The sequence below is a fragment of the Takifugu rubripes genome, chromosome 21 (assembly GCF_901000725.2).
Source record: "Takifugu rubripes chromosome 21, fTakRub1.2, whole genome shotgun sequence".
NCBI classification, from domain to species: Eukaryota; Metazoa; Chordata; class Actinopteri; order Tetraodontiformes; family Tetraodontidae; genus Takifugu; species Takifugu rubripes.
In genome coordinates this window covers 15,595,174-15,665,328 of record NC_042305.1, presented here as the reverse complement: position 1 = coordinate 15,665,328, position 70,155 = coordinate 15,595,174, and the positions used below count along the sequence as shown (strand labels likewise).

The window sequence follows — 70,155 nt, the reverse complement described above, 5'->3', positions numbered from 1 at the left end:
ATAGAGGCCGGAAGAGTCTGGTGGAGGTGATTCAATAGTTGTGGGAAAGTTGCAACGCTCTTGCAAAGTTGGAGAACCCGACCCAAAACCGGGAATGTTTGCCAACGTCGCCTTCAGACTTTGTCTCAATGAACGTAATGTTTGTTTGACTTTTATTTATTTTCTTTGAAGGCTTCCTTCCCCCGCGGTTCCATTCTGTTGGCTTCAGCACTTTCCTGCCTTTCTGGGTCAGAAGAAGCAGACGGGGCGTTTGGTGCGTGAGGTGTGTAAACAACAGAGACGCTCGCTCCGGAGGTAAACATGACACGGCCTTCTCAGCCTACTTTCCAGGACTTTGATGTCTGAGAAATGCCTTCTACTGGGAGAACAGGGGTTGGCGCTTGTCTTTCTGATATCTTTTAAACTCGGGCTTTGGGCTCAAAAGTTGTTTTTCCGGCCACCTCCCGAGATTTTCCCACATTATTCAGCTCCGATCCTCTTGGCCGGTAGGGATGTGGTCAGCTTTACCTCGCAGTGGCTGATGGGGAAAGGTGTGACCCGTCAGAATCCCGTGGTTTTCCAACTCCTAATTTGAACCAAATCATGTCAAACCTGTTTAAAGAGATGTTGCTGCCACATTAGGGCCAATAAAAATCCAGGGGCGATAGCGCAGTCCATCGGAATGGTGCAGCGTTCCCAGTTGGATGAGCAGCAGCCAAGGAGAAATATGCAGTTATATTTGCATTTTCAAATGTGGCTCAGCTTGACTCGTTCTGTTCCAATAAAGCTGCAGCTCGGAGGTACTCGATTGTCCAATAACCAAAAATAGCCATAAATTTGATTGTGCACCATAAACTCCTGCTGTACTTATTTTCATAGCACAATGATGCTGCTGCCAGAGAAATGAGCTTGGCTCCTGCTCGGCCGATTTGCACATTTCTGCCAAAAACAATAACACCAGCATTGTAACTCTGATAATGCTTGTTTGTGTTGAATCATTTTCTTAGGTGCAAATGTTTTTAGTTTTAGTTTTTCAGGAATTCCAGTCTGGGTAACATTCTTTGACAGCCAAACTACGGTACTGTTTACTTTCCTCAGTTAGCTGATTGAGGGGGAAAACACGCCGCCTGGTGGTCAAAACTGTTTCCAGAAAATGCTGAAAGTCCGGCTCTGAACACCACACAGAAATTGCTGTGGCTTATAATATGAAGGCAAACTTGCTGGAAAGATTTGATATGTTTGTTTTTATTTAGGAATAGTAACATTTTAAGCCGAGTGGTGTTGTGATAAAGAAAAAGAAGAAACTTTTCAAACTCCTGCAAAGAGATGGAAGATGAAGAGCCTGTCACTGCGGGCATCAAGCTGTGCACATCTGTGTACCACCAGGGGTTGCTGTTTCTACTCCAAATAAGGAGCTGTTTTGGCATCCAAATCTACTTTTTCTTCTCCTCCCACACCTCCCGGTGGAAAACCCCCAAATAGCTACGCAGCACTTCAAAAACGCGCCGACTCCCTCTGAAAAACCATCAGCCGGTCCGGCTCGGGGCTTCCCGGCAAGGAAGAAAAGAGGAGGAGGACCTATCATGGTTATAAACACAAGCCGAAGTGCCGAGGGAGTGCGTGTTTGGGCCTGCAGTGCAGCTTATGTTGATCCTGCAGCTTCAGTCGGAGGCTGATTCAGCTCAAGCGCAGGCTGCAGATCCGTAATTCCCCTCACAGAGCAGCGCTGCTCTTCTGGCAGCAATAAACTTTTTAAGAATGGCAGCAGCATGTTTTGTAGAAAAAAATAAAGAGGTGTAATCTGAAAAGAGGGATGATGCCAGCCTCTTCTCCCAAAGAGGAGCCTGGGTGAGCCTGTAGAATGGTGAAATGATCCAAGGTGGAGCTTAGACTTTTCATTCCAGACCTTCTTGTCTGTCTGCGAACGCACGCGGCAGCTGCATTAACAGGCTGTTACACACGGCTTTAACGCAATAACCCTCTTCGCTGAGCTGTCGGCTCTTGCTTGCGATCAAAAGAGGAAAAGAGCTGCATTCGTCCCCACCATTCAGATCCCACTGGCTCCGCATTCTAATCCTGGACCCGTTCTGTGGGCCCGCAGCACGGGCCATTATTTGCTCCGGTACTTTGTACTCTGCTATTGACTGACACAGATAAAGAGTCAGAATTGAAAGAAAAGGTTTGTTGCTCGGGGATGGATGGTTCAGGGGCAGCGTCACAATGGGGCCAATGTCTCAGTCTGTAGATTTCCAAGAGAAATGAGGAAGAAAATGTTTGTGTTGTCCCACGTTTCCCTCCTTGTCCCTTCATTTTCTTTACTCTCTGCCAACCTGACTCATTAATTCATCGAAGGAGTCACAGCAAAGCCTCTGAATAAAAAATGTTTGGCAGGCGGCCTCATAAGAAAACGTCATCTTTTCTCCTCTTATCCCTTTAATCTGCAACAATTCAACCATACAGCGCGTGTGAATATTTCTTTGTGGCCTTTTTTTTAAGAATCTCATCATTTTTCTTTGTTTTTGCTTATCGTGGGATGGGATTTGGAAGGAAAAACTCGAGGAGAAGAGGTATAGATGTGGAGATTTCATTTTTTTCTTGTTTGTGGTGCAACAGAAGTCGAATTCTTATTAGAAATGAGGAGTAGAATGGTTCCTCCCCACCATATACATCTACAATATAAAGGTGAGAACATTTATATTATAGAGATCCAACCTGTTGGCTTACAGCTGACAGCACAAACAAGTGCATGTTTTTACCGTCAGCCTTGCAAAACTGTATTTTATTTTATTTTTTGCATAGCCTGCAAATTGCATTAGCTTAGAAATGATTTTTCCACTAACTGGGTTCACCATCATTTGACTTTAGCCGCATCAAGCTGGGAATGTCTGTTTATTAATGAGGCCATTACAATGGAGGGAGGTTATTACAATTCCCATCTGGGACTTTTCTCTGCAAATTACAAACACAACATATTCGACATGGGACAGGTCGGACAGCAGCACAGCAGGGGGTGCTTCAAGCTGCCCCCCTGGAAAGTATGACCTCCTGAGCCCTTTTTTGTGATTGTTTGGTGAAGATTGGACTCATTACTGGTCTTTTCTGCCATATTCCCATCAGAACCTTTTAGTTATCAAACCTTAGCAGAAAAGAGGGGTCTACGTAATGATAAATGATATCCAACAAAGCAGCAAAACCATGAAGAGGATTCAGTTTTTGGAGGAAAGTGCAGCTGACAAAAAAATTAATTAAATGGAATATTTAATCAAAAGGAAGTTGAGGATTTCAGATAAGCAGAAATTGATTTTAAAAAATGTTGAAATAGCACAGCCGCTATTTTACCTGCAGGTTTGGGGATGTAGAAATAGTTACACCACCTCTCTCCCTCCAGCCACCACTCTCTGTATATATCTATATATTTTCTTTTCATAGGCAGAATCTGAAAGAACCCAGGCCAGCGGGAACAAATCATTCCAGCTGTTGAGTACAAAGAAAAAACTCCAATGGATTCTGGCCTTCGAGGTTCCCCTGTTGGGAAGGGTTCGAATGCAGAGCTACAGAAAACGTTTGACTCTCCACCACTCTAGAAATCGAAGATGGCGCGGAGCCTTTTTGTCTGTCAGTAGCTGCCCAGGACATATGCTAGAATGTACCAGCTGCTTTTTAGGTGGTTTAATAGCACATTAGCAACCAAAATAAAGGTCAGGATACAGGGACATATTGCTCGTTATGCCTGACCCCTCCCCAGTCAGGAATCCTGGGGCCCCTTCTTTTCATCACCTCCCTTTTCCCCTTTGGTAAAACGTTCCATAAATTCACTATCCACTTCCCCTACTTTGTGGATGACACCCAGCTCTACAGCTATAGCAAAACTCCAGTCTCCCACCCTCCCCTCTCACCTGTTCATCTGAAATAAGATCCCAGTTAATCTCTCACTTCCTAAAACTAAATAGCAACAAGGCTGAAGTTCTCCTCACTGGCACCAAATCTACACTCTCCAAGGTCGACAGTTTCTCCGTCGCCACTGACAGTGCCAGAGTTTTCCCTGCCCCCCCCCAGGCGAAGAGCCTTGGTGTCATCATCAATAGTCATTCCAGTCCCACTGTAATATTACCTGGACCACCTACTTCAACCGATGGTTGCATCAACTGGCTCTGCCCTCCCTCACTCCCCACACCGTCTCCATCCTTATCCACAGCTTTGCCACCTCCCGTATGGACTATTGCAACCCTCTCCCCCTCTCCCAAAAGTCCGATCTCTGAGTGGTCCAAAACTCTGTCGCTTGTATAATCACCAAGGCCCCCTCCTATCATCACATCACCGATCTTCTCCCCGTTCTACAACTCTCTGCCAGCAGCCATCTGAAACAAAGACTCACTCTTCATCTTCAAATTCATCTTCAAATCCAGATGTTACCAAAACATCAGGTTTTGTCTGAATCTACAACCCATCAGCCCATTATCACGATCACCAGGTGCCAACCTCTGCCCCTCATCAATGCTCCCTATTTAACCCAAGTCAGATTGCTTTTATTTATCACATCAGCTCTGACTACTGAGCAGCGACCAAACAGACCCCTGACACCACTTAGAAGAAACAGAATCCATGTTGATGCCACCGAGAATTCAGGTGGCCGCACTTAAACTGCTCCGTGCGCACTGTGGTGCAGCAGAGCCCCTCGGAGACGATGCCAGCTCATCTTCTGCTGCCCTGCTTCCCTCCCAGTCCCCTTTCACACCATGATATACATGGGTAATATTTAACTGACCGTGGCAGAACTTAAACGCGCCTCCTGCTCGACGCGGGGTGCCCGTGAGAAGAGAAGAGGGAGGGGGCGCCCATGGATGTATGTGTGCGTATGTGCAGACGTATGTATGAGAGGTTGTGAGAAAGGAGGAGGGGGAGTACATATCAGATTCACACAGTGATTCGACGTTAAAAGACACCCACTCATTTACTCCAACACCGAAGCCCGAACAGCTGGACCGCGATGCGCCCCCGTTCCGCCGACCGCCGACCGGCGAGAATCCGGATTCGCGCTCATTAACCGCCTTTTTCTTTATACTTTTAGGGGAGAAACTCCTGTTTTTCTGAAGTGGTTTCGCCGTCGTGACTCCCGCACGCCGTTTCTGTGGATTACCGGGAAGGTGGCAGATGCTCGTAGACGGAGTGCGTCAGGCGAGCGCGCACATCCAACAAGTGGATGCGGAGAAAGACGAACGCGGGCAGACAAAAAACCCCACACAGCTGGAGGACTGACCGATCCTCGAAGACAGATGAGCTCCGCTGTTCTGCTCACATGGGCCCGGTTGCTGATGACACGCACATTGTGTCAGTCTTCTGGTGACTTTTTGCATTAGTCGGGATTCGCTGTTTGTAACACAAGGTAAGAAATTCTCTCATTTCCCCCCGCGCCACAACGTGTCTGCCGCTGGCCAGGAGCAACATTTTGGCGATAACGCTGCGGAATCCGCCGTCTTCACACTCCTTCAATGCATGGACTGGCTGCTCCGTTCCCTCGGTGATCTCGGGGGGGAAGTTACGGTGCTCCCAATAGACTATTCTGTATGACGAGGGCGCCGGGGGCTACCAAAGGTCGCAGTCATGCCGATGCACCCAGTAACCTCCACGCTGATGTACCGGGGCATGTGCACCATCCCGGACATCCTCTCCTACAGCGCCCCGGTCAACCTGCCCGAAGATGAGGTTGAAGGTGAGACGGCATCTGTATACGTGTGCGAGTGCGCGTGTGTGAATGAGTGAGACAGGAACGAGAGATCGGCTCGTTCAGAGACGCGCGGTCAGCACCATGGACAGCGTCCACGACACAAACCTGGTGCTCATGGGGAAAAAAAGAACCATTTCATCCATTCATTATTGGATTTTTAGAAGGCCTGATTGCAGTGGTTTTAGGCTGCAGCGGATTTTTGTTCAGTGCAATATGCCCCCCCCACCCCCGCCGAGATATATGTTGTTTGTTAAGACCAGCGCTGACGCATCAGAGGCAGATCTTCTCTGCTTCACTGACACATATTCACTGACACACTTCACTGATCACACACACACACAAACACACACGCACACACCACAAGACAAGTGTCCAGCCACAAAATTGGTGTAATTAAAGTTTTAAGAGGGAACCCCCCAATGGGACTAAAATCTCCATCATTATGGAGCCCTTTGAGACATAACAACTGTTTTGAGGTGCAATTCCCTCTTTAAGGTGATCAAGCCTGAGGCCGTTGTGATGTGCATCAGACAAATCTGCAGGTGATCATGCAGCGGCCCTTCGGGACGGTCGTCAGGTCCCAGAATGTGCGTGGCGGCGGGTTGTGTGCACGGACGCTGCGCAGGGGCTGATGCGCTCCCCGAGTGACTGGATGCTTCATGCTGCAGACGAACTGCTTCCTGCCAAAGGGGATTTTACAGCTACGCATGCAACCGCGGATAAGGATGAAGAAGCAATTCCATGAATGGTTTTGACATCCATTACACCTAAAGCAAGCTAACTATGAATCCCCTTTGACTCATGCGTGTATGTGTGTGTGTGTGCTCTCAGTAAGCTACAAACACAGTGAGCATAATGACAGCACAGATTATCCCTGATTTTGAGTTTTGTTTTACGTTTCCATTCTGATTTACATCGACGGCCTCCTGAATAGACACTGTGTGCACCCCCCCCCCCCCCACACACACACACACACTCATTTATGGCCCCTTTTGTTGGGATGAACAGGCAGCGCTCCATTTTGACTTTAATTAGTCAAATCCGCTGGCGCTTCAGTGCTGCAGTCGCCACCTCACAGTTCGAAGGGAACGGCTCTTTAGAGCTCAACTTGCAGCGACAGTTTGACTGGAGAGGGGATCAGAGGCTTTGTGAGGGAGCAACGGAGGTAATGCTCAGTTAACGGCAGAGACGGAGACGTTTTCGGCTGTAGTTTGGCATCGGAGCGCCCCACATATCATGAAGGGACACGTGTAAAATGTAGGATTTCGGCAGCATCTACCTGTTCTTTCATGAAGCTGCTGGTTCAAATCCTGGTTTAGATCAGGTGTCCTCAGAAATCATCGCCTGGCGTAACTTTTGCATGCATTTTTCATGCGCTGTGTCTTTGCGCAACCTTTTATGCACCATTAACTGAATAAAAACAGGAGAGTTCAGCCTGTGTGACCATATTTAACCCCTGAGGAGAAAAGCCAATATTTGGAAGGAAGAAGCAAAGTCAAATTTGCCGATAGTTTGAAGTCTAACATGAAGGGAAACTTCTGGAGTTGAGCGGAGAGATGCGTCTCGTCACTGTCCGCGTCTCTGGAGGGACAGACAAGAATTGGCTGGACGTCTGAGGTGTCACATACATCAGCGATGGCCATCGGGGACAGGCTGGTCTGTCGCTAAAAAGAAATTGCACATTAGTGAGTATGTGTATGTGGACACATGTCCGGGCAGCAGGAGCCTCAACCCCTCTTGACATGTGGAGCTGAACACCCCGTATTCAATTACTGGCTGGGACACCTTGGGGACCGCAGGGACGGCAACGCACTTTGTGGTCGAGAAGGCCATCAAAGCTATAATTGGAACAAAACCATTCCTGCGATGCGCAATAACGATTTTTTTAACTCCGTGTGTGAGGCAGAAGAAGAAAGTGGTGGCTGGTAAGTAGTTTGATATACAGTGATATGGGTCTAAACTGAACCGGACTCCATATTCTCCATTTTCCCTCCTACATAAGAGGGATGAGGAAAATGATCATCTGGGAACTCTGTAGTTTAGACTTCCTCCTCCTCCACCACACACACACACACACACACACACACACACACACACACACACACACACACACACACACACAGGCACGTGCAAACATACACCCTTGTGTCTCCATCTCAGCGAGGACTTTCATAGTCTTACTGCATTCCCCTGACCCTGACCCTAACCCTGACCCTGACCCTAACATCCCATCCTTGGCCCCGACCTTAACGTCATCACATGCACCCTCTGCCACAAGCACTTCAAAGGGGTAACCCGACACTCCATGCACACCCGCCTCAAGCAACATCTTTATAACATAGCAGGAGGTGGACTTGGCACCCCCCTGGTCAAACACTTTCAGATACACTCAGGCCCAGAAAATAATGACCATTGGACATGTGGGCTGAAGAAATAGCTAAAAAACTTTAGATAAAAAAAAGGGCACAGTCACGCCGAGATTGTATAACTAATGTTACCCCCCCCCCCCTTTTTAACTTCATTTTTATTAACATATGGATTGGGGGGGCAGGGGGTAGCTTGCATGGCTTGACTTGATTGATTTTAGAGCACTTCCTATTAGCACTTATTATAGTAAAGTCATCCCTAACCCTAACACCCTATCCCTGACCCTGACCCTGACCCTGACCTAAACCCCAGTCTAACCCAAACCCAAGTTAACCCCGTGTTAACAGTCCTTCAAACCTCTGAGGACCAACAAACATGACGAAAAATGCTAACTTCCCTAAAATCTCCTTACTTTGATAGTAAAATCCGTAGCGAGCACATGAGCACACACACACACACACGCACGCACGCACACACACACACACACACACACACACACACACACACACACACACACCGGAGCTTTAAACATTTGGAATGGATCCAAGAGTGATGCTAACAGGGTTTAGCATAAACAAAAGATGCAAAGGATGAAAGAAAAGCAGCATGTTTCCACCTTCCCGAGACGCCTGACCACGTGCCATTCGGTCCAAATGGTGTCCGCTTTCATTATTTCGCCACTTCTGTTACTTTCACGGTCCCAGTGATGGAAAGCCGTGCGAGCGCTCCATTGTCTGCTGCAGTCAGTGTCTGGGCCCACTGAGACTCTAAAGGTTGATTTATTCCACCTTCGACTTAATAGAGAAAACGGTTTTCATTAGGAGGAAAGTTGTCCCAAAAACCTTGAAATGGGTAAAAATTTATAATGGCAGAAAATCTTTCTATCCATCCTCCAAAGAGAAATAAAGCACCCCGAGGACACAAATGCCTTAATTATTGAGCCAATAATGATGACTATCATTTTGGAAGGTCCAAAGTAATAACAACAACTAAATGTCATGAGTCATCCTAATTTCTATTTTTGATTTCTGAGGAATAAAAGCAGATTGGGGAATTTTCTCGAGTTGAATTCCAGCCATATTTGGTACAAGAACCCAGAACATTAAAAATTCTTTGTGTTTGTGTTGGGGTTCACTTACAGAAACATGATCCTGGACCAAACACGCAACGGAGCCCCAGCTGGAACAGATCTAACTTGATCACAGTGGTTTTGGTTATAAAACATCCTCGCAGAATTGTCCCTTCGGTTGTTGCTCACATGGCAGAAGCTACGCGAGCGAGAGGGATCTACTGAGCCTCTGAAACACAGATTGGGCGAACACCAACTCTGACTTTTCAGGCAGGAAGTTGAGACGCAGGAAACAGGAAATGATCCGTTTAAGGGAACCAAATGTGCTGGTTTCAAAAGCGTTTATTCATATCCCTTCAGACATAAAAAAAAAGGATTTGTCTTATCAGTGACGCTGACAGCCCATGTTTATATGATCCAAAACTCTTGAATATTATATTAATTTGCCATGAACATTTAAAGACACATGCTCAGTTAGCATGTTGGTGGATATTGTAACTACCTTCTCGCTACTTTCTGAATAGTACTCCGTGCTTTGCATGTTGTATTTAATGCTTTAATGAATCAAAGCATAGAGTCCGGCTGCCCCTGGACACACTCCCCCTTCCACACGTCCACACATCCTCCCATTGGGTCCATCAAATTAAGAGTCCTCCCAAACCAATTATCTTGGAGCGGCAGTGGGATATAAAATCCCGCCACAATGGGGCCGAAACCAATGCTGACCAACGGTGTAGCGTCCGCAATAGATGGCAGTCCGCCGTTCCCTCGGTCAGGTTCTGCACAATTTCTCCGTCTAGTTCTGAAAATACAAGTAGGCGAAGCAAGTAGGTGAAGTCGGAGGAAATGAAACATGAGCGCTGATTTTAAACCGCAGCGCTTTCACAGTTTGACTTATACGAAGGATACGAAGGATGACAGGATGGATCCCATAAATACCTGCCTGAAAGTTCCACACGTCGACACGTCTTTGGTGCTTTTGGAGACATCTCCCGCGGTGCAGTCTCTGGAACTTTACCCATCACTGACTGACAGCTCCCCACAAACTAAATAAACCCCTGCTCCTAATGGCATAAACTGCCTGTGAGGAGATCTTGATGTTTTCATTTGACTTCTACTGTAGCTGCAGCAGGAAAAAAACACAACAAACATTGACTCACTCTCTCGCCCCGAGGTGGAGGGTTGCCTTCAATTCCTTTGGAAATACTTCACTTGAATACAAATGAACACGGATATTTAAGGATGCTGGCATCTGCTTTGAGAGGCAGAAATTATGCACATAGCATACCGCTGCTGCGGATCCGTGGGAGTTCGTGGAGGTGTACTTTCAGGGGCGGGGGGTTAGCAGCGTAGCAGCGCTGAAGAGCTCGTCCAACGGCGGCGATAAGACTGAGAGGATGGCTGGGTTGTGGGGAGGTCTGAAATGATCCGAGTGTGATTGCCAGATGCAAACTGAGCGATTTGACACTTCTAATGCTCCTATTAGCCTCCGTAACTCATCTTGGAACCGCGCACGCAGGGAAATCAGACAATCACCTTTAGCTACTTAGCTTAGCTCAGCTCTTTCCATCAACTCTGGTCATTTCACTTTCATGTGCGTCTGCTCCCAACAAGGATAATAATCAGGGAAAGAGTTGATTTCACAGTCATAGTCTCAAGTTATGGTCCTGTTCACAAGTTCACACGTTAGTAAAAGCAAGTAAGAACAAGGCAAAATAAAACTGAATTTTTAATGTGAAAAACGGTGGTGCAGGAAAATAGCCTGTTCAGAAAGTCTGAGCCGGCTCCGATAAGCACGAGCAGGATTGTGCTGTGCTAAATGGATCCAGCACAGGCGTAGTCAACTCGAGGACAATAAATCTAACTTTCCCATCACTCCCCAAGCCCTCCACCGTTACCGCTCCACCTGGGTGATGGAGGGCCGTTTCATCTCCTGCCCGTGTTTGACGAGCAGGTCGGAGAAAAGCTCTGCTTGACATGGATGGATGTAACAGATGTGCTCGCCTTGGAGGGCGAAGTGACCTGTAGTGCTTCAGCTGTGCAGATTTTCCTGCCAAGTTGCTTTTGGAAAAATAAGTTTGGGGTCTTTAGGTGTGATTTGACTAACATTTCATGTAAACCTCATGAATATCGCTCTGAAATTGTGCTATAAATCTGAAGCTAATTCTGGAAGCTTAGCATGAGCGGAATATGACCTACTTTTAAATTCGCTTATTCACCTCATTAAAGCCTTTGTTGTCACTCATTTAATCAATGTCATCTAATTTTCTGTTAAAACATTTAAAAATCTGATTTTTATAGGCTTCCCACTAGTTATCGGTTTTACAACAAGGCTTATCTTTATTTTTAAAAGCATGCCGCATTGTAGAAAAAACCCACTTTGATGAAATGGTGGATATATTTCAGTGGGAGGCAACTACTTTGGCTTCAGGCACCGCTGAGCAACACCGACAGAAACGAGCCTTGACTCGTGGGCTAAATCTAGTTCTAATTACACATCCAGGCGTTTCCAGCTGTTGGCAGTAGTTTCATATTTTACACAAGAGTGCATTTTACCCGAGTCTGAAACTAGAATCTGCTACATTTGCATGTTGATAAAGATATTTGTTATTTTAGTCTGAAGGAGGCTGCAGGGAGAACATCAGGATTTAGATCTGAGATTGAATGGTCTGTTTGATGCCAGTAGTGTCCAGTTGATGGGATTTGACCTTCCAGGTGTTTCCTGCAGCCCAAGTCACAGGACCAAAAAAATCCCAAAATCTGAGTCGGATCATCCGTGAAGCTTCGCGGCTGAATTTCACCTTCGCCCAAGCAGCTTCTCACGGGTTTGCAGCTAACGGCAGCAGCTCTGCTCGATATCTCCTTTAGAGATGAAAACCTCCACTTTTGAGAAGACTTAAAGCAGATTTTTTTCCCACCCTGAAAACCCCCACCAGGCACTCAAAATCCCGCTGCCTTTGTCTGGCTTCAGTCATGCAAGGTCAAGTGGGGTTTAAGACAGGTCTGGAATTTTCTCCTCATCTGCTCTAAAGTACTTTGACCTTTACAACTCTTCTACTTCTGCAACTGTTTTTCTCCCCGCGGTTGTGTCAGTGTTGCTTGCCAAGGATAAAACACCCTGACTGTCCAACTCGGACATCCAGAGACACCCCCCCCCCACCCTTCCCATTTTAAAGACAGATGACTTACATCCTGCTGTACGCCCCCTTTGGAATACTCCAGAGCCTTATTAGAAGCCTGTTATGGAAATATTCAAATCTTCCCGGTGCCCATGTCAGCCTGTATCCAGTTAAAGATGGATTAAGGTTGCTATGGGTGTTTAAAAATAGTATCTTGATGACCACACATCCAAAGTCAAGCTGTGTTTCTCTCACCGTGATAAGGTCTTACATAAAGAGTAGGCGTGCTGCAATTACCGGCCCTGCGCAGCCATCAGCGGGAGCGGGGCTGGAGCTAAGACGGTCCCCGGCTCTGAGGAGGGGCCCCCGGATTTAGATCCACCGATGCCTCATCGCTGCAGAGACACGGACGTTACATTTCCCCCTCTCAACACGCAGCGCAGGCAATTAAAAGTTTTCACTGGAAGCTAATTTTACCCTGAAATGGGGAGCGCAGCTCCGCTCCAGGCATGCCTTGAAATCCGAGAAGATATATCCCATGATGCATTTTTTTTTAATATACTGCAAAGAGGCGAAAAAGTATTGGAGATGGGTTTTTTATTCCTTCTAAATGGGGGTTGAACTGTGTGTAAAGATGATTGCGGAGCATTGTGTTGACTGTAGGCTGTAGAAAACAGGAGAGAGAGCATCACCGCCCGTGTTTCTCTTTCTTCCTTTTTCCATTTGGCTTCAAAATCCCGCTCCTTTGCCAAGTGATCCCTCACTTTGTGCCGTGTTGCACATCACGCATGCATTTCGGTGAAGTGGCCTGTTGACGAGGAGCTGAATGCGATGGGAGCCTCGCTGCGGATGCTCGACTCTGGCGGCTCACAATCTTAAACTCGGGCTTTTCATCCTCTACAGCGCCGCGCCTCCGGGGACCGCACGGCCAACGCCGCTTTGAACGCCAACAAGCACCTTTTCCACATCAAAGTAAATATCACACGCCTTCAACAAAGATATTCACGCCTCCCTTGTGGAGTTGTGGTCTCGCAGGCCCCGTGGAAGAAGCTGCACCAGCATTTTCTCTCTCTCTCTCTCTTTAATAAGAGGACATTTATCAAGTAATGAAGTAATGGAGGCTGAAAGAGCAGCAGCTGGGGTACAGAGGATCCAGAATCCGTAACAAACCTGCAGCAATAAGAGGAAATAATATTGAAAGGTGACAAAGATCGGTGTGAGGATATTTATAGATTATAGATATTTATACATTTACACATGATGGACAGAAGAGCTTTACCAGCATTTCACCAGCAGCTGTACTGGGAACCTGCTTTCAAAGAAGATGGGCAGAGAGGTTGCATGTTGGATTAAATGTCCTCAGGAAAGATGACATTTAATCAGCAGGACCGACAGCATCTCCACTGGAGTCAAAGATCTTTTAGAAGACAAGATTTTAGGTGGAGATCATATATAGCCCTGATCTGTTTTGGAATATGCTAAAAGCACAGTGATGTCCATATTTCCGTAAAGCCAGTAGGTGCATGCAGCCTTCATAAATCCATAAATACACCCCCCCATTACCTTGTGCACGAGGTATTTATTGAGATTTTCAAGACGTGTGATGATTTTCACCATATTGTCACTGTTGTCAGCATCAGCTCAATAAATAATGCTTGCAAAGACGACATTATCTGCGCTTTTACCCTGTTCTTCGGTGCCAAACACAAGGGGATGTTGGGATTACTTGACTGTGATATTGTTTTTTCCCCCCTTTCCTTCAAAAGTAAACAGATGCAGCCGGAGCTCAGGTGGAACCAGAGGTGCTGTTATCCCACAAACAATAGCATCAACGTCCAGGGACGGTGGGAAGGCACAGCTGCTGCCTCCCTCCAGAAGCTATTTTGTAAAGAAGAATGCGAAATGCATTGTCGTGAATGTGAATAGGGCTTAATAAATTGCACGCCTGCATGTAATCCGCTGTAATACACCTTACCAGGTAGCTCCAACCCTGCGCTGTAGCTCTCCTGCCACATTAGAGGGAAATGTTGACATTTCACAAGCTGTTTTGCTGCCACAACTGTCCTGATAATGGCCACCACCACAGACATTTGTCACCGTTTGACGACACTTTTGCTTTGTCTGCAAATTGTAGGTGGTGTGTTATTTGTTATTGGCCATTCTTTATTTAGTTTTGGCAGTTCAGCCAGACAACTCTGGAGTAAACCAAGAACTTTACTGCACAAAATTAGCAGGGCATCAATTTGTCTCTGTCTCATGGTGTTCGTTTCCTGTTAATAGTCTGCCGAGACATTACATCCCTCACATGTCAGACCTCCTCCACAAGGATTGAAGGAACAGACCCACAGAAGGAGGCCGAGGAGGTGGTGGGATTGAGCTCCGAATGGCAGCAGCAGAGCGGCACAGAGCAGCAGAATAGCCAGGACAGCAGAAGGTGGAGCAGCATGGGCAGCACAGAGTACACTGAGCAGCATGGAGTGGTCAGGAGTGACCATGTGGAAGGTTTGGGGGCGGATTAAATACCTGCCCTGATCAGAAGGGAGGGTCATGTGGCGGATCAGCCGTTTTGAGTTGTTTGAACCTGCTCTGCTTCACATTATTAAAGAAGTTCACAAGGCAACAGATTTAAATTCCCATTTGATATTTGCCCACTTGCCTGATCTGCCTTCCGAGTGGTTGGTCTTCTGCCGAAAAATCAAAAAATATACTTGGTATAATCTCCCATGTCTCCCAACCAACAGTGATACTCGAGTGTGGTTATAGATGCCACTACGAATAAATGGAAGGATGTAGTCTCAAACATGATCGGTCCGAGTAATGAAGCAACATGAACTGGGCTCTCTGCTTCTACCCATCCAAACTGGAACTGTGGTGGATTTAAGACAAAACCAGCTGTTCAAACACACCACATTGATCAAGTGAAGCCCTACAGAAGAGATCAAGTGAATGGACCCAGGTGCGCTCCACTGTCACCTTGTTGAAACCACCTGCAGATAAAGCCGGACCATCCGGCATTTTTATCCCCGCTTGTATTTTTGTCAGTGATGCAGCTTTTCTGTTTGTGGTTCCCAAAAACACATTCATCATTCCCCTTAAAAACACGTCAACTGTCAGATGGGACTCGTGTGATTTAGTCCAGAACAATAAAAAGCTTCTCCAAACCTCAAGACTGATACGGCCTATTCACAAGAGTTTAAAAAAGTAAAATATGAGCTTTAAAAACAATCAGATTTAAGCAAGAAACATGCTGATCTGGCACGATAAACTGATGTAGAACCAAACTTAAATCAGCAGCATTTTCAGGCTGTTCATTACCTGCAAATTTAGCAGCTTGAGAATGTAACTGCAACTATTGGAAAATTGACATTTTAAAGACTTTGGCAGTGCAAAAATGATTCGATTTAACATATGCTCACAAAAATGTTGCTAAAGAGGTGCAACATAGATGGAATACTGAATGGAGCCAATCTTCCTACTTGATTTCTTTTTTTTTTCCTCCTGAGCCTCCGACCCCAATACTCATGTGAGTCATGCACTGATACGGCATAACAAATGCTCTCTCAGCGCGTGGATGATTTCCCCATTTCATATCCTGCGCTATTGTACAACTATAATGTGTGTGTGTGTGTGTGCCCCCCCAGAGATCCGCGAGGCCTTCAAAGTGTTCGACCGCGATGGGAACGGGTTCATCTCGAAGCAGGAGCTGGGGATGGCCATGCGCTCCCTGGGCTACATGCCAAATGAGGTGGAGCTGGAGGTTATTATCCAGAGATTAGACATGGACGGTGAGGCCGACACAGCTTGGATTTTATGATGGGCTACAGCGCACAATGGCAGTAATGTTCCTCTCTCCCGCAGGAGACGGACAGGTGGACTTTGAGGAGTTTGTCACTCTTTTGGGGCCGAAGCTGACCGCAGCTGGGGTGCCTGACAAGTTCAACGGCACCGACTTCGACTCCGTTTTTTGGAAGGTGCAAAGTGGACAGTGCAGATTGTGTCATCATTCGATGTTTTAGTCAGTTTATATGTGTTCATGACGGTAAACATCTGAAGTATTACAATCAAGTCTGAACCGTTTACATGCACTTCAGAAATGCAGTCAACCAAAAACCCAGATTCACATGTTTTGGTCCATTTATCTGATTTCTTTTGGCGTACGTGACACTCACAAGGTTGCAAGCAGTCGTTGCTCAAGCTTACGACATTACAACCATGTTCTAAAGAACTAAATGAATCAGAGTAATAAGTATACATGCACAAAGACTTCGAAAAATCATTCTAAAACATCACATTATGCCGTTTACTTGATCACTTAAATAATCCGATAACTAGGAATAATGATCAGATTTTTACTGGCAATGTGAAACTTTATTAATACAGAGCTTAATAAGATGGACGCTAGGGGGGTTTTCAAGACAGCAGGTAATATGTAATAAAGTAGCGTTCAGAATAAGAAAGTGGAGTATAGCCGGATTATCGGTGTGCTCTGCGTGTGAAATGAAAGAATCCCATCACACCTGCCCCGGAGAGCCGAGAAACCGGAGGGGCGAAGGCTGTGGAGCCTTACGTAATATCACGTGTGAAAAGAACCGTCAAGCATATGCGTTTGGATTGATCACAGAGCCTTCAGGCGAGCCGACCAGCCTGACTCTGGCAGAGCGGAGAAGAAGCAGCTGAAAGTGAAGTTTTCAAACTCTATAACTTAATTACTTTCTTTACCTCCTGGGATTTTCTTTTCCGCTTTTGATTTATAGTCAATAAAAGGGAAAATCCTTATTTGTACAAAGACTCTTTTAATTAGTATTATTTATCTATTCACTGTATAACGTTCATGATGTGAAAAGGCAGAAGTTCAGACACGTAGAACAATGTGCTGATGTCCTTGTGCTGCACATGTACTGCGTGTCTTTGCATGTATGCTAATACGCAGCTGTGTGTGTCTCCAGTGTGATATGCAGAAGTTAACTGTGGAAGAGTTAAAGCGGCTCCTGTACGACACGTTCTGCGATCACCTCTCCATGAAAGACATCGAGAACATTATAATGACCGAGGAGAACCACATAGAAAACCCTGAGGACTGCCAGCTGGACATAGACAGTAAGGAAGCCTTTTCATACATGTGTTTAATAATGCAGCCTTCTACCAACGAGCCTGCTTATATGACTATACTGGGCATAGTCTGGTAATTGTGCTACTCAGATGGTTTCAGTCCATTTATCACATTTCGGGTTTGGTGTTTATACCTTTGGCGGTTCGAACATTTGGCCCTGAGGTGTCACTTTTTAAATCCCAACTCCAAACTTTTGCATTTGAAAGCCTTCTTTGTGTTGTTCTGCGACATCATTGCAGGGAACACGTGATTAGCAGCCGTGAAATCGCCACTCAGGCGTGCAGGAATTGGTTTGTTCAAAAACTCCAATCAGAATTTCAATCTCGGCGCCAGGTGTGAAAACAAACCCTCCTAATTATAACGCGCTCACGCCAATGTGAGATTCCCTGATGAGCTCCCTCATTTGGAAGCGGATGGGATCCATCTCCCGGCGGCCACGGCCTCATCGAACAAACCTGCGGGTAAAGTTCTTCTCCTCCCTCTCCCGCAGGTTCCAGCCCGACGCAGCAAGTCAAACAAACGTGCGTGCGCAAAAGCCTGATTTGCGCTTTTGCCATCGCCTTCATCATCAGCGTCATGCTGATCGCAGCCAATCAGGTGCTGCGGAGCGGCATGAAGTAGACGAGGCCCCCTCGACCGCGATCCCGAGGCTGGTTTAAGAGCAATGGCCCACGAGTGAAAATAATAATAAAAGATTTGAAAAGACAATCGCACTGCTGTCAAACAGACACACGGGACTGCGGGATAACAGGTCACCGAGGACACGACACGTGCAGGGAAGGCAGCATCCTGATGGCGCTGTGACTGAAATACATATCATTATTCGTCATCTGACATTTAGTTTCCATTAGACGAGTATTTGTTGCATTCAGTCTGGTGGCAGCTATAGAGAGAAAGTGTAGTGACAGTCCAGTCTTGTGTTGTTCAGTGTATCACGCAGTTTAGTGCAAACGAAAAGAGAGAAACCTGTGAAATACTGTGGGAGCGACGGCGAGGAATCGAGCCTGGAGGCTGGCGAAGTGTGCGGCGTCGAGGCGGGGGTGCGGAGACGCATCCGGAAACACGAAAAGCGTTCGCAGGGTGGCGCTCAGATTGTTGGAGAGTTCGTCAGCCAGGGCAGGATGATGCAGGGTGGAGTACGTCGGGGAAGCGGGGGTCACCGGCCGGAGGTGCTGCACACACTTGATTCTCTGCCTCCACCAGGGGTTTCACAGCCCTCAGACGATGACGACCGACACCATCTATGCATGATGTGCATGGATTTAAACAGCCGTCTTGACCCATTCGTGGACGTTTTTATCGGTGTTTTATTCATTACTGTGTAAAAACAAGAGCTGTTTTCAATGACTTACTGACAACTGTGATCAATAGTGTGTGGTGGGGGGGTGGGGGGTGGTGTGGGGGGGGAGTAGGGGGGTGTTATCGGCAATCACAACAGAAGTGAGGCATAAAAACTGCATGATAAGGGCTGCTTTAGTACACGCTCGTAATCATGTGTGGGGAGATTGCTGAAGTGTGGACCCTTCAGACCTCCAGTTGTGTCCTAGCCCGTCACAAATCAGCAGGAATTATCCTCCGAACAAAAACGATCTTTATCTCCATCTGGATGCGCTGCTGAGGAAGCTTAGTTAACTTTGAACCTACTAACTTGTGATTGAATATATGAAAAACCCAGAGCACTTTCAGGCGTAACAATAGGCAATACAAAGAAGACACCGAGTAATAAAAGTTGGAATTAAAGTCAACCCGTTCCGTTAGGGGGTTCATACAGATTAGGGTGGGCAAATCCAGTCCTCGAGCACTGGATTCAGGCCAGTTTTTGTGTCTTACCAGGCAGATGACACTTCCACCAAAGGAAATGGGACCTCGGGTGAAAGTGGTGCCTACCTGTAGGACACAAACCCTGGCTTTATTCCGGCCATCGAGGACTGGATCTGCCCACCCCTGGTTAGAGGAAATGAGGTTCTCGATGGGGGGGGCTGGAAAAGGGGTATCTGCTGCAATAAAACATTCCTAGCTGTGAGACACCGCGGGGAATGGACAGGGTGCAATTGATGGTGTCCTGCATGCAGCTGGGTGTCGTCTGACATTGTGTGTCGGACATACTGTATGAAGCAACCAAAGCTTTGGAGGGACGGCAGCACAGAGTCCCGCAATCATCCACAAATCCATGAAGTTTAAAAAAAAAAATAAAAATACAGTGCCAAGATTTGCTTTGAACAGCGGAGACCAGCCTGTGATGCAGTTCGAATTTGATCTTTCGGTTCGTTATGTGCTTTGTTATCGCACAGAGAACAGACGACACAGACGGTTCGATGCATCCAGACAAGGTTCCCAAAAGTGGCACTCGGCAGAGGAAACGCCCTCTGAGATAACAAATAAATAAATAAATAGGTTCTGCGTTTCCATTTTGCACTTTAAGATGTGCTGCATCGGACAGCAACTCACCGCCATGATTGTGCGTCCATCTCCAGAGAGTTTATCGCCTTTCACCATAGACGTGTCTGTTTTTGTGGCAGGAGCGTGACCGACCGGGCGATTTACCGCTATTACTTTTCTATCACTGCTGGGGGAACGTCCTCAAAGAAAGGAATTTGATTTGTTGCCTTATTCTTTCCTTAGTCCTATTATTTGAGACATACACACACACACACACACACACACACACACACACACAAAAAATACAGTCCTGGGTGTTTGTAGTTTCAAAACCTGCAATTTTCTTTTGTTGTTACAGATGGAATGAGGAAATCTACACACATGTTGATAGTCTACTGAATGTGCTATTTCCATTGTAATGTACACTTTGATACTTGTCTTTGTATCTGAAAAAAATGTTTACGTGATCTGCTCATTGCCTCCACCCAATGTTCAGTGTATGTGGAACAGTATTTCACACTAATAAAAGGATTTAACCTGTTCAGGAAACACAGCGATTGTCGTTGAGTCGTCACTCGGAGAGCCGGGGAGGCCTCAGAACGATCTCTTTCACTGCGATGATTGATGTCCTGACATTTGAGATTGGAAACGCGCTGGGAGGGATGTGCTTTCCTGAGCTCTCCATTTTGGCGCCGCCGTTTGGCTTCAGTGGACGAGGCGAGCCCCATCTGTTCCATCTATTCGCACAGAATCGCCACCGATGGTCAGACGATTCCATCAAGTCGGAGAGATGCGGTCAGAGATGGCAGCGGTCAGTCCTCCGATGCGCCCAGATAGTCTTTCACAAGGTTTATAATCAGTTAATGCCCGTTGCCGGCAGATGAGCCAGCGAACCGTCGCAGTGACCCCTGGAGACCGCCATGGAGGTTTGGAATTTTATGACTTGTTTATCTGGTGAAGCCCTGTTTTTATTTTTCGTTGTTGTCCACATAGACGTCAGATCTACCCCAAAGGGTGCAGGGTTCAGGAAGAGCTCGCGCATCAGTTTGTGGCTTGTCATTAAATAAAGGAAGGATTTGATGTTGCTTCAGGACTGTAAGATGACTGATCTGGCTCCCAACATGCTTTGCAAGAGTGGTAGAGAAAGGATGCGTTTAAATATGCCATCTGACACTTTACTGCTGTTAATCTCAACAGCTGCACAAACAGGAAGTGACTACTGTTCCTCCATAAACCGAAGGGCTAAGCTGCTCTGGCAACAATGGTCCCAGTTGTTAAGGTAGCAAATTGGAGCACTTATAGCAGCTCAGGGTGCATATGCAGCATATGAGGCAGCTAATGATGACATGGTTGCTTATTCATCAGGTCCTGGATGTGCATTAATCATCAGTGTGTCTTCGACTTTAAAAAAAAAAACAGCTCTCTTTCATTTTGCTCTTGTGCTCAGTTTTGTCATATGTCAGCCTGTTTTCAAGTGTCTGATCTCCATGGACGCTAGCAGGAGCATCAGGAAACGTTCCTCGCGGGGGGAAATGATTAAAAAAGCTGGAACTGGCAGCAGCTTGTGAATGAAGACTTTTCACATTCAGCGTCGATGAGCCTGTTTAACTTCAATAAATGATCCCAGCTCAGTAATGATTTACACAATCACGTTTAAGTGAGGGCGGGAGGCATTTCAGAAGGCTTTACCATTCCATTTTTAGGACATTGATGATCAGCAAAAGATGGAAAAACTGCTTGCTTCTCAGTATGATAATCATCGACCACAGCCTAAGGTGGTCGGTAGCTGGAACCCTCCTGCTGATGGTCAGCTGACTAAAATGGGAGGAGGAGGAGAAGGAGGGGAGGAAGAAAACATTCCTCACACATATAAATACATCGATTACACAAACAGAATCCCCCAACAGAAAATGACTCTGATTCTAATATAAAAAAGTGCAAATATTTCTCTTTGGACCATGTTCTGCTTCTTCGGGCGGCAGCAGGTAAATGACTGTCGCCAGCGGTGCCTGGCCTTCCAGCTCGTTTAGTTTCACCACATTCATCAGTTATTCTCAAAGACAGATGAGCCCAAAATCACTACTTCCAAAGGAGCGACGTGATAAATATATAAAGGCCTCAGTTTCAGATGAAACAGGCTTTTAGTGCAGGTGCTGATGATGAGTCTTGAGGACTCAGACCTATTAAATGCCATCATGGTCTGCAGTCCTGTTATCTACCTCATTTTTTATTGCCATCAGAGAAAAGCAAGTGAAATAAAACTCCAAAACCTGCCCTCCGTCCTGCTGACAGGCAGCACACTGCCCCTCCTGGAGGCTGCAGGCGAGGCCACGAGAGTGACAGCGTCACCAAATCCCTGCTCGCACGGGCAGCGGCACTAGTGCAAGGCCAACAACAACCCCTGAATAACTTTCTGCACCTTTTTTTTCACATCCGCCAACATCCCCTAAAACAGCATGAGGTAAATTGTTCCCTCTCATTAGCATTCTAGGATAACTCAGAAACCCAAAGACGGTTGCAGCCTCGCGCCATCTGGCCGCGCCGCGGCAGACACAACCGCGTCTCGCTGCTTTTAAATGGCTCCTCAGTGCCATGTGTTTCCATTAGGACCTGGTCTGTTTACATTCTCACGTTTCCACCCTTCCAATTTAGCAGCATTATTATTCATGTCATGGTGACGGACTGCAGCCAGGAGCTTGATTGGATCAGGAGTCACAGAACTTCCAGTTTTAATTGAATTGAAGCCCCTCTGTACCCTGGAGTCTCCCAGTGGCTCATGGGTAGAAATCAAGAGCATGCATGAGCTGTTAGAGTACATTAACTGATGCGTTTATGGGGCTTAATAGCTAGTGAATGTGAATATATTATTTTTGAAAATAGCAGTTTCAGCGGATTGAACAAACGGATGCTTGATTTCAGACTAGGAAAATCAGTTAAGCTATTGAAGATTTCATAAATGAGGCAGAGTTAATGTGGCCGTGTCCGATGGAAACCAACCTTCCTCCATACGGATTTGTCCAGCGGGCTTTGGGTCTTCATCCTCCAGCTTTGGGTTGTCGTTTTCTAAAGTTGTGCTCCAAACATCCCTGGTGTTTTTCCTCGGAGCGCCGCACATTTAGGCAACACCATCGGGCTGGCGATCATAGATGGAGAACTCTCAGAAGTCCAGCATCTTCTGGAGATGTTTCCCAGTCAAAAAACTTCTCAGTATTTTGATTCACTTTAATTTGAATCCATTTTAGCCCAGTAGATTTCTCACAAAATAACAACAGAAGCCTTAATGCAGAAAAAACCCAAAACACCAAAAACAGACACAAAGGTACTAAACCATAGAGTGAACTTCACTTTTGCCACCTGCACAGCAGGAGGTCTCGGGCGTCTGTCTTTCCTGAAGATTCCACATTCCGATCCTTATATTGTATCTGTGATCCTTGTGCCAGGTTATCAAATATAGTAACAACTGCACAAATTAAACCAAACTAAATTCTTTGACCACCTCTCAGTTCTGGTATCTGTCTTCAATCACACAGTCGGTGGACTCTCCGACGGCTCTGCAGCCTGGAAGTCTTCTCTGCTTTGGTGGTTGAGCCCGTTTACCTCTGAGGACACCGACTGGATGCATCAAAGTCCTCATGTGTCTTTTCAGTCCAAGACTTTGAATCTCATGTGCTTGAATAGTGAGGATGTGGAACTTCACACTTCCTTCTCTTTGTCAAGCTTAAGAATTTCAACAACATTTTTTTTCCTTGTGAGTCTGTGCTGTGGAAAATAACAACAATAACAAAAAAGCTTAGTGAGAATCTCTCTTCTGAAATTGGATTATATTTCAAGAGGCCAGTTTATGATCAAGGTCAATGGAAATCCATCAAGTGTCAAACCAAAAGGGTTCCTGGGGCAGACAGTTAACCTCCGGGCTTCCCAAGGAGAACGCATCCATCTTTTTCTTTCAATTCCCCTCCCATCTGTTCATGGATAGATGGACAATCGTAGTGCCCCCCCCCCCCCCATTCCCGATTTAAACGATTTATAGTCACCAAATTGACACGTTCCTTTAATATCGACACTTCTTTGGAGCAGCTGCAGAGGTGAAGTCGAAGGTGAGTCGTGGCTGTGCATCAGGAATCTGGAGAAACGTCTCCATAAGAGTCTGTTGGATCCTGTTGTCACAACTGCCACTAAACAGATACTTTAGTGTGTACGTGGAATATAAACATATACGTATATATACGTATATATATATATATATATATATATATATATATATATATATATATATATATATATATATATATATATATATATATATATATATAAACTCCAGGGATTTGCAAGGACCAGGACACAGCAAAAGCCACCATCATCGGCCCTCGGGCCAGTTTTCAACATTCATTGACACAAAAATGATGCAAAGCTCGTGTTTGTGGCCGTCAAGCTCATCGACCTTGGTCTGTATGAAGCAAGACAGAATTAAATAATGTGTTCTGCAAGCACACACACACACACACACACACACACACACACACACACACACCAGCTGAGATTTTAAAGACTTTACTGCTGATTTGAGGGCGATTGAGTCTGGCGCCACTCTAAATCAGAGATACTGGATCTAGAAAGGCAGCATTACTTAGTTTGGTGGGGTCTTTCTGGCCAGATGTCAAAGGTCAAATTTAAATTGGAGTTGGCTTCGACCATTAGATCCACTCAGCTTTGAAACTCCTTTTCAAAATCAAATGAACCGGCCTGCTTTTGCTGTTGGTACTGCTCCTGTTTTTGTCTGCCTTTTCTGCCCCCCCCCCCCTTCCCCAGATCAAGCCTCTCCTGAAGCCTGGATCGAGCTAATTTATTTCCTTTTTTCCCCAAGTGTTGTTGGGAAACAGCGAGAAGCGCTGCAGGGACACCTTAGATCCAACAAGCTTCAGTAAAATATGCTGCAGGTTTTATGTGGCCAGACGTCCCCCCCCCGGTCACGGTGATTTAATCCTGATAAGATAGTCGTCTGTGCTGTTTGCTGATTGGCTGTATAAACTGCTGGGAGAAGCCAATTGCCCCATCATCTCCCCCCACCCCCTTCACCGGGGTAATCAGGCACAAATTGAAAATATCCAGCAACCAATTTCAGCCTGAATTCCAATATTCCCAGTCTGCCAGTGTGATGTCACATTTGGAGGCTGCTGCATGTTAAATCGGAGACACTAAAAATGCTGCTTCGTGGAAGGCATTTGACTTTCATCACTTAGTATTTAGGTTAATTTCACTGTAGGGTTTCTGCTTAAAGGCCCAATTTTGAGCAGCTGAATGGCGCCCTGGTGAAGGCGCTCCTCGTCTTGTTGCCACGTCTCTGCAGATGCCGGATCTGGTTCCAGCAGCCATAGCTGGGGGAAATGAGTTACTGGTTAAAACATTGTCCCGGTGGACTTAACAGTAGGCTCACAGCTTGACATCACCTCCAGGACTGCCGAGACGAGCGTCACAGAGTGTATTTTCATGCGTTTCAGTTGCCACGGGAAACGGGTTACAGAGCAGCAGCAGCAGGCGCCGGCTGAGGTGGGTCATTTATGAAGATGGGAGAGTTTATTTGAGTCAGGTTTATTTAAAGGATTAGAACCTTTTATACTGACACACAAGTGCGGGCAGAGCCTTTCGGCTCAGGAAGGCTGGGTCCTCCTGTATTTTCTGGTTTCTCTGGCTCGGGTCAGCAGCGTATGACATCAGAGAGGTGCATTGTGGGAATGAGATCCCTGGTGAAAGGCAGCTGAGGGTGAGGGCACAGTGACAGCTCTCACAAGGCGCCTGGAGGTGGACGCTGCAGTAAATCTCACCCCCGACCAGTGTGGAAGATCCAGCGCCCTCTAGCTGTGAGAACACAGGCTGTGCTTGATATGAAAGAAATGCATTAAATATTTGTTGTTTGTTGCCAATAGCAACAAGCGTCTTTGAGGAGGAGTTTATATCTGTTTATCATCCCTCAGTGTTTATCCGTTACTCTATAATAAGCTTTGTTTTATTCTCTCCCTTTAAACAAATGCTGTTTTTTGAAACCAGGAACTCCAACATTAGAAACAGGACATGGACACGCTGGACATGAGCCAAGCCTGGAGAAGCACATGAAGAAGAACAAATTTCAGATCTTAAACCTGTTGTTAGATGACTAACAAATCTAATCACGACGTCGGTAAATTACACCAACGTTCCCTCGTTCGACCACGAAGGCTCTAGACCCATTAAGCTATTGATAAGGAAGATAAACAAGTGTGTGTTGCGTCTGTGGAGCAGCTGCAGTGAGTCAGTCGGTCCTTCAAGAGAGAAGATAGTGCAGATATGAAGCCTTCAGAGTAGCATGATGGGAACACTTTTAAACAATGTACAGATTACTGGTGAGCACCTGACCCTCCAACATCCCAGAATATCTGGGTTCCGCTTGACTCAACAACAGTCGCCAGAGAGAAAAGTCCTCTGGAGCAGGTAAAGGCTCTGAGGCTGCGCAGCACCTCTGGTTGGGGGTGAAGAACCTATTCCCTTCTCCCACCACCAGCTGGTTAATCTTATAGACTTCATACTCATTAAAAATGGAATTATAAGGAAGTGAAGGGGTCACAGCAGGTGAGAGGACGGATCACCGAGCAGCACAGGGTGTGTAGATCTGCTCCGATGGGATTATCAGGCACGAAAAAGAGAAACAGAAAACATGTGAAAGATAAATGTTGCTTGTATAAAAGGTGACATTTTCCACGAGCACCTCGACTGTTTCAGCTCCGCGTGTGCTGACGGCGACGGTCGGAGGATGAACTTTGACTAAATGAGAATTTATGCAGTGGAGAGTAAACAAATGCTTGGTTGGACAGAAGCAACCTTCTCCTGGGCAGCAGCGAAGAGCGGCTCATCCCAGCGGACGGTGAGGAGGGGGCGGAATGATGGGGGACGCCGGGAACTGAGGAATATGGTTCATCGGGTGGGATAAGGGTCAATAAACACTACTCTCTATTTGCCACCATACAGCTCAACATGGGGCCCGTTGAACCACTACTGTGGTGTTCCCAAGTCCCAAGACACTTGTCCTACCCATTTGTCTTTTGTTCATCCAGCTGTGGACGTACCCCCTCCCCCCAACCAGATCCAGCAGTTGTAGTTCCATCTGTGCCTTTTTGATGTGAACCAATCCCAGATTTGACCTTGCAAGAACCTTGCACAGCTGTTATACAGGGAGCTGTAGGAGCTCTGGCAGGTCCATGTCTACTGAGTGTAGTCAGCTCTGAACAACATCCTACGTTGCTGAGCTGTGCTGTGGAGGTTGATCGTCCTCTTCCTCACCCTCCTTCCCAGCATTGCTCTGTGAGAGAGGAAGAAGCTGCCGGTTGCATTGTGGAGCAACACTATCATTAACTGAAACCAAAGGAATTTCATAAAAGGTGTAAACCTCAGTTGGCCTCTGTTGCCCCTGAGAGGGGTCTTCAGCATCCTCTTGTCATGAAACAGAATTTAGGAGAAAGATTTCACCGTCAGGAACTGGTAGAAGACGATAAGCCAGTTGATTACCCTAAAGAGTGCCCCATCTAATGTACATCTCTTTTTTCTCAACAATAGTTTGCAGGTCCCATCACAGCTGTCCAGACTCTGAGTCCAGATCGATATGTCAGCCCATCAGCAGCCAATTACAGAGAACTGTGTCCAACTGCTAGAAGAAAGATCAGTGTGACAGGTCGTGTCTATGATGAGTGGATGGTAATCAGTGAGACAACACGAGGAGCAGTATGAATATAGAATCTTATGTAGACCCTGGGGGGGGGGGTTCTCAGCAACAGGTAGTCCTGACTGAGGGCCATTGCCCTCTCTGTGAGCATATCCTCACCATAAATAATGTTTCCAAGTCCACTGGGAAGAAGGATCGAGGATCGAAGCTTGTTTGCACCTGTTGCCATGGCGAATCGGCATTCCATGGATCAGGGATTTTTACATCCTTGTGCACGAGCTTCACTCAGAGTAACCATGACATAGAGTTGACTCAGTTGCTCAGAAAGACTGAGCATCATTCAGGTCTGCACTTCCTTTATAGCCAAAAAAAATGTACCAGCCTTGGCGTCTGTCTGTTTTAATCTAAAGCAACAACGAATGACGAGGGCAAATGCTATTACACAAAGAAATACCTCACGAATATACAGAAGAAATTCAAAAGCAACCTTTTACAGCCTAACTGTTGCTGTCATGGTGATCTTTGATATTCAAAGGTGGCAAAAGAACAATGTTTTATGGAGAGGCAGCATCACATTTACTATCGAAGCCTTACCCCTTATTTTGGTCCATGACTGCCACCGTGTGGTCATTTATATTTAACACTTATCGGCTCCATTTCAGTTGAATCTGTCGAGATGGTTTGGTTTGTTCCAGTCCTGCAGTACTATCTAGGGACAGAACTTGTTGCTTCTCTTTGATTAAGGATCAAACGTCTTTACTCAACACCTCAGGAGGAGCCAATGTCTTTAAGCCAAAATCAAATAAAAACTTCAAGGCACAAAAGTCTGTCTCCCATGATGGCCCTTCAGCTGGAGCGGTGTCCATCATTCTTGGGCGACAGAGGGAGGACGCTGTGGTAAGGCAGCTCGTAGACAGGGTTGACCCCCACGTGGCGTAAGCTGTCCACCCTGCCAAACTGGCGCAGGTGGAAGAGCAGGGTGAGCTTCCGGGTCATTTTCCTGAGCGCCCAGAGCGATGCCAGGATCTGGGTGAGCAGGAAGATGAGGTAAAGGGAGTGGACGGCCCTCTCCAGGGGGAGGATGATGGTTTCTTCGTCTGTCAGGAAGAACAGGACCACTGGCAGCTGAATCGTGAAAGACAGGAGCCAGAAGGCGGCCAGCGCTGGCACCTAAGGAAGGAGGCACAGGTCGCCATGTTGGGACGTGCTTTAGATGTCTACACAGCAACTGTTGCACCGATTTATTTGCTGTTTACACGGGGAGGCAGAGCCAAAGCAGCCCCCTCCCCCGTTGTATTCAGACGAGCATCAAACACGCAGCTGGGAAGCTGCTTCGAATGACCTTTTCTCTCAGATTGCCAACGTAGCCCAAGTAAAGCCGGACCACCTCGACCACCGTGAGGAGGACCACCCCAGTTATGAGCAGAGCCTGGTAGTATCCTGGAAGATAATGGAACTGGAAAGAAAGCACATTTTGAATTGCAGCTGACAGAGGTCAAGGAGGGTGACCTCCGCTCTGCACACGCCTCCTTTAGGTGGTGGGACGGAGGCTAATGAGCCCACGCTCCCTCAGTGGCTGCATGGAGGATTTGTTGAGATCTCTTTTATATGTCAGGACAGCAAATCTCAAAGAAATGTAATCTATTTTATAGTTGAGTCCATGAACTAACCTTGACGTCCAACATGAACACGGTGGAGAGCCACCAGCAGGGGAAATAAAAGCCGTTGAAGTAAAGCAGCATCTGCAGAGGGAGGTGGGAGGCCTGCTCGGAGGCCACTGCAATCACCACAACACCATTAACAACAGCCCCGGCGACGACAGACACGCAGCAGGTACGCTGGATGCAGAGACCCACCAGAAGTCTCCTCCCGCTCCCCGGGGAGGTCGCTGTCCGCCGTCCTGTTGTTGGCAAACACGGAGCCTCCGATCAAGGCCAGGCTCAGCTGAATCTCATGGACGGGTGAGTAGAAGACAGGCATCGCGAGGCCAAAACAGTTTTTTTGTTATCCAACACTAATGCTGAGTTACACTGAGGCATGGAGACACAAAGGAGCAGGCACAGATGCATGCTGGGAGACAACACTGCTAATCAGATTACACCGAAAGAGGCGGCCCGGGGATTAGGCTGCAACAGCAACATGGCTGATGATCCAGCAGCCTATTAAAGCCTTTATTATATTATTTTAGAAACTTGAAATCACAAAAATAAATCAAGGATAAAAAACATCAATGTTTATTCACTGCTCTGTTTTGTGAGAGTACGTTAGAAGACACTGATTTATTCAGGCGTTTGACGTCTTTTTCTTTATTAAGTTGAGTAAATAACAACTGACACATCAATCTCACTCTGATCTCACTCTGCTCACTGCCCCCTGTCCACCGAGTCCTCGGAGCGGGGCCTGACCTCGCAGTCTTGGGGCCTCGCTCGTCATTAAAGGGGGGCAGGGTGCAGTGGCAGGGTTCAACCACAAGGCGTCGTCACAGCTCGTCCCTGGGGGCGCGCAGGGGGAAATGCTGGAACTCTTCTGGCACCTCTTCCCCTTTCTGGGACCTCTTGTAGAACCCGAGTGAGTCTAGCAGGCTGCTGATGTCGTCTGCCTTCATTTTCTTCACAGGAACAGTCTGACGTGTCAGGAAGGACGCACACACACACACACACACACACGGTATAAGGCTCAAAATCAGCATGAAGCTAATAAGTAAACACTGGATCCCCCCCTCCAGGATAAATTAATGCAGAACACTTATTCCACAGACACTGGTTATGGAATCATGGCCAGTGTTTCAGAGGTTCCACCTGTTCAATAATTCAGTCGTTTTAAAGCCAATTTGCTGTCCCCGGCGGCACCATCATTAAGAAGCAATTCACTAACACGTCAATAGAATTTAGAAATGAATGATAATGTTTTATGGCTTCCACAGGAGAAAGCTCAAAGCAGCTGACTTCCTTTTTTATCACCGGTTCCTACGGTTTGAGGGCTTTTCCAGAACCATAAAAATAACAGAAACACTTCAGCTCCGGTGCTGAAACTCAGAAATTCTGCAGCTCCTTTTAATATGGAACAACAAAAATCATGCATTTGATTGGGCTGCCCCCCCCCCCCCAAAAAAAAAATCAGAGATCCTTTCACCTTAACGACTTCATCATTTTCGTTATAGAATATCAGGCGTGGATTCTTCTCTTCCGAGGAATCATATTCCAGGTTGTGGCGTCGCTGTGGTCAAGGAGAAACATCAGAGCAGGAGGTAGGTTAGTGCTAGTTTTAGGGTCATTAAAGAGCGAGGGGTGACCCGGAAACAGGGAAATGTTGTATTTCATGTGTCGTAACCACCACAACAAGGATACTATAAAGCCCAGCGCTCCATGAGGAAATGATGAAGCTCCGGCATCTTCTTTATTCCTCATCCCACCACGCTGGGAGCCTGCAGGGACGACAGTCACTGTGTCACCTCCATCAGAAGAGTTTGAACCCATGTTTTCCCCCCAGACTCACCAGCAGTTTCCCTCTGGCTATGAGCAGCTTCTCCTCAGCCGCCGTGTGGTTGTCGACCGTCTCAGACGCACCCGCGGCGACGGCGAAGGTTAGCACCAAGAAGGCCCACATTTCAGAACATGAGGGCTTGATTGACTTGTTCCAAAGCTAATATCAACTTCTGCAACACTTTAGCTCAGTTGGCGGCTTTCTCAGGTCGGACACCTCCATGTCACTCACAAAGGGAAGCGGCCTGCTGGAAAGAGGAAGTTCTGGTTTGGTTCTTACTATATGAGTTTGTTGGAAAGCGAAGCGATCGTCGCAACGATCATCTGGTGAGCAATACGGGCTACGAGCAAACTTTTGCTTTGCGGTGATTCAACTTTCTGGTTGTTTTAGGTTTTCCAAATCCCCCTGCGTTTGTGTTTGATAGTTTGCTCCACATCAGGTGTCCACAGATACCACAGAGCATCTGTTCTCTTATCACTTTTTCCCACACAGGCGAAAGAGCGCGGCTGTCTCCCTCTGGCTGCACAGATGTTCATAAAAATAATCAAATTAATTTGATTCCCATGTCTGTAATCCTTCAAAATCTGTGGACTTTTGGACTCAGAACTTTCTTTCCCTCCCTGCACGATAAGCAATGACTGATCCTGTGTGTCCTCATGGATGAAATCAGATCTCATGACAGCCGAGCACATTTGCGCCGTGTTAACACCCCGCCAGAGGAAAAACATCTCTCCCCTCCAAATATCCCCTTCTTGCGTCACGAGCAGGTCCGACGGGTCACCACAGGGGGCAGTCACGGCACCGTGCACACATGCGGCCTGCCTGGCAGTTTGGTGGGCAAAACCTGTCTCCAAACCACAGCCACAGACAATTATGGTCCCAAAAAAAATAAACCGTCCCAGCCTGGAATGCCGCAGCTAAAGTCTGTCCCTCCGAATCGATCTGTTTGATTCCCGCACTTTTAATCCTGCTTTAAAACATAAATAAACCCTCAGTCCTGCACTTCCTGTGTGTATCAGAAGAGCTGATTTAAAGGTGAAGGGGGCAGCGGGGGAGGGGTGAGCTCTTCAGCCTATGTGTGTGAATACACACACCATATGTTCGACTTACATCACATGGTGTGCTCCCAAAAAAAAAAGGGGGGGGGGGGTGCTGTTGTTACGGATCTGCTGACAAAAGAGGAAACGTGGCCGTTTATGAGCTGAGCACTGGAGGCCGAACACGCTGGGCAGAGCAGCTTTTGCAAGTCCCAAACTCAAGATCTGCAACTGCTCCAGCTGGCAGAGGATCAAAAGCCAAACACCTCGCCGTAACCCGGCCTCCCTCCCAGAGCTCGTTATAAAGACACGCGCTTCCTGCTTCTCCAAAGCACCGGATGCAGTGGCGCAGCCAGCGGGGCATTAGTTGGTGTGTGTCTGCCCTCTCGTGTGCTCGGTCATTTGGTGTGAAACCTGTCTGCCGTCTGTTTAGCCCTAAGATGGCCAGAGGAAACGCTTGAAAGAGTGCTAATCCGTCTCTCTCTCTCTCTCTTGCGCGCTGTTTTTCTTCATATGTGGAACCTTGAGGACACACAGCAAACGTTTGTGGGCTCCACAACGTTATCGTTACATATCAGGGTGAAGGTTTTACGAGCTAAACGGCAGGTTAGTGTTTGTTTGTGCACGCTCGTGTTCCTGGAGCCTTTGGGCAGTGGTCTCGTCCGCCTCTGTTGGGGGGGAGACTGGGGCTGTGCTGACAGATGTGAAGGCCATGTGAGGGGTGTCGTCCAGTAGCAACACAATATCCATGATGAGGCTCTGCCGTGTGACGCAGAGTGAAGCAACACCATTGCTCGTGAAAGTCCCAGTTCAGGAAAAAATAAATCTTTCCTCCCGATTGTGATTTTTCGGCACACAAAGAGCGTCGACACGTTAATCTCCAGCATTCAAACTGATGCAGGGCAACAACGGTTATCGCGGACATCTTTACAGCTCCCCAATTCAATCACGATCAACCGCGCTTGCAAGCTAGCAATGCTAAGCTTTATATCGAGTGTGAACCTTGAGCACCAAAGTGAGGAGAAAAGCACCACTAACCACGTTGAAAACTATCGTTAGAGCTGGGCAATTTTATCTTCTAAACAAAATTGTTTCCCTTCTCAAAATTCACACTTAAATTTAACAGATATCACTGGGGATTCACCAACATCACACAGATTTCCTGTCATTAAAATCAGCCACAGATGCATCAGGACTCTTGGTGCCGCACTGGGTAATTTGTGCCACAGAGGGCGTTCAGGCTGGTCGACAAGCACAGAGCACAATTAGCAAACTCCCAGAGTCAAGAGAAATGAGTCCTTCACGCTCTGGAGTCGATAAGCCTTTGAAAGAGCTGCAGCTGCAGAATTCTAGCGCGATCAGTGTCGAGGTGATCAGGATTTATGATAAGGGATGAAAAATAACCCTGGGCTGATTCCAGTCGCACCGAAATCTTTTCATGCCTCGAGGAGGAAGCAGGTCTTCCTCTTCGTTTGTCTTTCCGAGCTTCTTGTGTGATTTACGGCGCTGTCAGGCGTAAGTTTTCAAGCATTTGGTCACAAATCCAACCACATGCGGCGCACGTGGTGGAGACAGCGTTACGACATGGACATGTCGGGCAGCTAGTGGAAGTGGACCGCTGGAGTCTTACTGATGGTGTGACAGAACCAGAAGGATGAATGCTAAAATTTGGAGATTAATACTTAATACTTGAATTATCTTGGGGTGTCCAGAGGTGGACATGGAAATGTGATTTCCTAAATTTAAAGTGTCGTTTCGATACTCTAAAGTCTACTCGAGTACTGTAACTTCCTGACAAAGACTCAAATAAACGCCTTTTAACAGGGAGGGATGACAAGGAATTGGCCTGACGGTGACATTAAGGTGGATGTGAGGGGTTTGTCATTGAGGCGGGAAGGAGCTCACGCCAGTGGGGGGTTTGGCGCTGATGGATGTCGAGTTTCTGGCCACATCTGAGCCGTCGGTGGGCCAACAGACAGCAACTGCAGTTCAGCCTCCCTGTAATCTGCGCCTGCTAATCAGAAACACATGGTCCCCATAAAGACTCCAGTGTTGTCCTGAGAAGTGGAATGGGGCTGCGAGGGTCGTGCACACACCAACACGCAGCCACAGCGTCAGTAAAAGCATACACGGGCACACACACTCTCATATTTCTGCCTTTGTAGGGACCTTAATGGACACACTGCATTACCCAGCTCCTTACTCTAACCATCCCAAATAACTCCCCTTACCTAAACCCAATTCTAACCCAAACTGTTCTCAAAACAGTTCTTTGAATTTGTAGAGCTTAGAAAAATGGTCCCACTTCACAAACATGGCCCCAGTTTGACAGTAGAATGAGGATTAGGTTGGTGCTCAATATGTAGTAAATGTGAGTGTGCACGCACACACACACACACACACACATGTACTCTCCCCTTGCCTGTAGGCAAGTTCACTGCCCTGGGTCTAACCAAATAGACTGAAGGAAGGTTGGGATTATGCAGACTTTTACACTATATAAGGGAGAAACGGACGCATTTCTGGGAATGGTTTCAGCTAAGGATTTGTGAAAAAAGTGTCCAAAATTACAAGCTGGTCAGTGGCAGAGTGTCAGGCCAGTTTATTTTCCTCTGAGTTTGAGTTTCGCCCTGAAATGAAGCAGCTTTCCCCCCTCATTCAGTGTTAAAGCCGAAGCTGAAGAAAGGGGAGAAAATAGAGTTAGTCTGTGGAATTATGTGAAAGCTGAAACTTCCAGCCAAATTATGAAGTAGCCCCGCTCTGCCGAGCAGATAGCGGATGGACGGGTGCATGGGGGAATACAGGACAGGGAGGGGAAGGAAGGAATGAGAGAGAGGGAAAACAGGCTGCAAAGGAAAAGCCTGGGCCGAGAGAATGTTTAAAGAAAGATGAAGAGGATAGAAGAAAGCAAAAAGAAAGAGGGGAAAAAAAGGATCCCGCTGATCTGCTTTTTATTAGACGTCCAAATCTATCCCACTGATACTCTCTTTCCATGAAATTATGCTGACAAAAGTGGAAAAAGTCAGGGGAAATTTTCTGTCCCAGAAAACGACGTAACCCTTGGGCGAAAAAGAGAAGGAGAAAAATCTGAATGGAGGGTTTGTGGAGCATGTGTGCCATAATTTCAGACATCAAAACCGGCTCTAATCTGACCGTTTTGACTCGTATTCAACCGGTGCTCGTGCGTGCAGCCGTTGCTGAGTAAAGACCAGGATTTTCTGACCTACTTTCAGTAATGTAACCTAGTCTAGGCATCAATTTAGGGGGTAGAGTGTGGTCTGCTTGGTCTTGGTTTCTGAATAGGACTGGAATCCCCCCCCCGCCCTGCCTCTGCAGGGGAGTGTTATTGCTGTTATAATGACAGCCTTAAACAGCAGAGTGGGTCCATGTTGCTTGAAATCTATAAAATCCATTGGATGCTGGCGTTGTTGCTCTCCTTCTGGTGGGGAGATGACTTCAGTCCTCCGTGGTTTTGGCTCCAGAGAGGCAAACCAGCTCCATTTCCAGTAAATGTCATTTCATAGTTACTGCATTTCCAAGAGGCCTGAGAACCGACACCGAACTTGCAGGGAGGCCCGCAATTAAACAGTGTTCTGAGCAGATGGCGCGCTGACGGGGGAAACAGAAGACACTGGTGTACCGTCCTCCGAATGTGTCCCGGCGCCGTAACTCAGGACGACGATTTGATGCGTTTAGGGAACACCGCGCAGCAGATGCGGACTCCGCCGTGTCGGGCGGGGGCAAAATAAAAATGCCTCCTTTTTGACACGTTTCTCAAGCTGAAGCCATTTTCTCACTCAGCTTTTACACCAGAACTGAGGGGAGCTTATTTCCTGGGCCATGATCCAAACCTGGCCACCGGAACACGGCCCTATGTTCAAATTAATATTTTCGACCTCTTTCAAGTGTAACATGACTCCACTTTTCTTTCTGCTTTGCATTGCAGAAAATATTTGTCCCCCCCCCCCCCCCCCCCCTCCAACAATCCTCCACTCATAAATTTCTTTCTTCCTCTCTCCTTGCTGGGACTGAGCGAAATGGCTACCAGATGTGGCTGCGATCTATTCCCATTGCCGTGGCAACGCAGGCACTGGAATAGGTTTTTGGGAGTCCAGGGCTTTTGGCTGACTCACAGGGCTGGAGGATTAAAGCCGATCTACGAACTTGGCAGATGGAAAGTTCCACAGCTCCAGGTCACGGCCACGGTGCCACTGAACCCTCTTCCCAGAGTCCAAACCCTGACTTTTTGACCAGGGTTTGCATCATCCCCAATAGTCGCAGCATTGTGCCTGAATTTATGTTTCACACATTGTTCATTTTATTGACTCGGTATTGAAGTTGAGCCCATTAGTCCCGTCTCGCTGCAGAGGGAATATTAAAAATCCCTTAATCATACCCAGCCCTCGGCCGCTTCATCCCAGTCAGAGGCAACAGCCACGGAAGTCCAACGCCGGCTGCTCGGCCCTCCGTGCGCCAAGTTTACGTCTCAGTGGATGAGAAGCGCGGCGGCGTGTGTCATCTGAGAACCTCCATCTGTGAGTCTGATGTGACTCCAGGCCACCTGCAATAGTCTAGCTAGACCCCTTAATGGAGGAGTGGCTGCAAATACGACTCTTTTGGAGTCTTTAAGGTAGCCGGCCGGCAGCCCTGAGGAAAGTTGTACCCACCAGCATGCAGTGACGTAAGCCGTGGCGACAGGAGCAACGTTCTCAGCAACAATTAAAAGCCGACCTGTTGATCTTAATTTGACTGCATGCTGCCATCTATGTGGAACACACCTTGGATTATTATTTTTCAACATTAGCAACTCAAAAACACCAGAGGGACTATAATTACTGGTAGGGATTTGATCATTTGCAGCACTCACACTGTTTTAATCCCCTCTTATTACTCCGCGTTAAATGTTTTCATTATAATAAAATAAAATAAATGGTCTTAAATTGCTGTGTTTGGCTAAAGCATCAAAATGAAACTGAAAATACAGTGTTTTGCTTTGGCCTTTGTAACACTACATCGGGAACTCGCTAATTTCCTAATAACATTAAACGAGTAGAGCTAAATTTATTCAAAAGCTTTGCTTTAATCTAATTATAAAATCTAGTTTTCTGCACGTCGATTAAATGATGGCAACAAGGCTACTATAGCTGTAGCCTTTGGGGAATATCTGTGTATTCCATGCTGAACTTCCACACTAAAGGGCACTGCAGTCTGCAGCTCTCCATCACATGACCTATACATCTCCGTCTCTATCCATCCCACTTCCTGGTCCGCTCCCTTGTGACCTAGTCCTGCGATATCCTTCTTCACGCCAAAAGAGGACACATATGGAGCGCGTGATTAGCTCCTAAGCATAGAGTAGCCACTGTTTTTTTTCCCATGAAAGGAGCTCTTGTGCACCATCCCGAAGGAGCTGAATGTGCTGCTCTGCTTGACTCGGGCTCTTTGAAGACCTCCAGGACATTGGAGGACTCCTGTCTGGCAGGAAAGAGTCCAGTTCACTCGCTGACTTTCTGGCTGCATTCTTTACATTCATCTGATCATCTTTGTCCCAACGTTTGCCCTTGTGTTGCAGTATCCTGCTAAAATACGCTGTGTTGTACATGGGTTAGGGTAAATGAGGGCCAGGTTCTCAGTTCAGGAGCCATGTGTTGCTTTTCTTTATTCCAAAACAGTAAATAAGGAAACAACGCAATGACCGTACAAACTGGACTCAAATTTGCTAAAAAAAACCCAACAACAACAAACAAACCCAAAGAACTAAAAAACAAACAGAAAAAAAACAACCCACACAAGACAAAATATAGTTTAAAGTTGTAACATTTTGGCAGCTTTTGAGGCGCTTCTTCCAAATACAGCGTGCACTGTAGCATGGATGGAGGCCAGTCAAAAATGGACACTTGGTAATTACACAATGTTATGCTTTTATGTATATGTAATTGCTTCAACAGTGGTATCATAGTAGCAGAATCATACCTGTATGATATTATTATCCTTCAGGAAGGCAACTGGACGGAGCAAGGTTGTTACAGGAATCCTGTGCAGCTATTAACGCCATATAATTACACTCTGCGTCATGCAGTTAAGTGTTACACAAACAATAACATCAACAGAGGACAATTACAAAGCCAATGTAAACTTTACAGGAGATTACTTATACCATAATTCTGCTTCCGAACCGAAAATAAGCAACAAAATGGCCGAAAATGGCAAACACAAACATGAAAGCCAGTTCATTGAGATCAAAGAAATCAGAACGAAAACTTCATATAAGCACAGCTTACAAGGATAATGAAAAGTACACAGTGTATAAAGTAAAAACGTTGAATTAAATACCCAGCGATGTGTTCTGTACCTTTAGGACGACACTTCAAAGACAGATTTTCATGACAGCTGTAACATTTAAAATAATCAGCCAATGGCGTACTACCATCCCCCGCACTGCTATACTGTATCTATTACTCATTGGTCATCGTACGCCAGTACGGCATTCAGAATAGCTTTTTCATTGGTCACAGAAATGGTTTGTTTCTTCATACAACACAATGATTCCAGTTTAAGTATCCCACACCCACATCTTTAACCACTCCACCGTTCGCTGCTTTGAACTGAAATCTAGCTTCTGTTAGCTAAACCGCTCCACAGGTGTGGCTTTCAGGCCTAAAACACAGTACCAGCGAGCCTCGTAACTTAGCCTTGTAACCACTGTCAGCGTACTAGCTTCAGGTGCTGGGAACACTAAAGCTTACTGGTTTGAACAAATAAAGGGTACAAATATTTCCCTTATGCTTTAAAGCAGTTGATATTTGCAGAAGTAAACAATACGCAGGAGAAGACTGGTTTTTGAGCAGAATATATACAGTACAATTTTGGATGGTTTATCTTTCCCCCCATAGTATAAACAAATTTGCCAATGATAAAAATAGCTCGGAGGGCAATGTTGACCTAGATTGGACCAAAGGGAAAGAAAAAAGCTCGAGACAACTATTCCTGTATTCTGATATGTAGAGAATCATTCTTTTACAAAACATCTAATAAAGCTCTTGTTTATTGCCCTGCAATATTTTCCTCAGAAACAGTGAGAGTATCAATTGTTGTACAGGAAAAGAGTTAGCTTCATGAGATTTTAACATTAGATATGTGGAAATATGGTAGCCTGGGATTCCATTGTCTTTGATTAGTGGTTAATGTGAGAGAATAGAAGAATACAAGCAGGTAAACTAAGTCTGTTCCTGGTTTTAAACAGCTTTTTCCCCACAAAATGATCAAAGATAGAAATCAGACATCAGGAAGCAAAGTCTGACACAGCTCAATAATAGAGAATTATGGCTTTAAATCCAAAAATAAAGGGAAAAAGACAAACCGACACTGAGGCTCAGTGTAAGTCAGAAGTTACAAGCAACTTTTTCAGTCACTAAATATAGCATAACAAATGAAATTAGGGGTATCATAATCAAAGGAAGTCTCCTTAAAATGTAAGCTATCAGCCTAAAACTTAGATGAAAAGTGAATGGATGAAAACGATAAGGTGCTTTCCTTGATTTAAATAATGTTTTTCTATGTTGTGTACCATTGGGCGAAAGTAGCTAAAAGCTATTTAATAGCTGTGCGCTACTTGACAAAATGCTAGAATGCAATTATTCACCCTCAAAATCGGCCTTAAATGTGGATGAGACAGAAGAGCAGAAAATGGATTATGATTCATGACACTTGTGTCTGGATACGTTGCAGAACTGTGTACAAAAAAGGACTTATTGAAAAGAAAATACAAAGGTCTATAAAGGCCATTATATTACAACTTACCAACATGAATAAACTGCATCCTTGATTAAAAGAATTACTTCCTTGATTGGTCCAGGAGCCACTTAAACAGAAAAAAATCCTTCAACGATATGTTCATCTTCCATCCTGGTCAATCAAAATCGTCCAGATGTCCATAAAATGCTTATTTCACTACTTGTGGTGGCATTATGGCTGTCTTTGGCTGGGCTGTTTTACTCTCAGCTGTATCCAAAGTGCCCTCCTTGCCTTTCTTCCGAGGCGGCTTTTTTATGGGGGTCTTCTTCGGGGTGGAATCTAATGTTGGGTCCGCTGCCTTCGAGCCGTTCAAGTCCTGCTTCTCCGGGCTCTTGGCTTCTGGGACGTCGAGGTCGATGGCCACTGGTGCCACCATCTTCTGGAGGCTGCTTGAGGTAGGCAGCAGGGGCTTGGTTGAGCCTTGGTGGCTCAATCCAGTAGAGGGGGTTCTTTTGGCTTTCTGCGGAGGCGTTGGTTTCTCCCGGATTCCTTTGGGTGTGGAGATGCCGTTGGTTTTTGTCAGACCCGTTCCCTCGTTCCTGTTGATGCTCTGGGTTTTCTCTTTGAGCTGAGCAGCCAGGAGCGTGGCAGCCTCAGAATTCATGTGAGGGTGAATGACCTTGGGGCTCTTGGGCGGCTCCTTCGGCGTTTCTTTGGGCAAGTCCGCGCTCTTGTCGGATGAAGAGCTGTGAAAGCTGCTTATCTTCTTCAGGGCATTCTGAACTACGCCGCTGATTTGCTCCATGTGGCTGGGACTGCTGTGCTCGTCTGTAGACTTCTTCCCTCTCGCAGATTTATGTTTGCTGGGGGAGCCATTCACTCTCACCTCTTTCCACTCCTGTTTCTTTTGTTGCTCAGAAGCTTTCTCTTTTAGTTTTTGTTGCTCCTCGCTCTTGGTAGAGCCATCACTGGAGCTCCTCTTCTTGTCCTTTGCTATTGTGAGCACCTTTATTACCCCCTGCTGCTCAGGCTGGGGAGAGCCTGGAACATTTCCATGAATCCATGACACCTTGGGCTTGGTGGACGGGTCCGGTGGACGTGGTTTTGTCTTGCCAGGTGAAGGTGGCGGCTTTCCGTTGCGTTTCACCTCAGGTATAAAAGCACCCTCCCCTTCTTTGCTGATATTATCCTCTTCCTTGGACTGCTTAGAAAGGCGTGCGATGCGAGCATAGAGGGCTGGAGTAGCAGAGTCGGAGCCACTAGTGGAACCGTCACTGTCAGATGATTTAAGGAGGGGCTGCTCATTACCTTCTGATTTAGCAATGCTGGTGTCTTTCAGGGATGTGTACTCTCCTGCATCGTCTTCGTTAAAGGCCTTGTCGTGTCTTGTCTCTTTGTTTTCATTTATAGATTCTGTGGATCAACAAATTGGATATGTTAAAGACTATACAACATCGCTGACATTGGTGTGGCCACTAGCATTTGGAGGCTAATTCAAGTATTAGCCGTTTGTTGATACTCCTCTTTGCAGTTCCCAGGGGGCCATGGGGAACTGTGCACCAATAAAATCAAAGAGATTAAATGTATTGTGTGATAATACCCTGGCTGATCTGTTTGGGCCTGTTTTAAGCTACCCGTGGAGACTCTAACGAGCAACAACCAAAAACTCTGTAGGTTCGTCAGACTTCTAGAATAGAAACTGATGACCGACCTCCAAGAATTCAGTCAGTGTTTAGATATGTCCCATTGTGCTGACTTCACCATTCAATTTCCTGTTTAGAAACCCTCCTTATCGAAGCTAACTAGCGCCTAGATGGCATCTGGACGACAATGCGTAATGGCTTTTTCAGAAATGTGAATCACTGCATGGCCCACCTTGGGAGATTAATCTGTGTGTGTGTGTGTGTGTGTATAACTAAATGCTTGTTTACTGATATGGTGACTCACCTTCATGGGGCACACAGTACACCCGCTCTTCCTCTCTACTCTCAAAGGAAGAAAAAGACTCCTGGGAGGACCAGGACGAGGGGGGAGGCTGCTCGACCACTGACGGGGGTTCGATGAAGCTGCAGTTGAAGGTGTTCTCCGGGTCGTGGTGGGCTACTGAGAACAGAAAACAAACAAAGGAGCCGAGAGGTCAGCCAGAAGGCGTTGTACCATCTTACAAGAACAACAATTCTGCTGTCAGTCACTCTTAAACCTGCTACAGAGTTTGAGAAAACGATGGCTCTGTTGAAAACCTTGTACTGCTAATACATCCACCTTTGAGGGATGACGTGGTCCCCACAGTTCATGCTTTTTATGTTTCAGGGAGGCTTTCCCTGCTAAAGATAAGAGAAACTCTGTTTTCATTGGTCCTAAATTGGAGGCTGTCATTGTATTCTCATTTCTGAAGTCAGTTAGCAAAACAAGAACAACTTTGGATGTAACAGTAAGCTTTCAAGTGTTCAGAAATTCAAATGGAATGAATGGACAAAGAATTGTGTATTTGCGTCTCATCAAAGTTTATTTTCCTCATTTCTCTTTAGTCACGACAATATTCTGCTGATTCTGCAGTTTCAGGGCAGCTGCGGTTTTTGAGGGAGACTTAGAATGATCTTCACATCTGGCATGAAGTGCATAATTTCGTTCTAAACTCCACTGCCTTGTTAACATGACGCCACATCAGATGATCATGTTTGTAGGTCCGATAAATGTTTATTTAGACTAAAGATAGGTTCAAGAAATCCCCTAACTGTCCAAGAAAGAGTCTGTGCTTTGCAACCGCTCTTGTAGTGATGTTTGATGAAGTAAAATGTGTTATGACGTGTTTTAATTAAGCTTCAGAAAAGTGCAGATGAACAGCATTAGCAATGAGGAGGATATGCTTGATATTGTGAAGCAGCAGTATGAGCATCTGGAGAATGCGGAGCAGCTATGTTAGTCAACGAGCTAGCATATGGTCATTCCGCGCTCTCACTTATGTGCTGTAATGAACAACTGCTGCCCTTCAAAGCTGCTCGCTTCAGACTGCGGTGCCACTGCAGCAGACTGGACGCCACGGTGATCCCCCCATACATGGAAGCCAACATACAACAGGGCATTACTGACACACCCCAGCTGCACGGCTCCACCACCAGAGTCGCTCCGTGGGGGGATGTGTTAACAAACTTGCAGCAGAGGTTTAATGGCCTGAGCGCTGGGCTTCAAGTTCAGCTGCCTGGATATGAGAAACGTCTTTAACCCTGAACAAGCTTGCACAGCATGATGATAACATACAATATGCAGAAGAGGATCTAGTAATCTAATCGGTGAAAACTATTTCCAAAAAGTTATCCAATAAAGTCAGAGCAGCTTGCCTAAAAGAAGTCATTGTGTGGTTTTCTTTTATGAAGATAAAGTAATTGACGGGGGAAGTTTTCTTGAGTTAGCCTGTGAATGGATGTCAAGTTGTGTGTTACCTCTCTCCCCAGCCAACTTTCCACAGATAAATAAAACAGAGAGAATTGCAGGAGTCTCTCTGCATTCACCGCTGAGGAACCATTTGGAAACAGAGGAAGCAAATAATGTCTGACAGACAGACATCTGTAGTGTGCGCAGTAAAAATGCGAAGAATGGAATTCAAAACCTCACACAAATAAGCTGGTTGGGCCAAGTGAACAATAACTGTTCACAGACAGAGCTATCTGTATTATGCTAACAATGCTAACAGAGAGGTAAATGTCATCTTTCCTCTCTTTAACCCCCCATTCCTTTCGCACTCTGTCTTGCCACATCTGTTGCCCCTGACTGTGGTGTGGATAAATCACAGTTCTGACACGAGCAGGGGTAAATTTGACCACTTCCTGTTTCCAACCCCAACGGGCCCCCTCTGGAATGTGCGTGTCTGTGTGTGTGTGTGCGCGCAGGACTAAGTCACTCCAAAGTTTGGCGTTTCTAAATGTTAGCAGACCGCACTTCTGCGGCTCGCCCGAGATGAGGCCGAGTATAGCAACAGTTTGGATAAGGAAGAAGAAGGACAATAGAGACGCGGCGGCGGTTCAGCGTGAAAAGGCTGCAGGATCGTATAGAAGATGAAAAGTTTATGGAATAGCTTTTAAAAGTCATTACAATGGTATGATACTGGAACACCGCTGTGTACTCCACATCCCCGATGATGTTCTGCGGCGTTAAAAACGAGTCAGCTACGTGCTGCAGAGGCGCAGGGGGAAAAAAAATCAGGTCATCATGTGTTAGCTCCCTCCGCGGCACCCTGACTTCAGCAGAGCCTCATTGAAGACTCAAATTACAGTTTTTCCCTCAAGATGTTTAAAATGAAACAAAAAAAAAATAGCACAGCACAGAAATAACGCCATGAGCGAAGCACTGCCACGTCTATGAAAAACAGAAGTTTGGAAATGACGGAAAAAAAAACGATTCTGATGAAATAATAATGTTTTTTTGCCAGAAGTGGAAAGAAAACATCCACAAACGCATTTTAAAAAAGAGTAAAGTTAAATTTTGTTTGACCTTCCAACCCGTTTCTGAGTGCTCTGCGCAATAGTCACGTTTGAAAATTCGCATATATTTGCTGTCTACTGCCACAAAAAAGGGCCCGAGGGGGTCACAGACAGATCTCTCTCACAAGACCACCAGAATCCCTGTGCGGAGCACCACAGCTCACCACACAGTGCAGCCTTTGATAGCACATCACTCACCATAACCCCGGGCCCCTGACAACCACTGGACTTCTTTTAATAACACAACCCCCTTGGCCCCAAGGAGGGAAGCAAAAACTTGGGGATGATGATGATGATGATGGAAAGAAAATGGGGGGGGGGGGGGGGGCTCCAGTTTAGGGCTGTAATAATATGAACACATGGCATTTTAGGGTGCCAAGAATAATAAGGGGCTCTAAAAGCAGCGCATTCCTTTCAAATGAAAGCCCACGCTCTCCTGGCAGCCGCCATACACCTTTCAACCCTGTTCATCATCTGACACGCACAGGTTGTGCTTAAAACGTAACCCTGCCACCGTCCCCTGTGTTCCACTGCAGATACGCACCAGGATGGCCACCGTGCGGGTGGCTCCCGACACCTCTACTGTGTTGCCGGAAGGCAATCGGCCATTAGAGAAGCCACGAGTGATGCTTCTGCTGTGTTGTACAGGCACCAAAAGTGATTACGTAAAAACACAACAGACTTACCAACGACTTTGGGCAGTTTTTGCCGTCTCAGTGGAATACGGGGAAGTTTAGTGCTGATTCTGCTGAACCGTCCGCACAGGATCCGCTTTGCTTTTTTACTGTTGGAAGAGTCGCAACCGTTAGGGGCAAAGCCATAAAAATAGAGGGAGGTGCGTCAGACCGGACTTAACATGGAGCAGATTTAGCATGTGATGGCTGTTTTAAGTATTTTCTTGTTTTTGAAATAGCCAGGATGGGGACGCCTGAGGTCTGTCACTCACTTGTGGTCGTCTTTATGTCGACAGAGGCAGCAGCAGAAGAGCAGCGAGAGCAGGACGATCAACAGAAAGGAGACCAGGCTTCCCGCTGCGATCACCCCCATCCGCTGGTTCGGCTCTGAAAGATGACGTGCAGGTGATTCTGGGTGTGTCATGTCAGCATTAAACTACCTGGCAGAGCTAATTATCATGATGAGCTGGAGAAGCCCGCCTAAGTGACTTGATGAGTGGGTCAAGCTACAGTAATCCATCTTCTCTTAATGTCAGAGGTGGCTTTAATAACACAGATAGAACTTAGGGTGAATTTCAATCACTGGTTGGTATCTCTGAGAAAATTAGGATACAACAGGCCATAAATCAGAGCAAATTACTCCCTATTAATCTTATCTCCCTTGAGGTATTGGGCCAATTAGCCTTTTGTTGAAAATTTCCCGTCGTTGCCCCCCCCCCCATCGACTCTCTACCCGCCCACCATTGTCTACAACCTGAACGCGATTAATCAAAGAGTTATTAAGGCCCCTCCCTCCTCGAGAGGGGCTCATGCTGAGATAAAAACTGCTGCATTGCAGCAAGTGAAGCCAGTTTTTTTCCCCTTTCTTGCTTTTAGAACTGATCCGAGCTGCTGGATAATGGAAAAGCGTCACTGCGCTACGCTGACAGCCGAATCAGACATTCTTGTCCCATTGAGAAAGATTTTCCCTGCCTGCTACCAACGACGGTCCTATCAAGCTTTAGATTTTCCTTCCCTCTTCATTCCTGTCTATTTTCCAGCTTCTCTCTTTCCTAATTTTTCCTCCATCCCACTCTGAGTGCTCCCCTCCTCCCTCCCTTTCTCTCTCTTCCTGTCTCTCTGTCTGAACAGGAACTGAGCCAACAAACACAGCCATAAAAAGGACACCGGTCTCGGTCTGGAAACACTATCAAGGCCTCGCTAAGTTAACTCCGCCATTACACACACTGACCTGAATAGACGTGTTTGTTTGTACTTTGTGTGTACGGCCAACTATTAGACATTTAATACGTAGGGAGCGTTATGCCATCTGGCTCTTTGAGCAAACAGTTCAAAAGGTCGTAAGTCTTTCTGTAGATGCCGCTCAAGCACGCAATAGTTGTTTTCCTGTCTCACAAAATGTATAAGTCCGTCTAGACGACGGTTGTTTCTGGCTACTGTTTGGGGGGGGGGTATGAATCTTGTGGTTTCATGGGTAAAAATCAATATTTTCTTACGAAGATAGCAAGCGCCAGACACTGGATTGCAAATTTTATCGTGACACGAGCAGGTCTGGTTGCAGTTCACTCCATACTGGCCAGGCTGACAGGTCCTATTGCAGCTAAAGTGGAGAGGCAGAGGAAGAAAACACGTCTGTTTAACGTTCGTTCGTGCTGTTAATGGCACAAAATGCCCACAACAGCATCGCACAGCGTGACTTACTAGGTGCCGTAAAAGCCGGGGTCGCACAGGCACTCCCCCGTGACAACATGGCAGATGCCGTTAAAACAGTGGCCGCAGTTGTTCTCGCAGTTCTCTCCATATGTGCCATTGGGGCAGCGCACTTCACACCTATGGCACGCAAAAGGAATGCCGTTATTACAGCCATTTTCAGGCGTAACGGTGCATTATCACAGCGTGGGAAACGGCGTTACGGTAGCTGCTGGTTAAAGGAGCTGCCGCTGGGCCGACCACGACGTACCTGTCCCCAATCCAGCCGGGGTTACAGTGGGAGCACTTCCCGTGGATGGGGTCACAGTGGTGCCCGTCTTTACACGCGGGACACACTTCCTGGCAGTTGTCACCAAAGAAGCCTTTCGAGCAGAGCTGGTCACAGCGTGTCCCGTTCCAGCCGCGGTCACAGGTGATGCAGCGCCCCTCTGTCACCTTACAGGGCTGCTGACCCTTGCAGTGCCCACACCTGCGGTCACAATAAAGGACTTAATAAAGGATCCAAACCACGACAGAACCCCTCTGTTCTGATGTCCCAGGAAGTGATTTTGAATGATTAAAGGGGTACATAGGGTTAAAAAAAAACACAGCTGAGGCTAGAAAAAAGAAAATGAAACAACAAACAAAAGCATAAATTGCATTTGGAAAGATGTATCTATGTCATCTACTGCTTGTTATGGCTTCATGATGGTTTTCCATCTGCAGTCAGTGAAATATTCTTTGTAGGGGAATTTTTTCCCGTTAATTCTCACCTGTTCCTGCAGTTTTGTCCGTAATACCCAGCAGGACACGGCTCCCTGCAGAACTTCCCACGGTACCCTGGGGTGCACGTGCACGACCCGTCAGCTGGGTTGCACTTGCCGTTAACACACTGGCAGTACCGTTCGCATCGCGGGCCCCACAGTCTTTCGCGGCACTGGCAGCGTCCTGTGAACTGCTCGCACGGCGAGTTGTTGCAGTTGCACTGGATCCCGCAGTTCCTCCCGGTCCAACCGGGATTGCACAGACACCGGCCCGTCATCGCATCGCAGATGGAGTTGACGCTGCAATAGCAGTTGTTGTTGCACTGGGGACCCCAGACACCGGGGTGACACGTGCACTTTCCGGTCTCTTGGTCACACTTGCCCTTTTGGCACAGACAAGCGTTCTCACAGTTCGACCCCCAGCGGTTGTGGTTGCAAGTACACTTGCCGGTCAAGTCGTCGCACTGGCCGTTGGGGTAACAATTACATTTCCCTTTGCAGTCGGGTCCCCAAAACTGTGCAGGGCACTCTGTTGACAGACAGTAAAATGGTCAGGGGTGATAAACTTATGTAAACAAATGTAGAAGGCTGCAGTCATGGTCAATTTGAGCGACCTGCCAACAACATATATACCATTATGAGGCTGCAATGGCTAAGCTGTATGACAGTAGAAAATAAATAGCAACAGTGTTGACAATAAATCGAAAATTCAGCCCTTACTGGTGTCACAGCTAGCTCCGAAGTATCCGTGACGACAGCGGCATTCATTGGGCCTGACACACACCTCGTTTTCCTTGCAGGTGAAGTTGCCTTCGCAGAGAGCTTGAGTGGACACAAAAGGACATGATGAGCCAAGCGTCTGGGCCAATATGCCAGGGGACATGCAGGACTGACGGACGCCGGTGCTCTGGTACATACGTGTCAGGCATTCGTTCCCTAGCTGCGCCCATCCGACACAGCACACAAGTCCCGGCGACCTGGAAAAGCAGTTGTGAGATTGTAAATGAGAGGGCAACCCACGACCACCTCCCCAAACAGATGGCAGCTCCAACTGATGTGGCTGTTTCTGCAAATGCTTGCGGGATGATATGTTGCACATATGCTTAGCATGTGTTTGCATACGGCGCTAAAGCCAGCGCTACGTGTTTAGCGGCTTGTCAAGCTTTCAGCAGGGAAACATGAAGGTAAAGAGACAACTTTTAGCAGGCGATCATCTATTCCTCTCCCTCCTGCAAACACGATGGGCCTCTGCAAAATGTCAGCTTTGAATGTAAAACTGGAGGAAGCAGAACGCTTTAAATCAATAAACAGAGGTCAACATTTTTCTTGTCCTTCTAAAATAAGAACATGGTATCCATCAGGTCTCACCTCTGCATGGCTTCACTTCCCAATGAAGCATGATGCATTTATGTTGCTTCAGATAACAGTTTTACGCTATTATTTCCATGATGCAACACTTAGATCCACTTTTTCGGAACTTTTTTCCTTCCAGCTATTGAGAAACTCCATCGCATATGCATGGAGTTGGCTCTTTCTGGACTGATACTGATTGATGTCAGCATTCAGAAAAATGGATTGTGCTCATTGTTGTGAAGAATTAATTTGGTGTTTAGAAGCCAGGCGTTACATAAAGAGGACCACCAAAGGACCTCAGTGGCTTTCTTTTGTAGTTTAAAAGAAGCACTTTTCCTCCCCAAAAGACTTTATTGATGGACTTGGGAGCAGCTACAATGTTGACACAAGTGATGACATGAAACAGGTTAAAAAAATCCATTAAAACCGCTGATGATCTATAAAACAGTTCCAGGAAAGCTGTGTCAGTGGAGTGTTATCGAGAGCGCCCCCTGGAGAGCAATACAAGCATCTCCAGATGTGGAGCCTACACATCTGTCTGGCTGCTTGCTGGAAATGGCTCCGCCCCCTGATGGATAGCGGACTGGGGGCACATTAAGTGCTATGTCAAAAAGTAAACATACAAAGTAGCGCAACAACAGAGGTGAACATTTTGGGGAGTTTAGATCAACAAATGTCGTTTCTAAATTGTGGTTTTATTTATTAATGGGAAAAAAATATCCAAACGTATTCGGCCCAATGTGAGAACCTGGTCCCACCTGAACCTGGTGACTGGTTGTGCAAACCTTGGTGGCAACAACAGCGATTAAGTGTTAATGACACCTGGCGATGAGTGTTTCCCGACGCTGCGCAGCAACGAAGGCCCCTCTGCTTCACCGGTGTTTTAACTCAGCCACCTTGAGGGTTTTCAAGCATGAACTGCTTGTGTAAGGTCACGCTGCAGCTCCTCAGTTCCAAATCTTTTTTTTTCTCCAGACTGCTGCATAACCCAAGTGTTCTTGAACTTGAGGTCATGAACCTCGGGATTTTCTGGTAGACAGCAGAATTCTTGGTCCCATCAATCACACTCTACCACCAATTCTGACTGTCCCTTTTATCAAATGCTGTGTTATTTTTATACCAGATGTGAAGGCACATAATTCAGAAAGGCCAATTATTGCCTCTTTGGTCAGAACATTATTCCAAAAGTTGACATTGTCTGGATGTTTTTAGGCAACTGTGAGGGCTTCAGCTCTTTACGTGATGTTCTGGGTTCTTCTGTGACCTCCTGAATGAGCCTGGTGCTCTCGTGGTGAACCGTTGTTCCCAGTTTGCTCCATTTGTGGACAATGACCCCGCGCGTGGATTGCTGGAGTATAAAAATGCACTGGAACTGGCTTTGTAACATGTTCCAGAGATTTCAAACACTTTGCTTTCTGTTCTTGTATCTCTTTCCCTCAAGGCAGGTGTTCATTTTTCAGATCCCATTTCGATTGAAGTGATTTACTATTGGAACGGGTCTGGTAAGTCATCAGATCTGGGTGTGGCCAGGGGGCATTAACGCAGCTTTCCAAATAATGTGGCTAATCACAGTTCAATCATGGTTTAACAAGAGAGGGCAATTACTTCCCCACATAGAGTCACGTAGCGCTGGAGAGCGTTGGCCCCTAATGACATCATCATCTGAAAACTGCACTCTCTATTTACTCGGGATATCTTTGTCTACATTAAAATAGTGTCTGATCTGAAACACTTAAGTGTAATAATAATAATAATAATAATAATAATAATAATATCGTTCGTTTTTTCTTTTCACAGCCCAGAACTTTGCTCTAAATGGATACTCACCCCGGCACTTTGCACACATTCTTTCCTTTCGGGTTAAGTTCTTGGCTGAAACTGGAGCAAAAGAAGAGACAGACCACCGCAACAACAGCAAAAGAGTTCTTCAATTCCATCGTACACGCGGCAGCATCCTTCTAGACGCCGTTCTTTCTCCGCATATCTCGTCTCCAAAAGTGGCGACGGCGTCTTTTCACTGCACTTGAGCCCCCCGGATCGTTTTTCCCGATAAATCCAGATTAATCCGCATAATAAATGTCAAATCTGCGTCCAGTCGTGTGCGTATAAAACTCGCCAACACCTACGCCATTTACAGAGATCGGTGCAGGAGAGGAAAGTGACCGGCCGCAGGAATCCCAGACTTGTAGCTTGAAAAAGTGATCAAACCAAAGCGCGCAAATCACAGAAACGCTGCTGGAAGCTGCTCTCCGGGGGTGCGACGTTTATCCTCTGGAACTTTTCGATGTCCACTATCCAGCAAACGGGTCCAGACGCAACATCAAAAATAGCGCTGACAAAAGAAAAACAGCCTCAAAACCATGAAACAACTCCCTTCCCCATCAAAAATGTCCTCGACGCGTGGGGAAACGTGCGCGTCCTTCAGAAAAGTTTGCTGCAACGGAGCTCCCTTGCGCCTTTTCTTCTGCGAGGAGAAGAGCTTAATCCGCAACTTTTGCCTTCTCTTGCGCTCTCAGGAGTGGCATGAGGGAAATTCCTGATTTGTTACTGTATCTTTGGCTGTGTGCGCCATGCGTGCGCCACCAAATTTACATAGTCTGAGCCCGCGTGTGCGCATCGGGGTGTTATTTTAAAGGCCCGGATCAGGTATCAAGAAGCCTTTTGTTAATAATGAACAGTTAATTTATGATTCTTACGAACCATTTGTGACTATCACAACCCAGATCTGTCCTGATTAATTGCAAAAGAGGCGCGTTGGACGCATCGTGTCGTTTGTGGAGCTCAGGAGATGAAGATGCAGGGTTTGTTTCTATGACACAACGTTTGGATGAATTTGATTTAAAACGCCAGTTTGAACCTTTATGGAGAGGGCTAACGCGATGGTCGGAGGCGGCCGCTGGTACAGAGTACATGTTGAACAATGGCGCCCCCATCTGTTGACGAGCAGTAATTCAGGAATAGGGCAACTGATTGCTATAGATGTGGTTATAGATGTGGTGCTGGGAGTTAAAGTGGAACCAAGTGTCAAGTGTTTCTGTTTCTGGGTTTAGGAGCTCACGACAGATCTGGCTAGCGATCAGCATCGAAGGTGTCCCAAATGTACCCATTCAAAACTGTCTTTTTTAAATGGATGGACTAACAATTAAATTCTAGGACCTGTCAATCAATAATTTTAATGAATCATAGTGTTATTTTGTTGCCATGCAGGCGGGATTTTAGCTACAGTCTCCTACAGAGGAGCTGTATGAACCTTATTTTTAAGGCTCGTGAGGGTTGTTGGAGTCTGAGGTTGCTAGTCTGCTGCAGGGCTCACTCACACATTTAATGGCTGCAACCTAACGCTCATGTCTTTGGACTGTGGGAGAAAACGAGACCCCAGAAAAATACACACATGCAATCACACTCCACACAGAGGGTCAAACCGAGAACCTTCTGAAATCAACATTAAGGAGTAAATTATGATCAACTGACCCACTGGATGCAGCATTGTGATGAGGAGAGGGTGTTGGATGCTGGCCTGAGGTATTTCAAAAGTGCAACAAAGGGAAATAAAATAAAACATACTGGAATAAATAAATACAAGTATGAGAAACATACATCAAATTGTACCTGAAATACAACAGGTAAAAATCCAAAAATGAGCAACAAACTGTTCATACACAAGAAACAAAAGAAAAAGGCTCAGGTACAAAGACAATTTGGCAAGGAATGCACAGCGGGGGTGACTTTCAATACACGGGAAAACACCTTACAGGTGAAATAGACAAGCAGTTTACTAAGCTAGGGAAGTAAAAGTTACTGCCCAGTGGGGGAAGAAAACTCACGTTTCCAGCTCTGCAAGCGTGGGATCAGCGGTGTTGCGCATGCGCGGTGCGGAGCGCGTCTCTACTCCTTTTGGGACCGCTGGTGGGGGCTGCTTGGGGAGCCTGACCGCCTGTGAGCGCTTTGAAACGGGGTGATTTCTCGGCAGCACCCGCCGCTCGTTGAGGACAGACAGAAACATCTCCGACAGCAGAAAAAGTGTCTTTTTTCACAGTGAAAGTCGCCAGGACATTTTGAAAAGTCTCCATATTTTATTTTTTCCTAAAGTCTCGTCGCCTCTGATCATCTTGCCCCCCCCCCACCGATTTCTAAAATGATACGCGTCAAAACGGTGTCGCTGGCGGGGTCACACGGTCCGCTGTCCGGACGGGGTCTCCGGTTCACCTTCAGCTCGGCGCCCAGGAGCCCGATCAACAGGTGCAGCGGCGCCGGTGGGGAGCGAGGTTTGGGGAACGGCTCCAGCTCCGGCTCCAGCTCCGTCTCCGGCTCCGGGGCCACCAAGATCTGCGTAAACTTTGACCAGACACAGGAGGCTTATAAAAGCAAAGACTCATTAGAGCTGCTCAGAAGTCTGGTGGTGTTTAAACTCTGCTCGTATGACTTCCTGGTGGACAGAAACAGAGAGGTAATGCAGGATTTAATCTGTTAAAGTGAACTGATGATAGGTTTGGTAATTCCTTCAGCATGTTTTACCCTCAGCCTCACTGTAGGAAAGGGGACACACTAGTGTGGTCTCACAGGTAAATAAAGTCATTACACAACAGCAATGAGCAACACATACAACTTATTTTGGGTTCTGTCTAAACTGGGAAACGCTCCAGTCCTCTGTTAATGCGGCTTCTTCCCACAACCCCTTCAACGTCCACCAGTAGGAGATGCCCCCCAGTTCTGTGCTGTTTTTCCGAAATATTTCAAGCTTTATTAGAGTTCAAGTAACACAAAGGGTTAACAGCCGATCGTCTGTTCCAACAGAACAGGGCAGAGACACAGGCTTTGTTTACCTCGCTTGTGACAAGAACTGACACGAGGTTCCTCAGGCTGTGGGCAGGCTCGAATTTCAACGTGTTCAACTGCTCACTGCTGGAACCAACACTCGTAGTTGGGTTTATGAATCGACTGACATTAGGGATGCACTCCCTGGAAGAGTGTGACACACAATTGTTATAGAATATACTGCACACTTTATAACACACTCTATAAAAACACATGTTTAGCTTCAAATAATGCATGTGGATTTAATTGAAAACCACTCTCTGACCTCATCCCCAGATAATGACTCTGGGTAAGAAGATACTGGGGCAGACAGGCTTCAACCAGTTGATGAAGATGACATTTTATGGCCAGTTTGTGGCCGGCGAGGACCACGTTGCCATCCGGCCGCTGATCCGGAAGAATCAGGCCTTTGGCGTGGGCTCCGTCCTGGACTACAGCGTGGAGGAAGACATCAACACTGAAGCTGACGAGTAAGAAACTTTTTCAAGGATTTGCCTCTTTAAACTTTCAACACCTCATATCAGTTCCATTAAAACTGGACAGATTGCATGTGTATAACGACTCCGTATCCTTCCACAGTAAACAGCGCAGCTGTTTGTGGTCGGCTCCGCAGAAAGAATGTTTCCATGATCACGAGGGCAGAACCGGACGGTCGCTTTTAGAACTATGAGCTGATGTAACTTGCATGACAGCACAAATGTCATGCAAGCGGTCTCTTGAGGCAGAGCTCCTCAAGGAGTAGATCTGTGCGTTGGAGAGTAATTAGGTCATCTGGTAGTCTGAAACAAGAGATGGCCTCGCACTCTGACGGCCACTTCGTTGAAGATAACAAGACAAGTGCACTTTTCAGAGTTACTGTGCCCCAAAACTCTGACCTTTAATTCATCTCACATAACATCCTGAGACTCATAAAGGTCACACAGGGACTAAATAAGGCCGGTCGGTATGAGTGTGAAGACTGTGGAGGAACAATGACGGTTAAAAGAAACATCTGCCTGTAGCTCGTGACAGGCACCACGTCCTCTGTTCATATTTGAATGTGTTGTAGTCAGATGCAGGCCCCTGACTGTGACCTTTTGACCCAGCTTTTATGATTTCTGTCCCAGCCCTGGTAACAATGTGGGATTTCTGAATATAGCCTAGAAAAGCCTAAAACTGTGGATGTTGCGATGTTTTTCGATGTAATTCTCCATCAGTATCAGGTGACGTTTCTAAAATATCTGTAGTTTGTTCAATATTATCTCAGTATATGTTCGTAAAATGTATGTGTAAGGACGCCAAGAAGCTCTTCTGATCCCCCTTAAAAGAAAGATCAACCAAACGGCGTCTCCCCGGCACATCCAGAGGAGCTGGATGAGGAGCTGGATGGGATGGCTTCTGGACGCCCCCCTGCTGAGGTTTTCCGGGCCTGTTTCCACTGGGAGGAGGCCCTGGGGAAGACCTAGGATACGCTGCAGGGTCTCTGTCTCTCCGCTGTCTGAATGGACAAAATGGACACTTTAATGTTTTATGGTCCTTATATTTAGCTTCCTGTGTATCTTTAATATGAGCCAAACCCACGAGGAATTAGCTCATTTATTATGCATTTGTCTTCCTGTTTTAGTGCATCGGCTGCACAGGAAGAGAGCGCAGGTAAACCACGTCGTGTCCTCGTTTGTGGGTCCAGCGCATGATGTAATTAACAGTAAAAACCTTGCAAATTTTCTTTCGATCCCAAGACAAGAACCTCGGACAGACAACGCACACGGCACACGGCGGGGGAGGGGCCGCGGCTCGCGGGCGCGTTGACAAGGAGGCCAAATGTGACCAACACATGGAGACCTTCATCAAATGCATCAAAGCATCTGGTGAGACTGTTAAACTGCCCCGGTGATGCTAACGTTGTCGCTCTGCATCAGCAGTAAAAGGTTTTATACTTCCGAGCAAACATTTCCTCCCCCTGTAGTCCCTTTTCAAACATCCTGTGATTTATTTTAAAATTCTGTTTGGTTTGTAGGCGGGAGCTCGTCGGAGGGGTTCTCTGCCATCAAAATGACCGCTCTAGCGGAACCGGAGTTTCTGGTAGGTGGGTGAGGAGGGGGGAAGATGAACACCCCTACAGGCAGCCGTTCACACCTTCATTCTCTCACACCGTTAGCTTCCTGGCTCCAGTTAGTGTTGAGTGGAATTTCGATTTAACACGTTCAAAAGCACCTGCTCGGTTATTTACTGCCGATCTCGTCTCCTTTTCTGACAAGCTGCAACCCCAGCAACCCCGTCAAGGCTCCACTTTTTATCTTTGAGTCAAAGGAAGACGGTTCAAAAGAAAATCGCAATGTTCTTTACAGCCACATTTCCGATGTAAAAGGCAGAAAATGCATCACCTCTTATTTTACAGCTGCGCTTCTCCGGCGTCCTTGTGAAGTGGCGACGCTTCTTCGCCTTCCTCGCCGCACAGCAGGGACAAGATGGCATGGAGGTCTCAGAGCAAAGCCTGGAGCTCAGGCAGACACAGGTGGACTTTAATTTCACTTATTTCTATAGTGGAGCAAAGATTTTACCTCTGACATACGCCGTAGCTTTTCAGGCTTTAACCACTGAGGCTGGTTGCTGCAATAACAGCGCAGCTGGATCTTTATGTGCTTCCCACACTAGGAAATCTTGGCCAAACTGGACGCAAAAGGGGATTTTTATGACTGGTTTAGTGGGAAGAAAGAAGACTTCTCAGGGTAAGTGAGAGCATTCTGGTAAAGAAAGACCCCGAAACAATCCTGTATTTAAACACACTAAAAACCATCACAAGCTACTCATTGATAATTATTGTGAAATTACACGCACCGCCAGCATCCAGAGGGTTTGCCGTAGCGGCTGTTTTGGTCAGAGCCTGATGATTTTCTTCCATCTCACAGAGCTCTCATAATACCACCAGCGTGCAAAAACAATTTGGAAGAGCATTTGTATTTTACACCCGCCAGCTGTGCGTTACACTTGACCCCCTATAGGAACCCCTATAAACACAGGATATTGTGATATCCTGACATGTAATTCACCCCTGAATGTGGAGTTTCAGTTGCATCACTGTATGTGGAGTCTTGTCCACCGCTATCAAAGCTCTGCTAATCATGTCTTCTATCTTCTGCGGCTACAGAACCATTGACATGCTTGACTGGAACAGCCTATTCGACGACAGAGCAAAGAATTACGACCTGTTGGTTGTGCCTAATGTGGAGGTTAGTGCTACTGAACCTATGACTACAAAGCAAAACACATGGTGATGGTGCATATGAAACAGAAAAAGATCCTTGTATTTGAATAAATACCCTTTATTGAAGACCAAAGACAGCAGGATAAGAGGCGCTGATAGTTAGCACGCTGTATGATAGCTAACATGATATTTGGCTCATTAGCATTGGAGCGCTCTCTTGGGTTATTTGTCCAGTTAGGTGAGATGGAACAAATGCTGAAAAACTTCACTGAGAAGGAGGAGATTCAGATGAAGAGGATCCTGCAGCGCCTGGACGTGCTGGCCAAGGTGAGGCCCATTAGTCTCACTAAACAGAGACTCTGAGCAGCGGTTTGCCTTGGCCGTGCATCATTCATGCTGAGCCGTTACGGCTTGTTTGATGTCATTACTATGTTACAGTGAGGCGTATGCACATGCTTTTATTTTGAAATTCCAGCATGCAGTTCAAAGCGGTGTTCGCTTGATGGTGGACGCAGAGCAGACCTACTTCCAACCAGCCATCAGCAGACTCACGCTGGAGATGCAGAGGATCTATAACAGGGAGAAGCCTGTTATCTTCAACACGTATCAGTGCTACCTCAAGGTACGAATCCACTCACAGCAAACACGATGTGACGTTGACGTCGCCCAACCTCAGCATAAAATATCATTATAACTCAGCTGATTTGAGGATGATAATACTGCAGCACAAAGAAGATTGAAACTAAATTAACTTTTGTTCTTTATGGTCCAATCCCAAGTTAAGTTTCACGATGCGCCCTGAAGCTTCGAACATGAAATCTGTTAGCCAAAAGTGTTGTAGATAAATGAGTATTTTGTGGGCCAAGACCTCAAGCTAATCATTCCAAACCTCTGTAGATCAGCTTCATCCAACAGAGCAATTCCCAAATAACTGATTGGATTCTATTCATCTCTCCAAAATCCAATCGGAGATAATGGAGGGAATTATATACACAGTAACACGAGAGCCTCTTCACATAGCCCCAAAAGCAGGAAGCACAGATGAAAAAGCCACTGCTCCCAAAAACACGGAAATAACCTTCTCAGGACATCAGTTGGGGCGTTGCATCATGCATGAAACATGCCGACAAGCCTGCCTCTGTTTGCATCAGTTCTGTCAAATGGAATGTGCCGAAATTCCGGAAAGGCCACTTGAAATATTTGGGCCATGTTAAGCATCACTGCCAAATCTGGAGCTTAATGGCTCCATTTCTTTCTGACATTTCACAGCCTTGGATTAAAGACCCACCTGAACTGACCTAAAACAGAAAACTGACAAGTTTTAAATGTCAGGATTTGGATTTAATAGGACAGACGTACGGATATTAAACTCAGATTTACTGGGCGTTGAGTTCTAATTTAAATGAGTTATAGAGGACGGTAAAATGAGAACGGCAATATCCTTCACTCAGCATTGTTTAAATATTTGTGTCAATCTGCAGGAGGCTTTCGACACCGTCAGCATGGACGTTGAACTGTCCCGACGCGAGGGATGGCACTTTGCTGCCAAACTGGTGCGGGGGGCTTACATGCATCAGGAGCGGGAGCGAGCCAAGGAGCTCGGCTACGAAGATCCCATTAACCCCGATTACGAGTCCACCAACAGAATGTACCACAGGTAAGAAAACATCGTGTTTTAGTTCATAAATAGCTCACACTCAGATTTCTAGTAAGACCCTTGCTGCTGCTGGAGCATTTCCCCTCCTACAGTAGAGCACCGTGCTTGATTGCAGGTTTGAGCTAATTTAAACGACAACTCGCGTTAGCAAGCCTCCGTCCTAACGGGTATCGGTTAGGCAGCTTCTCCGGGCTTTGTGTTGTTTTCTGAAATTCTCAGATTAAAACAAGCTCAAAGAAATTGGCCTGTGGAGATCAATATGTTCTGCACAAAATGAGCAGAGGCCACCCCAGGGCCATCAATTAGATTCCAAGGTAAACATAAACCCAGGGAGCTAACAAAGTGTGGCTGATGTGCTACAGCGCAGCGCGGGGTAAGATTTCAAAATACGCTGCTGGTGATAAAGTGCACGCACATTAACACAGCTGCACTCGCAGAATGCAAAAGTCTCACCTCAAAAGGTCGCCTTCACTGTCTTCCATGTTTACGGATGTGTTGCGATATATCTATATCTATATATACACGTGTGCTAATGAGTGCTACCTGTATTTAACAAGTCAAAAACATTTTAATTTGTTGCAGCATCACAGACATGTTTTTAAGTGTGTGACAGACAGTAGGAGGTGAAAGGGTGTTGTTGTTCTCGCACAGGTGCCTGGACCACATCCTGGAGGAGATAGCGACCAACAGGAAGGCTAATGTGATGGTGGCCTCCCATAATGAGGAGACCATTAAACACACTATAAATCGGTGAGGTCGATGCTGCTACTGAAGACAAGCTGAAAAAAAACACACAAACTGTGCAGCAGCCGTGTAAATCATGTGATTCCGTCTACGTCAGGATGAACGAGCTGGGCCTCTTACCTTCGGAGAGCAAGGTGTCCTTTGGTCAACTCTTGGGAATGTGTGATCAGATCAGCTTCCCGCTGGGTGAGAGAGGCACACACACACACACACACACACACACACACACAGCTCACTGACCGTACACCAATCTGTTCTCCCCTCTGGCCGGATGATTTGATATGTTAAAGCTGAGCAATAGCGTGGTTCTCAAGGGGTGGCCGTGTGCCCCTTGCATTTATTTTCACTTATGCATTTCTGCTCCTCTCTCTCTCTCTCTCTCTCTCTCTCTCTCTCTCTCTCACACACACACACACCCGTGCCATCTCCATCAAGTTCACCTGTCATTTGGCCTACCACGTTGTGACGGATGAACTGCGACACCTTGATATTGAAGTCGCCTTAACAAATCTGCAGGCCCTCCACACTTTGTCAGTCAGAGTGGTACCTTAGCAGCAGGCAGACCTGGCAATGGCAAATTTGACCTTAAGCAGTACTGATGCATGTGGCTGCGCCTCTTGTCTGCTCTGTGCATTTAAAAAAGCCAAAGCTTTTATTGTCTCGTAGAAAATCAATCACAGATTGAGGTCAGCCGCTGCGCTCCCAGATTAGACTTCATAAATGGTGGTGTTGGTCTTTGACATTGAAAGGTCGTTTTTATTTCCCTTTGAGCCAAGGTGGCAAACAACAGCACTTTTTAATGCAGATGTAGCAAACTGAGAGCATCTTTGCCAAGTCAGCTAACCAATAACATCAGTTTCCTTCATAAACACAATAATGCACATTCATGGCAAAAACACCATCTACGTTCACCCTTTTCTTCCGATTCATGCTACAAAGCCCTCTTTCTTCTTCAACCTAAGGTCAGGCAGGCCTCCCCGTCTACAAGTACGTCCCCTACGGGCCCATCAACGACGTTCTCCCCTACCTGTCTCGGAGAGCTCAGGAGAACCAAGGCTTCATGAAGGGGGCCCAGAAGGAGAGGGAGCTGCTGTGGGAGGAGCTAAAACGCCGGCTTTTATCGGGGGAGCTCTTCCACCGACCGGTGTGCTGAAATCAAAGAAGAAGTGACAAGAAACTCTGGCAGTGTGTCAAGTTCTTTTATTATCTCTGTCAGGACTGGATCTGCTGCTGCTACCTCTCTGATCTTTCAGAAGCAGATCGAAATGGTCAGATAGAGCATCAGTGCCGCTGTGCTCTAAATCCAGCCCTGCATCCAGGACTATCCCTCATCCTGACTTTGCATCATCTGCAGAGCTCCTGTATCTATCAAAGCAACATCTTTACTGCTCCAAAAGGACTTCCTAAAAGGCCAACGTGCCCTGGGTGGATGGATGTCTCTTTTTGAAATGCCCCTATTTATCTTGGAGAGGGATAACGATAATAAAAAAAAATAACAGGCTTTATTTAAATGGCAGCAAAGGGACTATCGATGCTCCACTCTTAAATATATGTTTGTATTTTTTTCTTGGACAGCCCCATTGTCCCCAGAGGAGGGGGTCTCTTTCTCCTATATTCTGATGGGCTTCATTGGAGGTTGTAACTCAGGGCCCCTTTTTATGAAACATGCAACTCTCAGTGCAGTCTTCCTGGTGCACGACAGGATATATCAAAATGTGCAATATATGGTGGTAATGTGCAATACTTCTACTGTCTGTTTCACTGCCCATATTTTGTGTTTATTTGCCATTGCATTAAAAGGAGAACTGGATATTCCTCAGTGTTGCTGTTCCAGTCCTGCTTTGATTCGTTTTTATTCTGCAAAACGCTCCTCTCTGCTATCGATAAGCCATTAGTATTTGAGTCAAAGAGGAGCCGAGCTCCGCGATAATTACGGCCCTGTCATCTTACGCGGGTATCCAGGGCTCCGCAGACCATCATTTAATTACCCATAATGGCACGCTCAGCACAGATCAGAGAAATTGGATGCATTAATCATTACTCCGCAGAAACTTTAGTGGCTGTTGAGTTTCACTGAGGCAGGGCCGTCACCGCTGCTGTGTTCTGTTGGTTTAATTAAGGATCAAGAGATGGGCTACGCACATTTGCCATCAGATCCCTGCCCATGGGAGTGCACGAGCAAAGTTAGTAGATGTGGGGAATCTTACCAAACACCCCCCCTTGATTTATACCCACATTGCACAGTTAAACACTCGTTAGAGCTCTTTTAGTTTATGTCATTTATGTCAGCTTTCTGTTTCGAGGTCCTTGTCCTCCGCATTGTATCATGTGATGAGTCTTTTGCTCGCTCCTCCTGGTTTGTTGGCCTTTTCTCTTTCTGTTTTGTAGCACAAAGCGCGCCTTTGCCTTCCAGTGTGTCCAGACAGTCGACAGTCCGTCCAGCGTGCGCGCCAGCCGATAAACTGGCAGGAGATCTCCCAGCCATCCGGGAGTATTGTTCATTTTTATTTGAATTTTCATTCATTTTTATCGTTCCGCAACAATCTGAGAGGATTTGCTTGGCCTGAGACAAGCAAACCGGAAGCGGGCCCAGCAGACCCTCAGTAACAGGATTCTAGTGGACGTCCAACAACAGAGGCAACACAGACCTTGTAAAAGTTGGATCTGTCATTCACACGTCACAGATATATTTTTATGAGTTGTTGAGTCACGGAGAGGCCGTAGCACCTATTAAACGTGTACCTGGCGATTTACTGCTGCTGTTGCATAAATACTCCCACAACTAAAAGCAATTTACCTTAAGAGAGAAAAAGGAGGCCTTCTCCAACTTGCAGTGTCACATTTTTCCTGACCCAGCAGCATAATTAGTGTTTACATGTAGCCAAAGATGAAGCAGAAGCATTTTCTTGCTCACTATGTTGCTCGAAATACTGCAGTCCTGAAGATGTTCAATATTTTATTCCCACATCCGAGGCGAAATCTGACCATTACTCAGATAAGTAGATGTGGAGCTTCTGAAACATTGACATTGTTAAAAGAAAACACTAATTCAACCGCGTACAAAAAGTCATAAAGTCTGAAACAAGCTCGTCTATAAACGTTGACTGAAAATTGTAAATCTTTATTTTTAATGCAAACTTCATTCTAGTTACCAGCAAAACACCACCAGTAAACAGGTGTTAGAAACCTGCAGGCAGGGCCCGATGAGACAACGGCTTATCTCTTTAACCCCGACCTGGACGGCAGGAAGTGGCGGAGTGCCGAATCAAGAGCAGGAGGGAACGCAGAGAGGGAAAGTTTGTGTTTTCCATCAGGCGCTCTTGAAAGTGTGGAGGATGGGAAATGCCTTTATTTCACACATCAAAGCATCACGTCGTGTCGCCTCCATCCGTGTCATTGCTGTGTTATCAAACACAAATCATCTGTGATTATCAGCCAAATCTCCCGAGTAGATGTGCATGGAGGACCGTTATCTCTGTTCACAGGTTAGTACGTGTGTGTGTGTGTGTGTGTGTGTGTATGTGTGTGGGGGGGGGGGGGGGGGGGGGCAAATAACATCACACATTTGTCATCTGGGGGTGATTGTGGTTGTTACTTTCCACATTTGGATGCAATTTCTGTAAACTCAACAGAAAAATATCACATTCTGCTTCTAAAGATTCTGGGAACCGGGGGTAAACCAGCGGTCTGAGAGCGGGGCGGTCTGTGGGGGTGTGTGGTGCTATCAGCTTCTCATGTTATGATGGAGCTTGGCCTCAGAGGGCCCCGTTGGTCAGGAGAAGTATTTTAAAAGTCTTTTCTGGACTTTATGAGCAGCTGATGAAGAGAAGCCAGTACAGGAGAAAAGCGATCCTTCTCTTTCTTATTCCCTCAGAACTCTAGTTGAAGTATTTTGGATCAGCTGGAGGCTTTTCAGAGAACTATTTGGACATTCTGACAAAAATGAATTACAGCAGTGTATCCAAGAAGTAAGTCCTGTGGATATTAGTCTCTGTGAATGGCCAGAGCAAGAAGCTTTTCTAAAATGTATAGACCTGCAGGAGTCACCTGGATCCCCAAAAAACAACAACAAAACAGACAATATGTTCATGTAGCAGTATGCATGTGCACAAAGTGACACTTAGTGTAGCCTACCTGCACACACTTCTCTTTCCACTGTGTTCTCTCATCAGTCTTGTGTGAGGGATAGATTGCAGAGACCCAGTCTTTTGATCATTAGTTCAGACTCATGGAGTGCAGGAGCAGTGAAGAATGGGAGCGCCGTCTCATGGCCACCTGTTCTTTTAATAAGAAATAGAACAATTTGCCATCACAGGATGAATTGGCTACCTAATGCCTGAGGTGGGAAACTGTGTGTGTGTGTGTGTGTGTGTGTGTGTGTGTGTGTGTGTGATGGGACAAACTCTAACACCTTTCTACAGAAAACCGAGATACTACAGCAGGCGAACCTGTCAGAGTCACAACCCACATGTGCAGAAAGTCGTCTTGTGTTTGATAAAGACAGATTTGAAAATTCGATCTGCATTATGAAGCTCAACGCTTGTCTTTCATTAAACCACGATGCACAGTCCTCAGCTTCACTTTGTTCAAATTGTCTTGGGTTAAATTAGCCCTCCTCATATGTTCCACTATGATGTATCATGTAAATAAACAGACCCAAATTACTGATGATGAACTCATGTTTGCATTATGTAATGGTGTCATTTTCACAGATGACATTATTTTTGATCCTGCTTACAGAGGTTAATGGATCAAATGACAGGAGAACTGTTTAAACTCTACCTGTGCTTTGATGTTAACAGGTTCTCCTTGAATATGCATAAAGCCATGTTTATGATATTGATTTTATGATATATTCATTCCCGTGGTTTTACGGTTCTGGACATGCCTCCTGCTCACTACTGAGTCTCTCTGTCCTCCTTTATGCTGACGATTCACAGGTTTACCTGTTTATTAGAGGTGTCTTCTGCTGGGATCTTGGAAGCAGCCAACAAAATAAACTAGGAGCAACATCAGGGTTGTCGCACATAACCGTCTTCATGCTGACACTTAATTAGAAACAGCAAAATACTCCAGTCAGATTTGTGGGTAAGACCCAGCAGGCGATCTGTGACGTTCAGCCTGACGACACTCTCCTGTTTCAGGGTTACAGATAGAAATCAGGCGACACATCCTTTTTGAATTGGCTGAATGATTTCTTTATTTCTCTCTGTAACTTTTTAGATTTGTTTCAGTTCCAAAGGATGGCTTAATGAATATGCATGTGGACTAACCTGTGCTTTCAACAACCTCATTCAGTTGTCTGAAGACAGTTCTGGTTTGCTATTGTGAGCAGGCTTTAGGATCAAGATTTAGGATGAAGAAATATGTAAAGAATATACAGTAGACACAAAGAATGAGGCTGGAGAAAAGGAAAGGAAAATTTGCTGAGGAGAAATTCACATCAGCACTATTAACCGTCTTTTTTCACCCTTCAAACAGGATATGAATAATTCCTTGTTTTATTTCCAAAGGATGAGTCAGAGAGCACCTGCCTATTCTTATACAAGCTAATGCTGAACGCGAGATGGCAGCCAGCAACAGAAATGATCCTCTGGATAAGAGGTCTTCCTCATTGATTTCCCACTCTAGGTCGGCGTGTGTAGGCTCCGGCTCTCTGAGATGTGGCAAAAAAGAATGTGTAAAGGAGAAGAAAATGGACATTTCATCCGTTCTCCTCCAGAATGTTTGGACACCCACATTTTCATTGAAGCTGCAATCACAATGACTATATGAGGAAACTGAACCCACATGCCGTCGCCTTGCCAAATGCAATATGAGCGCCTCTGGACGGAAGCCCGAGTGTGCCTGTCTCTGCGAATTTGTCCGTGTCCTTGCATGTGCTACATTGAGCACTGAGCTATTGAGTACCAAAATAATCATTCTACCTGCGAAGTGGGGACATTTCTACCAAATGGCATCATTTTGGCTGGCCCCCACAAAGACTGGTTTTAAGGTTGGGTTTAGAACAGGGGTTAGGGTAAGGTTGGCTAGTTCGTTGGGAGTTGGTCACTGCCTTATTTCCCCACAAAGATAGCAATATGAGGATGTGTGTATGTGTGGGGGCTGGCTCATCTAATGGCAAACACCAGGGGGCAGCAGGAGTCTTCCTGGCCCCTGCATGAACCTGAGCCAGCTGTGCCAATTTGATAGAGTGGAAGACACAGTTCCTCAGCATCATCCCCGGTCCTGAAAAGCCTCATTTAAAGGCTGCAGAAAAATTCATCCTGCTTCAAACTGACCTATTTTTGTAGACTGGTTGCTCAGTTTCACTGAAATGTTTTTTTTCTCATTTATTCATATATATTTTACCTAGTTAGATTTCCTCTGTGATGGAGAATTGTGGAATTAAAATCAAAGTGTCGGCAAGTCGATGCGATTGATCGGAACACTTGGAAATGTCAGCCGCAGTTTGAGACAATCGGCTTCTATTCCATTTATTTTTTCATTTAGATACCTAAAGAACACTTGACAACGGTAGGCACCCACACAAAGCCAACGTCCACGGACGGAGAGAATTATCCTTTCTGAAAGCTTCTTAGAAGACCAAACATGACACCATCTCTGGCCGAGAACACTCCATTTCCACAAGCATGCAATGTCGTAAACAGTAATCCCCTCCTTCATGTTTAGAGGATTAATATCTTTCCTCATAAGTGTTGCAGGAAGACTGCTCGCTCATCATGTTCACAAAGACACACACACAGACACACACACGATGACACGTGTGTGTAAATAACTGTTCAGTGCTGGCCGGAGCACATGTGTCCCGGCCTTGTTTGTGTGATGCCATGAACTGTGAATGGCAGATTGACTTGGTTCAGAGAGAAAGAGAGAGGGAGAGAAACAATTGGATCAAAGAGGAAGTGAGGGAGGGAGGATGCTCTCTCTTTCTCACTTGATAGATTTAACCCTTATTCAAAGGGGCAGATTTATGACACAACAGAGTCAGATTCACATTTCCTTTCTTTTATCCATGGACTTGCTGACATTCACAGTTACACACACACACACAAACACACACACACACACAGACACACACACACACACACAATGTAAATCATTCAGCTCTATATTCTCCACGCACGTTGCATCCTGATCCTTCCTTCCCTCCCTCCCTCTAACCTGCTCTTGCAGAGGTGGCTGCCCCTAACGAGCCTTTTGGCTTGAGGACTGCACTAGCGTGGTGCTTCGCTTCATGCAGTCCCCGCGTGGAGAGACATCGAAGACTTGAACCGTCTCTCTGTGAGTTCCTGCAAGATAATGGGATAAAGCTACTGCAAGAGGGAGGTGGTGGTGTATCTCTGGTAAGACCGTATGGGGACCACGACTTTGGGGCGATTATGTGTGCAGTTATGATTTGCCTGCTGCACTTTCCAGAGACTGATAAGGCCCAGGCAGCATGCTGGTGACTTCCTGGATGTGTGTTTGCAATATATCGTGGGTGGCATTGAGCGTGCGCTTATTAGCTTGTGTGTTTGTGCATGTTCCCAGGTGAGGATCACCTTAGCACTCATTATCACTCACAGTGAAGCTCATCATTAGCCTCAGCAGCCCTGCATGGCTCCTCTAACTCCCTCCAGTAAGTCTGCTGATACACGGGCAGCTCTGAGCCACACCGGAGGCTGCAGCAGGCAGTAAAGGGCACGTGTTGTATACAAGATGAGGTTAACCAACCGGGCCCCTCTGGTAAACATCCTTCCAAACATCCAAACCTGACACAAAAATATAATCCGAGGCCGAATTCCTTCCTTGTTGGTGTTTGGTGTTGTTGAAAGCTGCTCACAATCTGCTCGACTGATTTGAAAATCACCTCTCTCAAGCCGTCTGTTCACACAGACCCGTCGATCTGATCGTTCCACGAGAGAACGTGCGCATCAGACCTGTCGCTTTGCGATGCAGATGTCGCGCCAGCCTGTGTACAGATATATTAATAATGCTCATGTGAGCTCTGACAGCTGGGTGAGAACACCGCAGCAGTGCGATTCAAGAGACGTTCTGGGTGGTTCTGTTGCATTTCAGCAGGTGTTTCTGAGGTGACCCGGTGTTGCTGCACGCTCTCTATCTGCTCTGGTACCTGCATTCATTAGGATGTAGAAATAAAGGAATACTTAGTTTTGGACCTGCAGCGGCTCGGAGGCAGCGGGAAAGTCTCATGGAACCAAAACACGCCAAGGTTTCAAACGAAGCCGTCTGTCACAACCATTATAGAACCCCCCTTTTCCCTTTGTTTTTCTTTCTGCTATTTGTCAAAAAGTAATCTTGAAAAGCTGAAGGCTGCCATCAGGTCCCTGTGTTTGCCAGCTGAAATATGTTCTTTAAAAAGTACAAATGTATTATTATTCATGAGGGATAGCGAATCACATTTCACCTACATTTAAATGTTGAGGGTTGAGAATAATGATCCAAAACCAGTGTGAAGTTCTGATTATCTTGCCGGAAGCACAGAGAAATAACAAGGTCTAAAACAAAAAAATTGGCCTATACCACTACTAGTTCTTTTTATGTGTTTTCAGGATAGTTTAATGAGAACCCGGGCTGCTAAATATGGTGTTTTAAAAGGCTGGCAGACACACAATGGACTTTTTAGTTGCTTTAATGGGTCGGATCTGATGGATCCACTTCAGTCACTCATTCAGTAGCATCAGCAAAGAAACATGGACCCCAGTGGCCACGGTTTTGGAGCAGATCCTGATCTATTTTTAAAAGCAAATGACCAAAAGCAAAAAACCAAAACAAAAAACAGGCCTTTAAACACGGATTACCTCTGTTATCCGACACGGAAAAATAAAACCACCCGACAGAAAAGGACCCCGAGGGAAGAAAGAGCGCAGCGGCGCTTGTTGTTATTTCATTTTATTTGACAATGACATATAGAAACAATCTTAGCGGGAATGCGTTTAGGCCAGTTTCCCCCCGATTTTGTAGTTCTCCGTAACGGCCCACCTGTGCCGGGGGTTTGTCCAAACTCGGCGAGGGAAAAGTGGAGAGGCGTGGTCGAGACGCGTGAGATTATTCCCAAATATAAACAGAGGCTTTGGAAAACCCATCCAGCCACATCTGTTCCTGTCTGCGGGTCTGCCTCCCAGTCTTTCTTCAGGAATTATTCAGCGACACGCACGCTCGCATGGAAACTCATCTCCTTTTCTATCCCATCATCCTAATTCACGCTCCCTTTCTGTGGGTTTAATCGCTGGCGAGGATTGTGGGGCACGGAAGAATAATAATAAAAAACAACATACAGATATTGAAATAGCAGTCCCAGCCTCAGTCGGCTTTAATAGCGGTGCAAAGATAGATCACGCACACGTGCACGCACGCACGCACCTGCAGCTATAATCGCATCAGGGTAGCGCCATAACAGTGACTCAGCCCTCCTCTAAGGCAGCAGGTGTGTTCAGACATCATTCTTTTAGTTTTATTCCACTCCCCTTTCAACAGCATTTTTACAGTGCTGGGTGTATAATCACATTTTCAAAACTGAAAATATTTATACTTGTGTAAACTTGTGGCCAAATCCGGTACTGCAATCTCATTAAAGCAGTCGAGCTTGGAATAGACCCCCCAAGAGGAGAGGTTGCCAAGTCCTCCAAGCGAGGAGTCCAACACTGTGAGTTATCTGTTGATTATGTTTGTGATTCATGCATGATGGTGCGTGCCTACATTGGAAGGAAGTTACCTAAACTTAGCTGAATCTTAACCTCTCTAGGAGAAAATTAGCTTGGCATTGGTCTTCAAATTCTTCTCCCTTCTCAGCCTTTGCAGCAGAAGCTCAGTGGTAACTGGCACCTTGGCCGCTTGAGCGCGACTGACTTTGTGATTGGGAGATGAGGGCAGAGCAACAGGCCAAAACACAAAATATAAACAGCGACATCACAACGCTGCTGTTGAAATGAAAATATTTTGGCTGGACTAACTGCCAGTGATATTAGTATTGCTAATGATCATGATCCTTTAATGTCTGCTGACATGTCAGGGCCATTTGAGGGTTACTTTACATAAATTTCTTAAATGTAGCTCCTTTAAGTGCTGCTGTTCCACACAAAAAAATCAATAATTAAACTCCCGCTTGTCTCGTTTTTTGTTTCGAGTAGCCTTCTAAGAGTCCACTTTATCCTGACAAGAACATAACGGGCGTCCTCATTTGCCATCTCTCGTGACGACTTTGCTAATTAAAACCCAGCGTCCTTCCACACAGTTAAAGACATGATGCCCCCAAGCATTCACAGACTTTAACATTGGTGGAACATTAACAGCACTTTTAACCGAGTCGTGTCAAGCATGAATAAAAAAAGAAGGGGGGGGGAGTCCGAAAGATTTAAAAGGTCACGTATGGCCTTGAAGCAACTGAGACGAGGACAGGCTGAGACAAAGACAGGAAGGGATTAAGCGTCTGTCCTCAGGACACCAACAAATGCTCCGTCTCCCCTCACCTTCCTGTGGGAGACAGCCTGTAGGTGGAAGGTGGTCTGGCACTTAAGCTCTGGACCATCGTTTGTGTGAAGGGAGCATCAGGACTGCACGGATCTGGGTAGGAGGAAGAGGAGGAGGAGGAGGAGGAGGAAGAGGAGGAGGAGGAGGAGGATGGGGTGGTGGTGGGGGCGTGGGTGTGCGGACGGTTTGTGCGAGCGGCTGGGTGGGAGGGATTTCCACTGAGTCACAAAGCAGATGGTGCAGATTTGTGTGGGTGTTCTCAGCCTCGGCAAGGCGAGGTTTCTGCTGCAGCCATCCCCCCCCTCCCCCCCCCACACACACACACCACCGTCCATTGAGGATTCCGCTGCTATAGCCAGCAAGCAGCCCGAGGCTGAGCTGCAGAGGTCTGTGCTTGCACATCACCAGCGGTCCACGGTGGGGCCGCAAACCATGGCGAGATTTAAACTGTTGAAAGAGCAGGTTCTTCCATCTGCTGGATATCAAGCTGGAGGGGTGGGGCCACATAGGCCGGAGGTGTTGAGTGCTGAGTTGTGATGCTGCTGACCTGTCTTCTCATCTCCTGAAACACAACTACACACAGCAGCACACGCGCCGTCCCTCGACCGTCCATGAACGTGGATTTAACATCC

At 46.4% G+C, this 70,155-nt stretch overlaps 5 protein-coding genes and 1 long non-coding RNA gene across 7 annotated transcripts; 2 read left to right on the top strand and 4 right to left on the bottom strand.

The window, feature by feature from the left end:
- The first annotated feature begins 4,789 nt into the window (after positions 1–4,789).
- On the top strand, positions 4,790–18,738 carry cabp7a (calcium binding protein 7a). Its single transcript, XM_003975106.2, has 5 exons — positions 4,790–5,689; positions 15,901–16,044; positions 16,118–16,230; positions 17,206–17,356; positions 17,860–18,738. Exons 1-5 carry the CDS (start codon positions 5,581–5,583, stop codon positions 17,988–17,990), a joined length of 648 nt encoding a protein of 215 aa, XP_003975155.1. The 5' UTR covers positions 4,790–5,580; the 3' UTR covers positions 17,991–18,738.
- LOC115247674 (uncharacterized) lies at positions 5,702–15,889 on the bottom strand. 2 transcript variants are annotated; one of them, XR_003886771.1, is made up of 3 exons: positions 10,429–15,889; positions 10,080–10,263; positions 5,702–9,942 (listed from the first exon to the last, which is right to left on the bottom strand). It is a non-coding gene; the product is annotated as an uncharacterized lncRNA (long non-coding RNA). The 2 variants fall into 2 exon arrangements; XR_003886770.1 differs by having other exon boundaries at positions 5,702–10,263; positions 10,429–12,654; positions 12,737–15,889.
- Positions 18,739–27,821: 9,083 nt separating the features above from the next.
- On the bottom strand, positions 27,822–29,548 carry LOC101068042 (transmembrane protein 17A). Its single transcript, XM_003975195.3, has 4 exons — positions 29,295–29,548; positions 29,109–29,215; positions 28,781–28,894; positions 27,822–28,608 (listed from the first exon to the last, which is right to left on the bottom strand). The coding sequence occupies exons 1-4, from the start codon at positions 29,416–29,418 to the stop codon at positions 28,285–28,287; spliced, it is 669 nt and encodes a 222-aa protein (XP_003975244.2). The 5' UTR covers positions 29,419–29,548; the 3' UTR covers positions 27,822–28,284.
- A 168-nt stretch (positions 29,549–29,716) lies between these two features.
- On the bottom strand, positions 29,717–31,117 carry selenoe (selenoprotein e). The gene is made up of 4 exons (XM_011615968.2): positions 30,934–31,117; positions 30,786–30,862; positions 30,571–30,649; positions 29,717–30,061 (listed from the first exon to the last, which is right to left on the bottom strand). The coding sequence occupies exons 1-4, from the start codon at positions 31,042–31,044 to the stop codon at positions 29,918–29,920; spliced, it is 411 nt and encodes a 136-aa protein (XP_011614270.2). The 5' UTR covers positions 31,045–31,117; the 3' UTR covers positions 29,717–29,917.
- Positions 31,118–37,586: 6,469 nt separating this feature from the next.
- Positions 37,587–51,446, bottom strand: scarf2 (scavenger receptor class F, member 2). Its single transcript, XM_011615969.2, has 11 exons — positions 50,478–51,446; positions 48,216–48,274; positions 48,018–48,119; positions 47,307–47,826; positions 46,805–47,023; positions 46,546–46,674; positions 46,341–46,444; positions 45,117–45,231; positions 44,857–44,954; positions 41,640–41,795; positions 37,587–41,105 (listed from the first exon to the last, which is right to left on the bottom strand). Exons 1-11 carry the CDS (start codon positions 50,585–50,587, stop codon positions 39,901–39,903), a joined length of 2,817 nt encoding a protein of 938 aa, XP_011614271.2. The 5' UTR covers positions 50,588–51,446; the 3' UTR covers positions 37,587–39,900.
- Positions 51,447–52,785: 1,339 nt separating this feature from the next.
- prodhb (proline dehydrogenase (oxidase) 1b) lies at positions 52,786–60,883 on the top strand. Its single transcript, XM_003975197.3, has 14 exons — positions 52,786–53,097; positions 53,742–53,935; positions 55,069–55,097; positions 55,184–55,312; positions 55,462–55,526; positions 55,843–55,959; positions 56,100–56,173; positions 56,593–56,674; positions 56,884–56,976; positions 57,125–57,271; positions 58,131–58,306; positions 58,958–59,056; positions 59,148–59,236; positions 60,013–60,883. The coding sequence occupies exons 1-14, from the start codon at positions 52,786–52,788 to the stop codon at positions 60,201–60,203; spliced, it is 1,797 nt and encodes a 598-aa protein (XP_003975246.2). The 3' UTR covers positions 60,204–60,883.
- Positions 60,884–70,155: the final 9,272 nt, after the last annotated feature.

Coding starts and splice junctions, on each gene's coding strand:
- cabp7a (XM_003975106.2), top strand. CDS start 5,581: ATGCCGATGCACCCAGTAACCTCCACGCTGATGTACCGGGGCATGTGC. Junction 16,045..16,117: donor CCAGAGATTAGACATGGACG/GTGAGGCCGACA, acceptor TCTCTCCCGCAG/GAGACGGACAGGTGGACTTT. Junction 16,231..17,205: donor TCGACTCCGTTTTTTGGAAG/GTGCAAAGTGGA, acceptor GTGTGTCTCCAG/TGTGATATGCAGAAGTTAAC.
- LOC101068042 (XM_003975195.3), bottom strand. CDS start 29,418: ATGCCTGTCTTCTACTCACCCGTCCATGAGATTCAGCTGAGCCTGGCC. Junction 29,216..29,294: donor GGAGCGGGAGGAGACTTCTG/GTGGGTCTCTGC, acceptor TGGTGATTGCAG/TGGCCTCCGAGCAGGCCTCC. Junction 28,609..28,780: donor TTGGCAATCTGAGAGAAAAG/GTCATTCGAAGC, acceptor CTCCTTCCTTAG/GTGCCAGCGCTGGCCGCCTT.
- scarf2 (XM_011615969.2), bottom strand. CDS start 50,587: ATGGAATTGAAGAACTCTTTTGCTGTTGTTGCGGTGGTCTGTCTCTTC. Junction 46,675..46,804: donor CCCGGCTGGATTGGGGACAG/GTACGTCGTGGT, acceptor TGCGTGCCATAG/GTGTGAAGTGCGCTGCCCCA. Junction 41,796..44,856: donor AAAACTGCCCAAAGTCGTTG/GTAAGTCTGTTG, acceptor TTCTGTTCTCAG/TAGCCCACCACGACCCGGAG.
- prodhb (XM_003975197.3), top strand. CDS start 52,786: ATGATACGCGTCAAAACGGTGTCGCTGGCGGGGTCACACGGTCCGCTG. Junction 53,936..55,068: donor ATCAACACTGAAGCTGACGA/GTAAGAAACTTT, acceptor TTCCTGTTTTAG/TGCATCGGCTGCACAGGAAG. Junction 56,174..56,592: donor AAGAAAGAAGACTTCTCAGG/GTAAGTGAGAGC, acceptor CTGCGGCTACAG/AACCATTGACATGCTTGACT.